General features: G+C 53.5%; 2 long non-coding RNA genes across 2 annotated transcripts; one reads left to right on the forward strand and one right to left on the reverse strand.

Moving 5' to 3' along the window:
• Positions 1–7174: 7174 nt before the first annotated feature.
• LOC119871925 lies at positions 7175–35909 on the forward strand. The gene is made up of 3 exons (XR_005359982.1): positions 7175–7518; positions 32910–33132; positions 35154–35909. It is a non-coding gene; the product is annotated as an uncharacterized LOC119871925 (long non-coding RNA).
• LOC119871924 lies at positions 8429–21457 on the reverse strand. The gene is made up of 3 exons (XR_005359981.1): positions 21296–21457; positions 10969–11173; positions 8429–10246 (listed from the first exon to the last, which is right to left on the reverse strand). It is a non-coding gene; the product is annotated as an uncharacterized LOC119871924 (long non-coding RNA).
• Positions 35910–60349: the final 24440 nt, after the last annotated feature.

Here is a 60349-nt window from a genome sequence, read left to right on the forward strand (position 1 = left end):
AACCAGCTGCTTTGCCAGGGATTTTCACCTGGCAGCTCAGGCAACAGCAATTGGTGGTCAGTGTTCGGGAAAGAAAGTACTTTTGTTAACATGGGAGGCAGGAAACCGGAGTCCTGACGCCACCACCCCTCAGCCCTAAGTGTCGCATCTGCCGCAGTGTGCCCTTCACTCCCTCAAACCCCGGATCCCTGGACCCCTCGGTTGCAGAGCAGGGCTGCCGCACCCTGAAGGCCCGAGGCCCCACCCCGACCCCCCCCCAACCCCACTGCCCGCCTGGGTATCTTACAAGATATCCATTAATGTCTGTAAAACGTTAGGGAACAGAAGGCAATATTGTCACACAGATGTTTGTAGGTCGTTTGGGGATGGTCCTGCTGTGCCTCCATGTGTTTTATGGTGTAGCTTCAGGAATCACACGCTCCCTTGCCAGGAAATGTGACTGGAGGCTTTTGTGCCTAGGTGTGAGGTCCGGAACCATGGCAGCCGTCTTGGGCCCACGAAGGGAGATACCCAAGGAAAACATGCCGAGGATGGCTACGCTGAAAATGGACCAAACCTGAGTCCTTTACAAAGCCACTGACCTCATGAATTAGCGGGGACCTTCCCTACCTCGGAACTTCTAGTGAGGTAAGTTAATAAACCCCCTGGTAGCTTGCTCCAGCTGGGGCTGGGCCTTCTGTTGCTCGCAGCTGAAGCTGTCCTCTCTGGCTTGCTTGTCTTACCATGTTAGGTAGTCATCCACCTGATGGCTAAGACAAATTTCTTTTTCAGGCCAACGGCTGCCATGAGCGTAGCAACAGACTCAGCACTGTGGCTGGTACCAAGCCTTGGAAGACCAGGCGCCACTGTGGAAGTGAGGCTGGAGAGCCAAGGTGTGGGGACGTGGGAAGCTGACGGCAGCCTAGGAGACACAAGGAGGGAGTTGGTGGGGGGGCTCTGAGTCCTCCGGGATCCCAGAGCTCACAGCAGGTCCAAGCAGGGCACAAGGGAGGGTGCCCTGAAGGCGGGTTTCCATGTAGCCACGCAGGGGACCCTTCTGCATTGCATTAGCCTGCTACCACTTTTTCAACAAATCAAAGAAGATTCCTTAAACCTCACAGGCCATCTGTAACGGACACCCTCTCCTTCTGGGAGTTATGCCACCTGTCCCTCCAGCCGTGAAGTCCCCACACAGAGCCAGCAGAGTTCTACACGGATGGCAGCCCGCCGGAGCCCACGGTGGTGGGGAGCCGCGGCCCAGGTACAGAACTCATCACTGCCAGCTCCCCAAAGCTCTTCTGGTTATGTATGTTTTATGCTTTCACTTCTCGTATTTATTTACATAGATGTCATCTTTCAATGGGGATAACTAACACTAAATGCTAAGTTCAGAGGGTTCTCTCCATCCCCGTGAGCCCTCACACAAGCACCTGTCAAATTTGGACCTGTGCATTATGAATCTCCTTTTTAACGAGGAGACCGAGGCTCCCATGGCTCCCTCACCTGAGGACACGCTGTCAGAGCAGCAAGGCACGTGCTGCCTCTCCCCCAAGTTAAGCCGCCCATGGTGACAGTTTCCTCATCAAGTCGACAAGCCTTGTCTTTTAAACCTGTGCTCCTCGGAAGGAAGGCTCAGAACCCTGCATTCGCTGCACTTCCCAGGGAGGAAGTAGAGAGTTAGAATCCAGGGGATCACTCTGCTGGTTTCTGAAGGCAACACCCAGTCATTCCATGGCTCTGGAGCTATTTCTGAAGATGCCAGACCAAGGCTTCCACAGAAGGGCACTTAACTTGTTCCAAAACTATAATCAGATTTCCCCTGAAATAATAGCCTTGTTCTCCCTGAGCAGGATTGAAGGGCAATTATGAATATGGTCAGAGGCCCTGTATTGCTACCTACTGATCCAGTTATAATCAGGGTAAGGGATCAGAACCCAAACGGTTACCTCAATCCACCCTCCAAATATCAGAGCTCCTAAGAACCTGATTACTTCTCCTGCTGCATCAACCCCACCCCACTGAGCCCAGTAAACTCTTTAAGACTGTATGCAGCTGATTTAGAGCAAGAGACGCTGACCAGGGGTCTGTCTATACGGTGGTGGTGGTGGTGGTGGTGGTGATGGTAGTGGTTGTCATGGTGATGATGGTGACAGATTAACAACAAAAGTCATGATCATTGCCCTTACTGGTACTTCTACAGCCCTGAACCATGTGCTACCGCCATCTCATTACTTTTCTTACCCTTCCCAAGGCCTCCATCCCCAGGCTCTTAAGGAGCTTGTATTCCTAATCCATGGTTGCCCCCATGAGCTGATCTCACAGTGTCCCCCACAGAGCTGGGCAATGCAGAAAGCAAATCTTAATCTTGCTGCCTCCTAGGCATATGACTCCAGGAAGTGACGTCTGTTTCCTCATCCGTGAAGTGGGGTTACACGGACCCTGTCTTATGGGGTTAGTGTAACAATTACATGGATGATGGACACAAGTGCTGAGGCAGGTACACCTGACAGGTGCCGGGGAGTTTCTCTTCCCCTGGTCCTGCTGCCCACACAACCATGGGCAGTCATCCTGTTGTCAATGAGATTATAAGAACACCTGCTATAGAAACTTGCAAATCACTCTACAGCCATGCTCTCCAGACTTTGCCAACGTAAGAGTCACTTGTGGAGCTCTAAAAACTCCAAAAACCTGGCCCATGCCCCAGGAAAATTGAAGCAGAACCTCCAGGGATGGGTCAGTGGGTTTATAAACATCCCAGGTGGTTCCAGTGTGCAGACCTGTTCTAGGTCAGCGCCACGCAGTAGACATGTGAGGTCTCTGCGGTCGCAGAGACAGGCGTAAAAAGAGGTGAAACAAATTCATTTTCGTAATGTATTTTATTTTACTCAATGTAGCCAAATGTTATCCTTTTAACGAGTAATCCAATATTGAGAAATTATTAGAATATTTTTACATTAGTTTCTTTTTTTATGAAGTATTTGAAATCAGCTGCATATTTTAGAGCACATCTCACTTCAGTCTCACACATTTCAAGTGACAAGTGGGTAGCGTAATGTGTACACACACCTGGCAAGACGGGCAGTCCCCACTCCACAGTTGAGGGGACTGAGACACAAAGATGTGAAGGGACTAGCCCAGGCCCCACAGAGTCACACCTAGGTGTCCCGGTGCGGCCTGGCGCCCCCCTCCTCCGACAGCCAGCACCGGGTGGTTCCTGGCTCCATGTCCTGTCTGGGGACTGCCCCAAAATGTGGGAGAGCAAGCCCCCTGGTTCCCATGGTCCAGAGACTGAACCAGCCACCAAGTGGGGTCTCCGAGGGCCATGCCCCTCACCGGGATGATTTCTCAATGGCCATAGTCACCCCTCCAGCCACACCTTACTCGGCATGGTGCCCAGGAAACAACAGGGCATGAGTGGGATTGCAGAAGCCAGGGGATGTCTCCAGAAACCTCTAACCACAGCCCATCTGTAGAACTGAAATTTCCAGGGATCCCAGCATCATGGCCACTGGGCAGAGGCCACTCCATTCCCACAACCCATACGTCCCCTCCCAATGACTTTCTTTAACAGAACCCCTTTCAGGTTCTAGGGGACTCTTGGTAGCCTGCCCAGCCACCGCCCTCACTGTGTTAATTCTTCTATGGTTGGGGATAATATGGATTGTGTATACGAGTCTCTCCTCCACCAAAGGGCCCCTCCAGCAGGAGACCTGCCTTCCCACTACATCCTCGCACCCAAGAAGGCCTGGCGCCCAGCTGCTCCACAGACACCCAGCAAACTAATCCACTCCTCAGTTCCCAGCTTCGGGAAACTGGGAAGGTCAGTGTGGCTTCTAAAGACACCTCACTTAGGGCAGGGGATGACTCGGCCACAGGTTTAAGGGAGAGAAAGCCAGTACATCACTTCTGGCATCAGATTTGCGGGCTGGTTTCCATTGCTCGGAGGTGGCAAGATGTGTCACCTCCACAGATTCCATACAGTAATGAGCCATTCAGGAAAAAGGACTTAGCTCCCCACCCGAGGCGGCTCCCAAGTGGAGGGGAAGAGAGATTTCTTCTTTCTGTAGCATCGAGCTCTTGGGCAGGTTCCAGACGTGTCCCCCCTAAATCTCTTGCTCAGCTTGTCCTGCCGGGGGTCTGCCTCCTGGAGGGCCTGACACACACCACGGGACAACCTGGGTGGCTCCCATGGTGGGTGATTTCCTCTTTCCAGCACCTCCACGGCCAATCCCCAAGCCGGCAGGGCCTAGGCCCCCACACTTTCTCAAGGAAGCTCCTGGAAGCCTTGTCATCCTATTTGCAACTTGAGAAGCACGATCAGCGAATACGTGCCCAACGGTGCTGGTGCTGGGAGAGCTCTGGGCTCCCCGGGGGGCCCCAGGACAGGAGGGGAGCCGGCCCAGGTGCTCGGCAGTGACTCACCTCCACGAGCACGCACCCCAAACCAGAAGCACATTCAAACCAACTTCTTATATAACTCAGCACATTCTTCCTCATCCTTGCGGTCACAGTTTTCTAGAATCCACCAGCAACCTTTTGATTCATCTTCTGGTTTTGATGTGCCTTTCTCTGCCTATGAAAGGGGAAATGGTCAGGAGACCTCAGTGTCTGTTTTGTTTTGTTTCGCTTAATCTTTAGTAATAAAACGGAGGCAGGCCCTGTGGCGCCCAACCCGTCTGCTCCACGAAGGGAGCGCGGATGGGGAGGAAAGGCAGGGAGGAGCCAAAACTCGGGGGGGCGCGAACACTGACTCCCCTGGAGTTCAGGGATGCTGGAAGTTTCGCTGCGTTGTTGTGATCGTTTCTGGTGTTAACTCTCTTCTTCTCGGCCCTTAAACCTGAGCCGTGTGCTTCACCCGTGCGGCCATGCTCCGTCCTCACGGACGTGGCAGGATGTGCCCATTTTACAGATGGGCCTACTGACTCTCAGGGAGCTGGCATTGCCCCCAGGAAAAGGGGAAGAGAGGGGGAGGTCAGGATCGCAGCCTGGGGCCCTGAGTGCTGCCCCAGGGGAGCCCCCCAATGCCCACCATGTGCCAGATGCCCAGCTTCAAATATGAGAACACTTAACCTCTGTCCTCAGAGAGTCACTGACCAGTGAGAAGACGGCCCCCAAACCATCGGTTCCCAGGGATCAGTCCAGGCAGGGTCAGACACTGCCATAGCCACAGCATCGGCTCTGACACGAGCCCACTCCGTGGCCTCAGACAGGCAAGGGCTTCCCTGTCTGGGCCTCAGGATCCTCATATGTGCAGTGAGGTTCTAGGGGCTGGTTCAAAGGGTCTCCACAGCCAGACCCCAGGGTTCAAATCTGGGCCCTGCCGCTCCTCACCAACAGACCTTGACCGGGTTACCGAACCCCCCTGTGCCTCAGTTTCTCCATCTGTAGAATCCGCATAATCAGCCCTATCTGCCTCAGCACTTAAGGATCACTGGCTGTGGTTAATTGTATGTTAAATGAAGGGAGGGAGATGGAGGAGCTCCAGAATGCCCCACGGGCATGTGAGGTCGTGACCCTCCAGTGCCAGTTGCACCTGCTGTTGGAGACTCAGAGCCTGGCTTCCTGGAAGACGGCACCAGCACCGCAGTCACCTCTGGCGGGTTGGTGTGCGGCCAGCCTCGGGTCCAGCTCAGGTGGGGCGCCCCATGGCACAACCGTGAACGTGGTGTGCAGGACAGACGCAGGCCCTTTGCAAAGCCCGTCTCCTTGACTGCCATCGAGGGATACAGCATCCTTCCCACCCACTTTCATAAAATGGGGATGAGAATTCCCGCCTCCTATAGCTGCTGGCAGGTGAGAAAATAATGATTATTATCATCCACAAGGGCAGCTTTACTGAGCGCTCACTATGTGCCAACCGTCGTGGGAAGTGTCTTACACACGAGAGCTCATTCCACCCCCATGGCAACTCTGTAAGGTGGGCACAATTCCTTTCCCCATTTTGCAGATGAAGCTGAGGCACGTGGATCACGTATGAAGTAAGCACGAGCCAGAGCGGCAGGAGGTGGGAAGGTTACTGGCCAGCCGAGTCTTTTCTCCACACCAGCTGCGGAGCAAGGGAGCTACAGCCGGGGACAGGAACCTCCCACTGGGGACCACCCCCCCCCCCCCCCCCCCCGGGGACCTGCCAAGCACTCAGTCACATCCGATGGCCAGTGTAAGGCTCTGGGTTATAACTCTGGAGGTCTCAAACTGTGATGGACGTGATGGCCCCCGGCAGAACCAAATGGGGATTCGGTGTCGGTGTTTTGAGACAGTAACAACCGGCTGGCTTGCGGGGAAACTCCCCCCAATCCTCAGAACAAAGCTCAAGCATGTCCTCGAGCAGCCTCGCCTGATGCCTGCAGGGAAACCCGCTGTAAATGCGCTAAGTGCAAAGGCAGGGGTGGGGTGAAACAAGGAGTCAAGGAAACAGGGGCAGCGACGTAGATAGGAGACCGAGGAGATCTTAAGGCGACAGCACCACCAGTGCTGGATGGCCATTTCCTGGTGATAAAGGGGTCAATGCATTCAGAGAGTAGCGCAAGCCTCTGCCAGCACCACTAACAGAGTTTCAAAATACATGAAGAAGCCCGATGGAACCACGGGGGAGGTGAACACCTCCTCTGACGGGGCCAGGGCAGTGCCTCGGAGATCACGGCAGCAGAAGACAGAGCCAGGGAGTGGCAGGGTCCCAACGGGGACTCTGGGCGGGAGACAAAGGGTGGGAAGCAAGAGCTAGCGTGGAGGTGAAAGGCGGGCATTCCTCACCTCCCACCAGTTTGGGGAGGGAGGGAGAGCCAGGGGCTGGCCATGATGTTGCAGCGTGGAGTCTGGGTAACAAAAATGAGCTGGAACCACTAATAAAAAGACCAGAGGAGTCCCGGGGAGGGCATGATGCTGACTGCAGTTGCGGGAGGACGTGCAGTCATGTGGCCGGAAGATCACGCAGGGAGATGTTTCTGGGCAGGCAGTGAGGCAGCGCAAGGAGAGGTGGGGCTGGCAGCAGCCGAAGAGGTTACACCCCGACACCGGTGGTGCTACCGTCCCACAGGCGCCCCCTGAGAAAGGGCACTGGCTTCTGTGTCTGCCCGGCCCCTTGGTGGAAACACATCCCCTCATCCAGATACTTATCCAGCACGTAGTCGGTCCCCTTAGATGTTTGTTGAGTGAATAAACAGACCAGAGGTCCACAGTTCTGCTTAGGGATCTCAGAAGGCATGAAACCCAATTCTGAGAGAGTGTGTGTGTGTGTGTGTGTGTGTGTGTGTGTGTGTCAATAAGCCACAAGTAGAAAAATGTGGGAAACATGAAGTCCCCCAACACACAGTGGAACTGACCCTCCAGGCTTCTCAAACGAATGACCCAGAACAAAACTGGAGCATCAGAGTATCTTCCAGCCAGACTCAATATTTCAGACTGACTCAGCTTGATGAGAGTGGTTGCTACGATTCCAACAAAGACTGGAACATGCTTTCTGCTTCATCTAGAACAACCTTCAGACTCGGTCCAGGAGCGAGAGGCCAGTGGGGAGGGGATCGCTGTGCTCCAGGACCCCAGGTAAGTCCAGCGTCGGCCCCTGGGGAGGATGTGTGAGGCAGAGGCAGGAGAGGCCGGGACCCCTCCTGGCAGCTGGCACACAGCGTGTTTGATTCCATGTGGTCCTGCGGTCCACACGCACAGCTGGCCTTGTCTGTTTGCTCACCTGCGGGGTCAGCAGAGCATGGCAGCGCCCCCCTGGGAAGAATGTCCGTGAACGCTTCGATGACTCGCATGTACCAAGGAGCACAAGAAAGCACCTGCCAGCCTAGACCTTTGATGCCAGAGACGTTCACGGCCTCTGACAGCAACCACCAAGGATGGTGTTTTCACTCCATGACATCAATTCTGAAAGGTTAGGAATGTCCCTGGAACATCCCCGAGAGAGCTCACGATGGGTCGATGATCCATGAACGTGCAGTGCTGAATGTAGACAGACCCGGCCCGAGCCCCGCCCCACCAGCTGTCTTCCAGGTGTTCATGAGCCCGTGATGTGGCCTCTCCACGTCCGGTCCTAGGTCTGGCTCTGCCTCTTCTTGCCCACAGGACCCTGAACAGGTGTATGACCCTAAATTCATCATGTCCACATGCACAGTGCCATACCGAGTGCCGCACCAGGAGCGTGACCTCTGCCGCCAGCAGCCCAGCCACAAAGCCAGGCTCTTCTGCTTGTCCACTGGGTGGGAAGCATGGCGGGCATTCCTCTCAAAGTACATCTTTATTTTCTTCTCTGCAAAACGAGGATCCATCACATAGGATTTGGGGAAATGGAAGGAGATAAGCAGGGAATGTGCCTGGTGCAGGGACCGCCTTCACCACCTTCACCCTCCAGTAGTGTTCGTCCTAGAAGCTGCTCCCCATAGCTGCCCCCCCACACAAGTGTGCTCAAGCCAGAGAGAGTGACCCAGTGCCCTCCGCACACCCACCCAACACTACGTTCACTGTGCATTCCTGACCGGCCCACACTCAGGGAGGCCCGGAAGTCAGCTTCTCGAGAAAGAGCGGCTGAAATGGGTACACCGCCGAAACAATCACCAAAGTCCAGGAGCTGTTCAAGAAAGGGCACATAGCCCAGCCATTAATGAAAGCTACTACAAAACCTTATTTCTGAGCTTTCTGGCACACACAGTGAGAAGGGAAGGTGACACTCTTGCTGGTACAAGAGGCATCGTGACTTAGCAGGGGCCTCACTCCTCCCTTGGACAGGACTCGAGAAGAAATCAGTCAGGCTTTCCTATAAGCGACCTCGGAAAGCCTCAAGGTGATGCCTTAGAGGGTACATCGGCCAGGGAGGACAGAGGGACAGACAGGCTGGTGGGACGGGGTCGGTGGCACCCATTCAGCACAGCTATGGAACGTAGCATAGGACTGGGAAGTTTCTGAGTGTGAAAGAGGCCCTACTTGTAATGATAGCAACACGGGCATAAACCAGGACTGCCCCATGCAGACTAGGGCTGTGGCCACCAGCGGCCGCTTCTTCCATCACCCCATGGTCAGTACGGGGCGGGGGAGTGGGGGGAGCATAGCATTTTAAGGGCTAGGGCTGTAAAGTAATTATGTTCACGTGTGTGACTTTTCAGTGATTTAACCTAATGCCAATACCTAATATTTGTATGACCGATTAACACACCAGGGTTGGCAGGGCTCTTGGGCTGCGGACAATGCCAGGTCGGCCGCCATCCTCATTCCAGAGCATTCCTTCTGGCTCACAATCCCATACCTACTTACAGGGGTGGCCTGTCCACCTTCTCTTCGACAAGAGTTCATCAAGCTCCCTTTTTGCTTTGGCTGCCAGGAAGCTCAGAGCTGAGTTTTGTGCTCAGCATCTACTCTTTTCCTCTCACTGGCCTTCTTCTCATTCTGCTTCCATGACCCACATGTCTCCTCTCGCTCTCCAGAGTCCCCAGCTCAGAGGTCCTCTGACTCCAGACATGCTTTCTTCCTGTTGCGTGGAGGCTCAGAGACTCACCCCTGCCCCTTGGCCTCAGTGGGGCCTTCATTTCTCTCCCTTCCTGCTGTGGCCCCTTTTGCGTCCAGCTGACGCTCCACGAGTTATAACTTGGGCCACAATCCTGACGATGCTCTGGGCCCCCCAGGATTCCAAGGACGCTGGACGTGATTGTCTCTGCGGGGCGCAGCTGAAGTGCTCTTGTGAACCTGAGTATTTTTCCTACTTTAGCTCCTGTCTGGGGCGGTGGGTGGTAAAGCACACAGAGTTCCACCTTCCTCTGGAAAAAAAAAAAAAAAATCAGAAAGAATCTTCTCTTTTAAGGAAAGGTGGGTGGCTTCTGAGTGGGAGCCAGCAAGGCTAAGGGATACAGAGAAGTGTTTCAGAGAAGATTCGCTTTGATTTCCTTTTCACTGTTCCCACGTGCTTGCCGGGAGAAAGAGCCTTCCCTGTGTGACTGGCGACTTAGCCTACAGATGTTTTTAACACCTTTTATGTTTCTCGGTTGTTCTGAGAGCTCTGGAACCATTTTGGGTGATTGTATGTCCCAAATAGTTACAGTGAAATGAATTAGTTTTAGACGGTGGCTTTGATGTAAAGCCTCCCGTTGGCGTGGCGTGTCCTCAATGCCCGGACAGCCTCCACGCGTGCTCACAATGTGACGATGGGCGTCCGGCCGACCCGGGCCACTGCGGGTGTTCTTACGAAGTCATGATGTGCTTTTAAGTTTCGCTCGTTTTAGTTTTCCTGAAAACGCAAACCTGATGTGACTTTTTCCGCTGTTGAGGCAGGATGGGTCCCCTAAAGTGAGAGAGGATGACAAAGGGAAGATGGGGCACAGTCACCGGCATGTGGGGGTCCTCAGGCACCGCTGTGTCCACCCCTCCCTTTGGAAATGGAAGGCCGAGGCCGAGAGATGGAGCCAGAAAGAGAGCCCGCGGTCCTTGGTCCTGGTCTGAACTGATGCTGGGGGCACCCCGAGCATCACCCCCACCTGCTGGCCAGGGCTTCCATCCTGCTCGTATCAGACCCCCGGGAGCATCGTTTCGTTTCTCTCCCCAGTGTCTCAGTTCTGGTGTAAAATTAGCTCAGCCGTGAGTTTCAGGAGTAAGTACCCCGCAGCCCCATCGGCGGCAAGAAAAAGAAACCAGCAGGGACTTTCCTCCTTTCCTGCCAGCCAGGGCTGGGCCCCTGGCCATGCAGGGCTGCAGGGGACAGCGTGGGGAAGGACGGGGGGGACTCAGCTGTCAGCTGGGATGCCCAGGAAGCAGGAGACAAGTCCTGGGCCCTGTCCACCCCATTGCCTCACGCCCGGGGCCACCATTCCAGCACACCCCACATGTATCCTGCACTCTGAAGTGTCCCTGTAAACTCCCCTGATTGCTTTAGGGGCACCCACTCCTGACCTGGCCTCACAGGGCAGCACGGGCACAGATCATGCACACAGGCCTCCATGAATGGCACACACGGTACGTGATCGCCTCCAGAAGCCCCCCTCGTGCCCCCTCCCGGTTACCACTCACCCCTCAGGGGTCATCTTGGCCTTGCGTTCGGTAACATAGATCCATTTTTCTGGTTTGAACTTGTGTAGATGAAGTCACGGCGTGGACTGTCCGTGTCTGGTTTGCTTGTTCATCCGTATTGTTCAGTGTAGCTGTGAGGGGTTCACTGTCTTTGCTCTGCAAATACACCAGAGTGTGCAAGGTCACCCCAGGGATGTTCCCATTCCTATAGGTTAAAAAAACAGTAAAACAATGGTAATTTTGTACGATTCCACCTTGTAGTTACCTATGAGTTTTCTACCTGGTGAACATAGGGGATAGTACTCTCTTCCCAGTTCATTTTTTTAAAACTCAGCATGACGTTTTTAAATTCATCTGTGCCGCTGCCCATAAGTCCAGCCTGGAGGCAGCACAGCCCCGCGCCTCCTGCACACACAACATGGCCCTTACACATCACCATCCCCGTCCCCCAAGGACCCTTGGTAGGAATCTGTTGGGGATGTAAGTCCACGAGTGGAATCTTAGAGTTATTGGCATATTTCTGGGAGGCCACATCTGGGAAGACACCCACCCCATGGATACCCTGTAGCCCGAGAGGCAGCAAATGGACTCAGTGGGGAGCAAACAGGGCATAATTTGAAGGCAGGGAGAATTGGAAGGAGGGGGTGCCATGACCCGCCAGCAGGGGGTGCTACCTCCTTTTGGATCCTGAGGCCCCAAGGGTTGGGGAGCCCCTCTGATGGCAATCCGGGTGCCCCAGCCACCCCTGTGCCTTCTCGGTGACGCCACACATGAGCTGGCCTGACTCCCAGGGGTCGGCCACTGGCAACGGGGCACCAGTGGGCCAGTGGGGGATTGCTGGAGTGTGCCTGCCTGCAGGAAGGGGTCCTGCCCAGATGCCCTCCTCTGCCATCACTTAACCATCGGGAAAGGAAGGCAGAAAGCAAGGAGCCACCCTCGGGGCCCGGCTCAGTGCCTGAGAGGTCAGGGGTCCCCCCCAGGAGCCAGGCTGCCAGCCATCAGCCGCTGGCATCTTGCCGAAGCTTGTTCCCCCCACTGCGGCCCTGCCTGGCCTCTGCGCCTTGTACTGCAAGGATAAGAAGGAAAGTAAAAATGAAAGAAATGGGAGCAGATCCTGAGAGCAGAGTCCGGTGGCAAGGCAATGCACCCACAGGTCAGGGCCGGCCGTGCCCTTACCGTACACCACCTGTGAACCTCAGCACGTCTCTCTGGCCTTGATGACAGCCCTGGGCTCAGGAACTGGAGGACACTCCTGCCTTTGCACCTCCTCCCATGATAACTGGTCCCATCTGTGCCCTGGGGCTCATCTGCCCACCAGCATTCAGTGGGCACCTGCTGCATGCAGGGTACGTGTGCAAGAACCAAGGGGCAGTGGGGCCCCATTCACAAAGGCTTCCAGCAGGACCCACCCAGCCACGGGCGTTCAAGGAAGACACCCACCACAGAGCACCACGCTACTGATTCTGCAACTCGATTTTGGCATCTCTGCATTTTAAAAAGATAAACCAACAGTATCAACCAAACTGAAAGCGGCCCAGCCCCTAACAGTCGGTGGACAGGACGCAGAAACCCCCCCCTCCCCCGGGGAACAGCTGCTCCGTCTCCCTCCAGGGCTCCTTTCCTCCCACACGTGGTCCTAAAGCAACTCTTTCTCAGCCCACGAGTGCTCGGGCCGTGTCTGAAGCCACAGCAGCGACCACCTGAGCCTGGCATCTACCTAGGCACCTCCGTCCGGGGCACCTTCCTAGGCTCCCATCCCACAGGCGAGCAAGCGGAGACTCAATGAGGTCTGCAAACAACTCAAGGTCACCCAGATAACTGGGGCAGAGAATGGGGCGGGGGGGGCAATGCAGGCTGTCTGGGGCTAGAGCACCCCAAAATCCCCATGCTTCACTGCTGGATATGCAGCCTGCTAGCAGACCAGATGGAGCAGCCTCATGGGTCATGAGGCATCTGGGGCCCTGGACAAGGTTCCAGAAATGGAAGATTTTCCTCCAGTGGGTTCCAGTGGCTTTGAGGGGTCACACCCCGCGACTATGGTACTTTAACACTGGGAATGGGCAGCAGTCCCAGGAGAGCTTCACGACAACTCTGTGTCCAGTTAGAGATACTTGTCTGGCTTTCTTTTTCACTTTCCTTCTGTTTTGGGTTTTGGGGGTTTTTTCTTTTTTTTTTTTTTTTTTTTTTTTTTTTAATTCCCCAGCCTGTGTTCTATTTGCATGTTTCTCCTCTTCCTCCCCGGCTTCGTGTTTCCCTGTGCTTTCCAGGCTTTCCGCCCAGACCCAATTACGTGTGAATTAAAGACATGCTGCTTTATGCCCCCCAAGAAACAAGCGTGTGCCACGCCTCCCCACGGGCCGAGGGAGAAAGGAACTACCCGAGTAATTCAAGCCCACGGTCAGTGTGGCTCAAGCCGCATCCTTTTCTAAGCATATCTTCAAAGCAGACATGACCTCAAAGAAAATTCTTTGAAAACATGCCTCCATTTCAGAGTGAAAGCATGAGCAAGTCTGAGTGCCGTGGGTTGGGGCGGCGGTGGGGGGGGGGGGGGGGGGAGCCCCTGCTGGTGGCATTCCAGATGAGGGAGGAAACGGAGACCAGAGTGGTTAGTACTGTTCCCCAGGCCGCACAGCTGTGGCCGGGGCCATGGTGGACCACGCAGCTGCAGGGGGTGATAGTGAGGATGCAACAGCCCCCCTGTCCCCGCAGGAGGGGGGCTCCCTGCCCACCCCCGTCCTCCTTGAGGGCTGTGAACACCACATGCGCCACCCTGTCCCAACTGTGGACCCCAACACAAAGCCCCCGTGGTGTGAAGGAGCAAGGTTTTGTCCCAGCTCCACCAACCACACCGCGGCTAAGCACCAATGGCACTCACAAAGGTCACTTCCTCTCCAGGTCTTTGTCCCCACCTGTAAGACAAGCGGGCCAGTCAAGACCACGAACAGTGACTCAACGTTCATTCAGGACTGGTCGTCTGCCCGATGGAAGCCCTTTCCCTGTGCTCGTTCCTTGAATCCTCCCAGGAGCCCTGGACCGATAAGCACTTGGGGGCAGAGCACGGTCCAGCCATCTGCCAGAGTGACGTGGTGACTGGGAACCTGACGCCAGACCCCGGGGACACACAATCCACCGTCTGCTTCCAGAAGGCTTTAGCAGCCCCCCTGGCTCCACGTCCCACTCCCAGCTTGAACGGGTCCAGCACAAGTTGGAACGTCCATGGCGCGTCACCTCCCCGCCAGGGCCAAACGTCACAGTGTTTGTGCCAAAGGTCTGCATCTGCTGGTCTACAAGCAAGATATTTGGCACAAACTGGCTTCCTTGGCACTCAAGATGGTAGACGAGGAGAGAGAAGGCTCGGAAGATAGGGCTCCACATCGGATGGCTGTCAGCTCCTGGCCAGGGCAGAGCGCAGAAGGCCTCCACCCCTTCTTCGAGAAGCCAACAACCACACCTTCCCGCAGGGAGCCCCCACTCCTGGAACAGCTCAGCATCAGGAAAGCCACACCCGCATTAATCCTCACAGCTCCCTGGTGCCCGGGAGGCTGTAATCGTCCCCATGTCCCTCATGAGGAAACCAAGGCACCCAGAGGATCGGGGGTAGCTCCCATGGCTGGGAAGTCTGGGGCCTGGAAGGTGAGCCCCATGGTGAGGCTCTAGGGCCCAGGTGCGGGACCACCACACCACGGCCAAGCACCCAGTGCCCACCTGGTACGCCAGGAGCTGCGTCCACATGGGCCATTCACCTGTCCTGCGTGCAGCCGCTGCACCGGGACACCCAGGGCCAGAGTCAGGGAGGTGGGCGGCCTCTCTCCCCAGGTCCAGGGGGTGGCAGCCTCAAGGGGTGACAAGACCACCCCACGCAGCCTCGCTCTGTGTGCCGGCTGCAGAAAGTAAACTCTAAGCGGCTGCACCCTGGACACCAGGAAGGAAAACCACTCGCTCCGCCGCCCTTCCATTGGGCCAGGAGGCCCTGACCAGCGAGCAGCAAGCAGTAGGCTGGAGGGACAGGCATCTCCTGCAACCCCTGGGGCGTCCCACTTACAGATTTAAGCCTCTCCCAGAGGTAAAGTCCTCAGGAATGCTCTGGAGTCAGCAGACGGTACAAGACCCCAGACACGGGTGGACAATGTTTCTACCCCACTAGAGACATTTGGGGGGAGGGCCTTGGAGCCTGGCACACATGCGCCCGGTGGTTCGCCATCCCAGAGTGGCTTCAGCACCTGAGCGTGAGTCCCAGAGCCCGAGATACTCTCAGGCCCCAGAAGAGGCCTCACTGCCAAGTCACCGAAGGGTTTGGAAGCTCCAAGGGGGGCCCACTTGCAGGACAAACACGGGAGAGAGGAAGTGGCCACTCTGCTGAGGCCACGCTGGCCTGGGTGCCTCCGGCTGTCACCCTCCCCAGAGGCAGGAGAGTGGAGCATTAGAGCCTCAGCCCTGCATCCAGGCTTGCTAGCTCTGCTCCGTTGCTGAGCAGCTTCAGGAAAATGACTTCACCTCTCTGGACAAAGGGGTTAAGAGCCGCTCTTACCTCTCCTACCTCATAGGCTCGTGGGTTACATGGCCTGCTGCCACAAAGTGCTCAGAACAAGGACTCGGCACATAGTAAGAGCTCAATAAATTAGTTATTCTGTTACTATTGCCTGTCCCTCCCAAACAGTAGCAGCCCAGGATCCACGCTGGGGCCCCACCCAGGGCCTCCCTGGCTGTCCTTGGAGAAGAGGCCACCCAAGAGACAGCATGAGGCACGGAGCCTGGAAGACGATAGGAGCCAGTCACTGGCCTCCACGGGCGCACACGCGCACACACATGCCCACGTGCACACCTGTACACGCATATCCACATGTGCACACCCAGGCACGCTGGCAGCTGCCTCTCCTCTCCTCTGCTCCAGCGTGAGTGGGGCAGGGCAGGGCAGAGCCCTATTGCTCAATGCCAGGACCGCGCTTGGGTCTCAACGGTCAGGGACCCGGCTGTCGGAGCCCGCGGGGCCTTGCAATCAGGCCTTTGTGGGCCACGGGCTTTTAATATTTTTAGAGAAGTTGGGTTTCTGCCAAGTTCCTCTGCTTCAGATTCTTCCTGGGTTGGTGGGCTCCTGCCCACTGAAGCCTGTCGGCTGCTCTGGGGGCTCGGAGGGATCACAGGGGCCCCCACAGCTGCTGAGTCAGCCTCCAGCCCTCACAGGGGGCTGCCTGGCCAGCCGGGGTGACCAGGCCACCCAGCACCCCCCATCCCGCAAACTCAGACCAGGGCTCTGGGAGGCACTGTGTTTTCTCTCCACCCCCTACCCTCAGCTTCTTGTTTTCTGGTTTTGTACCCTCTGCCTTTTTTATGTGAAAGATCTGGCTCCGACCAGCTAGTGAGCCAAGGGGCACATTCATTTCACCCCTCAGTGAGTGAAAGGGTACCTCTTCTTCTGGGTACGAAGAGGCAGCGGTTGGTGGACACCAGCAGAAGCCCACTGGGGCAGTTGTCCTTTGTTTTGTTGTTTGCTCAGAGAGACGTGGGCAAAAGTCATTTTCCAACATCCACTAGCTCATAATCCAAAAATCAGCCCCCAGACTGGCTGAGCACAGGGCCGTCTGCAGCACAACACGTGGCCAGAACACGGGATCTCGTGGCCCAGGATCAGGCCGGCAGTCAAGAGACTCAAAGACGCATGTGCATGTGACCAGGAGCAGCTGAGGGCAGGTGCCACATTTCGAGGGGTCAGCCCCTGGAACGTGGGGACACTGGGTGACAGTGGACTCAGCCTGCTCTGGGAGGGGCACTGGGTTACAAAGCAGAGATTTAGGTTGGAAAAATCATCTTCTTATCCATTCTTCAGGACTATCCTGTTGCTGCAGTAACACCTGAGCACAGATTCAGCAGGTTAAAACAATGCAAATCTATTATGTCACAGTTCTGGGGCCTACAGGTCTGACACAGTCTTGTTGGGCTAACATCAGGGTGTCTGCAGGGCTGTGTTCCTTCTGAAGGCTCCAAGGAAGAATCCGTTCCTGTGGCTTTCCCAGCTTCTGGAACCGCCTGCATTTCTTGTTGCCCTATAGCAGCTTTTCACCTTCAAAGCCAACAGAGTGGCAGCTTCTAGGCTCTCTGCCGCTGCTCTGTCCTCACATCTTTCTGACTCTGACTCTCCGACCTCCCTCTTACAGAGACTCTTATGGTTCCACTGAGCCCACCTGGGTAATCAGAATAACCTCCTCACCTCAAGATCCTTAACATAATCACATCTGCAAAGTCCTTTTGCCATGAAGGTCACACACCCCAGGTTCCTTAGGGTAAGGAGTCATTGCTCTGCCAACCACACTAACTTTGGGCATCTCCTCCCTTATCTGGGAAATGGTGGTGATGATGGTGATAATAATACTGATGATGGCAATGGCAGTGATGGTAATGATGGTGATAATAGTGATGGTGGTGACCATGATGATGACGATGGTGGTGATGGTGATGGTGGTGATGATGGTGGTAATGGTGGTGATGGTGATGGTAACAATGATGGTGGTGATCATGATGTGATGGTAGTGATGGTGATTATGGTGGTAATGATGGTGGTGATCATGATGTGCTGATGGTGATGACAATGATGGCAATGATGGTGGTGGTGATGATGATGATGGTGATGGTACCCACTCTCAAAGGGCTATTGGAGGATTTAACTGGTTCATATTTACAGCTCATACAGTCACACTGAGCACAGAGTAAGCATTCTTTGTGTTTGTCAAATATAAAATAGGGAAGTTTCCACATGTAGCTTTAGCTGTGTCCCTTCTAGGTATCTGACTTGATCTAGAACATGTTGATTCTTCACAAGCCACTTGCCCTTCTATATTCATCTCTTTGGTCACTGGCTTCCATCTCTCTGTCCAGAACATTGGCCATACATGTCTCTTTGTTCACCCAGTACCCAGAACAAAGCCTAGCAGCTAGTAAGCTCTCTTGGGGCTTGGTGGTAAATAGGTATTGAAACCAAGGCTTCCAGCTATCAGTCTTCAACTAGCAAACACTTACTGGGCCCTCCCATGGACCAGGCATCATGCAGAGTGCACACATCAAGGTGAAACAGCACAGAGAGCAATTAGCAGATCTTTAGGACACACTGTGGTGCATGCAAGTGGAGCCATTCTCAGATGCAGTGAGCGCTTGGCAGCTCCAGTGCTGCTGGCCCGGAGTGCAGTCCCCTGCCATCCTATCACAGCCACATGTCAGCCCTGTACATTAGTGGGTGCTAGGATTCCTGTCCCATTTTAAAGACGCAGAAACTAAAGCTCAGAAAGATTGCTCAGACTGCCCAGGTCACACAGCCAGCATGCAGTACAGCTCCCTGGTCTCCAGTCAGCCTCTCGGCTCCTCTCCAATCTTGGGGGTGGGAGTGACACTATCACAATGAGGCAGAGAAAGCATCCCTCCCATTTGGATGCCATATTCAACAGTAGTTAGCATTGTCTCTACAAGGTCAGGGAGGAGTTCATGTTAGGAGCCCTCCCAACAGATCCTGCACGAAGGTACCGAAATGCCCTGCACCCACCACTGACAAACCCTACTGAGATTAGGAGTCCACAGCTCAGTGTCAACCTGTCCAAGCAGGAGAGAAAAGGCAGTGGTGGTGGACTGAATAAATCACAGGAGAGAGCTCCCAGGGAGGCGCTGTGATCACCAGGACAGGCCTTAGACACCCGGGGAGACAAACCTAAATTCAGAGGAACCAGCCTGACCATGGCCCTCATGTCCTTGCTAAGTAACAAATCATGACTCTGTCTATTCCTGCCTCACCTTCATTGTCCTCAGTGGTGAGAAGCTGTGACAATGGAGGAAGTGGTGGGAGGATTGTGTCCCTTCTTAATCAAAATGCAAAAACTCTCCTTTAAATAAATTCCAGCCTTTGCAGGAGTGCACCCCGGGGGTCCAGCATCGGGTGGTGCTGGGAGCTATGTGTTGTGACATCCCCAGGGTGGGTCGGGCTCTTGGGGTTCAGGGGTGGTTTTTCAGATCGCCCTTGAAAACTCTGGCTGAGCCTCCTTCTTTCATAATGTGGCTCAGAACATTCCCACAAACCGTCACAAAGTATTTTAGGCGACACATTTCTATAACTGTAATGCTCTTTAAAACAATTTTTTTTCAGTTTTGCCCTTTTGCAAAATAACTGTTTTTATACCGATTCAGAAGCTCTTTCTGTCAGAACTGTTCTTGGCCAGAATTGCTCTGCAGTATGGCATGAAAGAGAGAGTGAAGACAAGGTCACAGGTCCTCAGTGTCTAACCCAGGCTTCGTGCTGTGGGGACCTGTGCCTCGCAGACTTCATGCTGAGCATCCCCTGCAGGGAAATGCAAGGATGTACAACCCTCACCTTCTCTGCAGCAGGAAAAGGCATCACATTTTGAAAGCAACCAGAAATACAAGGCATCCCTCTGATACCCTACAGCAGACATGGGGCTGGTCCAGAGCAAACCACTTGCAAGTTCACATCAGTGCGAAAAGCATCCACTCAGATGCTAAACATTCCTTCCCGTGCAAAATCCAGACACCACAAGATGCAGGGCAGTACGTGTGGTATAATCGGGGTTTTTTTTAAGATTTTATTTTATTTTTTCATGAGAGACACAGAGAGAGAGAGAGAGAGAGAGGCAGAGACAGGCAGAGGGAGAAGCAGGCTCCATGCACGGAGCCTGACATGGGACTCGATTTTTATAAAAACAAAACACACACTTGCACCTGGGAAGGATGCTCCAGCAACCCACTAGCATCACCTGCCTGTTGGCTGAGAAATTTGAGGAAGGGGGAGGCTTCCATTCTACTTTCCACATTTCTCTATTGTTTCAATTTTTCGACCAAACCCTAATATTTCTTGTGTGTACTTCTGATATTAGTACGTACGTTTTCCTTAAAAAACGATAAAGGGTAATATCATTGTACACCTAGGACATTGAGGCACTTAGATGCTAAATGTCCTACAGAAATGCTAAGCGGCAGAAAAGGTAATTACTGTTTAATTGAGCATTGACTGTGTGCTCAGCAGCATTATAACCACTTCGCATATGTGATCTCATTTGATCCTTAAATAGTTCTTTGAAGTGGGTGCTCTTATTCTGTCTGTGGGTGCTCTTATTATTTTTGGAGGAAGGGATGAGTTCAAATGTTTACCTAGAGACACCCCTCTGCTGCTATACTTTGGAGATGCTCCCTTTTTATGATATACTCTGATTTTTTTTAATCACTGTCACTGTACATCTGTTTACACTTCACCCTGTCAGGGGGGGACCTCAAACAGAGAAGGCCCAGAAAAGTGTTCCTCAAGCCTTTGAAACTCTAGAGACAGCATTCCCAGGACATTCAGTTTCAGGCAGTAGGTGTTTTAGAGTACAGTTTGCATAACATAAAAATCATGGAGTGCAAAGCACAGAAGTAATGTTCTCTGAACCATTCAGAGAAAGTGGATCAGGAGCTTTACTTACAGGAGCAGGTTTTTAGAACTTACAGATCTGGGACGCCAAATGCCATCTGGAAATGTGGTTTGAGAGTATTTGATTCCCCATCATTGGTTTTTGTTTGTGACTTTGTCTTTCTAACTGCTGTTTAGCAATCCAGGTATTTTTGAGAAATGTAACGGCTTGGCTGGCAAGAGATTACACCGCAGACTTTTCAAGGCCAGTGGATCAGGCACTGGAAGCAGGGCTGCCACATACAGTGGTCCAGTTTGTGCACTGCACAAAGCATCTGGCTTTCAAGTGGAGCTAAAAACAAGCTGTATGTGGCCTTCTCTGAAGCAAGGCAGGGGGCTTCTTTTCCTTTACACAAAAGGCACGGCAGTTGGCTTGCCAAACCCTAGGCCCACAGGTCTGTGTTGGAGGAAGGGATGAGTTCCCTTCCACAGGTCTGGTGCCCCAGAGGGGGCACCTTTTTTAACCCATCTTCCCAGCAGGGGTGATTATTTCCAGTTCATGGAGTGCCGTACAGGCTAGCTGGTGCAGGCTAGGACTAGGAGAGCCTGTGGGGTGAGGGAAGGGAGCGGCCAGGCCAGCCCCTCTGTGAAGGTTAAAGGACGAAGCGAGCCCAAGGTGTGGTCTGATAAAGAAATGAGGCTCTCAGGAGCTCCGTTTGCAGTGAGCGTGAGACTTCCCTGAGCCCTCGGCCCTGAGGTCAGCCGGGAACCCTCTGTTACGCGTTGACGGGGGCTGCCAGCAGCTGCGATCTGCTGTTCCCTGCACAGCACACCTGCAGCGTTGCAGTGTGTCTAGGACTGTGGCAGGTTAAGATGGACCCTGCCCCAGCCAGGCTGCTGGCCTCCACCTGGCAAGATTGTAATTCAGTAGCCGTCACACCTGCTTACCTGAAATCCCTTCATCAAGGACCTCAAGGTTGGTCCATCAAGGTTGGTCCTCAGATAAAGGAGAGGCCCCTGTGGTTTTGCTCTCAGGGCGGCGCTGTGCTGATTTAAATCACACGGAGGTGTGAGAGGCTGATACTAGAACTGCTGGGAACCAGGCGTGTCAGGGAGGGGACACACCAAGGCCACATTGAGGACACACACCCGCTGAGGATGGTGGGTGTCGTGGAGGGAGGAGGCGGGGAGAGCAGAGGGGCAGACAGGGCAACACCGTGGGCCGAGCCAGCCTTCTGAGCTCAGCCCTGCTGCCGGTGTTGGCTCACTGAACCAGCACGCACTTGCCCTGGTGTGCCCGTCACCCAGCCCAGGCCGTGAGGATTCGTGTGGAGACACTGGCCCCATCCTCAAGGAGCTTTCATCTCTCAAGTAGAATAAAAATAATGGATATTTATGGGCCGTTCTGTGTCGGGCAGGCCACAGGACATTTGAGCGGCCTGATCTCATGGAACCTCATGTTAATCCCTGGAGGCAGGTGTTGATTTTAGCCCCATTTAATAGAAGAAGAAGCAGAGGCTCAGAGAGGGGAGGCCACTTTGCCAAGCTCACACAGCCAGGACCCTTGGGCTCCTGTGCCTACACTCATTGACTCAGAGACATCCCTTCAAAGTAATATTTTTCCTATAAAATGTTGTCCAAACATTGGATATTAAGAGGAATAAAGAGGTTTCAAAACTTGTACTGCATAAGGAATTCTGTTGGTTTGAGTAACTCCAAACTATCACTGAACAGAAACTCAACAGTGAATTTTTATGACCAAGGAGTTGGCAGAGAAATATGTGAGAGCGAAGGTCAAAGTGAGTCCACAGAGAAGGAGGACGGTACAGTAAGGAAACAGGTGCAGCAAGTCTGAGCTTGTGTGTTGTAAAACCACCCCTCCAACCTGCTGAAATCCCCCCTGCACGATGAGCAATTGGGCATGTCAGGCTGATGCCCCGTGGGCTGTCCCTAAAGGACACCACCCCCGAATCACAGGACAGTGACCAAGACGCTGGTGTTGGAGACTCAGGGTAAGAATGTGCAGGGGATGCCACCTAGAAGGAAGCTGGGTGCGCACTTCGCTCCCCCACATGCCAGTACCAGCAGGAGCACAGCCACAGTGAGGGCTCCCATGGTCACCGTGGTAGTGATTGTCACGGTCATGATCCTGGCAACCAACCACAGAAGGAATCGTTCAACTACCAGCAATAATTGTAGCAGTGACGTACACAGAAGCAGTGGTGGCAGTAAGAGGAGCTGTAATGGCAGCAGTTGTCACAGGAGTAGCAGGAGTAAGAGCAGCGCAGTGTAGTAACAGGAGCAGAAGTAACAGGACGGCAGGGGTGATAGTGGCATTAGCAATGACGACAGCAGACTTCGCAGTGCGTTACTGACAGTCACGGTAGCCACTGTGGAGTGGAGTAATCAAGCAGCAGTACTAGTGGTGGCAGTCGTAGTGGTGATCATGAGCTGAGCTGTAGAAGCAGTGACAGTGGCAGCTGTGGCCATCACAGTGGCCCTCGTAGGTGTCGTCGTGGTAGTGACAGTGACAGCAGTAGTGATGGGAGTAGCAGTCCCTGTAGAAATAGCGATCATAGGGAAGAGGAAAGTGGCACCTGCTGGGGGCTGCGCCAGGTGCATTCATGTATTGAGTCACATCCTCCTCGTGACAGGGTACGGGCTGTGTCCCCATTATACAGATAAGCCAAGGCACCAGCATATTAAGTAACTCACCCAAAGCCACCCCACAAGCATCAAAGGTGGCAAGTGGCCCCAGGAAGTAAGAGGTCTTGACCAGGTGACCACCCCCAGGTTGCAGGACCATGGGACAGTCTAAAGACCTGTGAGCAGTGCTGCTGAAAGCCACACGGGTGACTGGGACCGCCGCCCGCCGTGGAGTCAGTGCCACCGTGGGGCAGCGGGGATGGAATGTCAGATCAAGTCTGTGATAAATCTTGTGTCCCAGGCAGGACCTCTGGGGCCACCTGACTGTCACCCCAACATCTTCTTTCTCCACTGAAGTATTTGCCTTCAATCTTCCGTACATCCTGAGACCATTCAACCTCAGGCACCATCTTTTTTTTTTTTTTTTTTTTTAAAGCTCACTCAAAACTTCCCACAGAATTCCCCATCAAGTGGTATCGAGACCATCTTGCACGTCCCTACTACTCAAAGTGAGGTCCCCCTTGGTGGGGGCAGGTTAGAAATGCCCAGTCTCAAGACCCACCCCTGCAGGTGAGGACTGGCCTCCACCCTGTCCCCTTCTGAGCCCTGCAACTCTCGAAGTGCCTGCCTGTTTCCTGGGGCAGATTAAAAAGTGCAAGGTCCCATGTCTGCTCTCAGGTGCCCCCTGAGAGCAGCAGAGCACCCAACCTGGAAAACACTAACTGACCACCCAGCCAGAGTGAGGAGCACCCTCGCCTCTGGTTTTGGTTGAAGGGAAAACAGACACCCCGTGAGAAGCCACATGGCCTCTTCCAGGAAGCCTTTGTGTGTTCCCCAAGACAGGATCTGGCCTCCTCGCCGGAAGCATTTCCCCTGTAGGCTGGTGGTTTCGGCCTGACTCCACATTGGCATCATCTGAGAGGGTTGTTTCAAATACGGACTCCCAGGCCTCTCCCCTGGTCCGCAGGATGAGGGCTTCAGGGGCCAGGGCCTCAGCCTCTGTGTTCATAGCAGCGTCTGCACACACCCTCCTTGCACCCTCCCCAGTGTGCTCCTGCTCTGTGTCTCCTCCCACCCACACCCACCAGGTCGGCCACCTCTGTTGCTGCCTAGCCACTTAGAATGGTTTTCTATTTTTTTTTTTTTTTGCATGGTTTTCTATTAATCCACCTTTCCCACTGGGCTGCATGTTCCTAGGAGTCACTGGGTCTTAAGTCCCCATCATAAAATGAAGTCTCGTTAAGTATGTCCATAACGGAATTGAACTGCCAACTGGGATCACAAGCATAAACACCACGGGACCTCCCACCCCCCTTAGCAGAGCCACCTAGGCCTCTGGCTCTCACTGCAAGGGCTAGGTGCTCATCAGGGGGACCCTGACCACCAGCTCTGACCTTGGTCATCAGATTGACCATGGGCACCTGGCTTTCCTTCTACCTTGTTCCTGAGTCTTTTCTCCCTGGCTTGTGCTCCAATTAATGATGACCTGAGTTTCTTGCTTGCTCGTTACACCTAATCCCCTTGCCTGGGGCCCTGATTTCCTCTAGCTACTCCCAGGCGCCCCCCCCCCCTCACACGGGAGTGCAGCTTCCTTGATGTTCTAGAACCTTCCCTCCCGCTATCAGAGTTTCCTACACCAACCAGAGCTGCTTGCACAGCTTCCCCTGTTCCCAAATTCCTTTTAGCTTTGCTCTATCAAGACACTCTTGACTTCCTCTTGACAGGCTTGCACTTTGGCCTGGGATGACCTTCTGTGTGTAGACTCCAGCCTCCTGGCCTGGGTTTCCCCCCCATTCCCCGCATTGCAGCTGTGTCTGTGTTCCGCAACCCTGTGCCCCCAAGTATTCCAGGCTGAAATTTACCCTATACTTAAGCTGAACAAATATTTGTTGACAGATGACAAAATATGTGGATAAATGGTGGATGAAGAGCTGGAGAGATGATGATGATAGATGATAGATAGATAGATAGATAGATAGATAGATAGATAGATAGATGTGGATAAGTCAGCTCAACTATCTCAATCCTAAAAACCCACCACACCTGTGGCAGACATTACTGGATCAGCTCCAAGTGACACCCAGACAGCTGACCCATGTGTGTACGACCAAGGTCTACAGAGATGTACACGAGATGGGCCCCATCCTCATGACACTCAAATCGAGAGCTCGTGGGGCCCTGTGGTCCATGGGAGCACAATGCACAGGCCATGGCCAAACTGAACAGACCCCTGCTCATACCCAGTGCTCCCCTCACAGGCCAAGGTCACTGGTGGGTGGATTCCTTACCTGTAAGATGGGAATGGTGTGCATGGTACTACCTGAGTCAGTTTCCTAGGGCTGCGATAACCAATTACCACTAACTGGGTGGCTTACAGCACCAGAAACTTATTCCCTCCCAGTGGGTGAAGCCAGAAGTCTGAAATCTGTTTCGCTGAGTGAAAATTAAGGTTTCAGTGGGCCTGGCTTCCTCTGGTGGCTCCAGGGCAGATTCCACTTCCTCACCTCCTCCACTTTCTGACACCTGCTGCCTTTTCTCGACTCACACCTCGCTGCTCAGTCTCTGCCTCTAGGATCGTGTGGCTTCTAGCCCTTCTCTGTGTGAAATCCCCCTCTCCCTCCCTCTTTGAGAACACCTGTGATAGCATCTAGGGCCCCCTGCCCCTCCAAGATCACCCAACACACTCTCTGCACCTCAAAAATTGTAATTCAGTCACATCCACAAAGTCCCCCTCAGGCCATAAGGCAACTTCGCAGGTTCAAGGATTAGGACATGGCTGTTTATCGAGGGCCTTTATTCCGCCCACCACACTAGCCCACTGGGATCGATGAAGTCACACCTGGTACAGAGCAACTGCCCGATAGACACGAGCACCGTCCTGGTGCTGGTGCAAGTCAGCAAGGAGACACTGTGTGCTCGTGTGCACTTCTGTGAGTCAGAAAATGGAAGCACCAAGCTCTCCCTCGTCTATTTGGAAAACAGACACATCTGTTGTTTTTCTGGCTGGAGCCACAGACCCTAGCACCACTTCCCTGAAAAGGGCTGGTCGACACAACTTACTGAGAAACCTCATTTGGAGGAACTGTTGCCTCAGTGCTGGAACATAGGCAAAGCTGGAAGCTACCAGTCCCTGCAAGCTTATTCAGAGTCAGGAGAATCTGAAGCTGCCAGTGCTATGCGGGGAGAATAGAACCCACTTCCACACAAGCTGGTGGACGCCAGGAATCCACCCTCCGTGTCAAGACCCTGAAGACCTAGGAGCCTTCCCGGGATGAGGCACTCCAGTTGCAGATTAGAATGCCCATCTGGTTTCTGCCCTGTGTATGACCAAAACAAAAACAAAAACAAAAAACCCACACCAAAACTGAGAGATGTCAGTGGATGAGGAAGACTTGCGGGCTGGGAAAATTGTGTGTGTTTTTCAATGTATTTTGGTCATTTTACAACAACCCCATTAACCTCCCAGAGGCTGGAAGAAATCCACTCTCTGTTCAGATTCAAAGGAATCCCAGTGATGGACACACGACCGGGGAATTTCAGTAGGGCCCGGGTATTCACATCTATGTTAAGTTTCTTTCGTGTGATCATTGCATCAGGTTGCTTGCCCTTTTAGGGACAGTTGTTCCCACTGTCTCTAAAAGTCGATCGCGAAGAAGAGAGCTCGCTCTGAGACGACACTGCTAACGTATCTGTGTGTGTTATGTCAACATGCCTGCAGCTTACTTCCAAACAGATCAACAAATACATAAACGCAGATAGGGGAGGCAAATTCGGGAAGTTGGTGACAGCTGCTGAACGAGGAGACTGGGTAAATATTGGTGTCCGTCACTCGGAACTTCTCTGTGTGTTGGAAAAGTTTTCATAATAAAAGGTTGTGCGGGTGGGGAGCAAAGAAACCTGGCCAAGTGAGGCAGGGTTATTCTGATGGTTTTTCCAAGACTCAACCTGATGGGCAGGAGGACCACCTGAGGTTGAAGGCAAAGCTTCAGGGGGCCCAGCGCCCAACACAGAGGAACGGCAGGGCCCCGGGAGGGTGCTTCCGAGTTTCCAGATGCAGCTCAGATGATCAGATGTCAGCCAAGGGATACGTTAAAGGTTGGTCAGTAGAGGGGCAGGAGGTAGGAGCGGGCTTCTGAGACTTGGGAGTCCCAGAGGCAGCTGCTGTGCATCTGCCACATTGGGGGAGTCTCCTCTGACCGCACGCTTTAACACAGAAGAATGAGGAGACCCTGATTTCCAGAGGAAAGAACCCCTCAAGGCTCACAGCACCACAGTCTTTTGGGCTATAATGAACACTGCTCTTGGCCGCCCTTCCACCTGCTATAATTAGTCTAAGCCAATCCGTCCCTCCAGAGGGATTGGCTCAGCACTAGGCACGTGACCCTGAATTGTAAGCCATCAGCCAAGGGGGCTTCCAGGAAGAGGCTCCCCACTTCCAGGAGAGCACCCTGGAAGAGGTGATTTCTTCTTGGTCTGGACTCTGTCACCCGAATGTGATGTCTGGAGCCACTGCCGCTATCTTGTGACCAGCCCAAAGACAGAGAGCCAGCATCCAAGTTGGCAGAACAAGGAGATGGAAAGGACCTGGGCTCTTGAGGACATCTATGAACCATGGGACCAGCCAACCCTGAAGGCTGCCCATAACTTCCAGGTAGGGGAAATACAGATGTCCTTAATTCTGAAGTCTGTTGGATTCCATTTCTCATATTTCCAAAAAAAGAGCAAGAAGCAGTACCCGTGCCAACCTACATGGGACTTTTGCCTGAGTTAGGAAAGGTATCTCTTCCTCCAGAAAGACACCCGGCTTGGGGAGCAGGATGCAGCTGGCTTTCAACACGGAGTTGCCCCTGATTCCAGGAACCCACACCCATGAACAACCCACACAGTGGTCATAGAGGACATCTGGCAAAACCCCCGGTTCCCACCTGCCAGGCCGATACATCTGAAAGCACAAAAAGCTCTCTCCCACTATTTCTGGATGATTCTGGTCTTGGAGAAGTTCAAGGTAGTGCAACAGAGTGGGGGTAGTCCCTACCCTCCAACTCAATCAGCTCTTCATGTCTACTTTGTTGTGAACAATTCTCATTTCCTTGATTCTTACTCAAAGTGCTGTTTTAGCTGCCCCATCACCACTGCTTCCTTTCCCACAGAGTGACCCCTGAGCACCCCCAATGGAAATACTGGAGATGTGGCTGTGGTGTGAGCACCTCTGACCGTGCTCTTCCTTCCGTCTGCCCTCACCCAATGCAGTGGCGCTGGGGGGATGTCAGGGTGGCCGGCTCAGTTTCTAACAGACCCCACCTGCTCTTGGCTCAGCTGAGGACTCAAAGGTGGTTGGATACAAATTTCCTATGAAACGTCCTCAGGAGCCAGATGTTTCCAAAGTGGATCTGAGCCTCTGCCTGCTGGCCTCCCACGAGGCTTGGGCTCATTGACCTGGGAAGTGAAGGGGCGTTGGTGGGGCTGAGGGAATGTGAGGCAGGATGGAGTTCAAGGGCCAGGAGAGTATTTTGGTCTTGACCCCTGGGGCTCCATGCAAGAGGTAGCCAGGCCCTCGGCTTCTGTTTCTCATTCTAAAAGGAGACAGCATCCGCTTCCTCTTGTGACAGGGGCTGAATTCCATTGCTGGAGCACCACACGGATCCTGCTCATGCTTCCACAGACCCGATGTGCACATTGGCTGGCCTTTCCCCAGCTTCCGGAGTCGGGACACCCCAAAGAGGCAGCTCAGGCTGGTGGACAAAGCCTGGAGCTTGGAGTCCGTGGGATCCAAGTTGAAGCACCACCTCTCTGGTCCTACTTGTTGTCTAGGAAAGGGGGCTGTTCCCAGTAGCTCCCTCCGGGACTTTTGGTAGGACTTAATACACGCAGAGCCCTTAACGCCCTCCCTGGCATGGCATAAGCATCAACAAAGGTGTCTAGTTACTGGTAAGAATTTACAGCACTTTACAGTTTGCAAAGCACTTCCGTGGCTGTCATCACCTAAGTCACTGCTGCTCTGGCTTAACATGGGGATTACACGCGACCTGAAGCAGGAACCCTGCTAGGTCGAGGCCGGCTCCTTTGCTGCGCCCCCTCCCCCGCCTCCACCTTCCCGCTGCCCCTGCAATTGTCCACGCCCTGCGCGGCGCCCTGAGAGGCTGCGAGCTGACCGCAGGTTGAACGCCGGTGGGTGTTGCTATTAACCTGCTGATGATTTTGGGTAGGTTGCTTGCCCTTTTGTTCCCACTGTCTCTAAAATTCAGAAGCCCCATCATCTCTAGAGTATCCTTTCCCTCAACTCAACACGCTGAGATTTGCTGCTGGAGTGGAGGCCTGTTGCCTTGATGACGTCTGTAACCCTCCCCACGTGCCCTTTTTGCACTGGACATCGGCTAGACACTTTACATTATTCTAATCCTCACAGCAAACCTTGGCGGAGGTGGGGCAGGTGGTAAGCCACTTTATTCCCATTGTACAGACGATGAAACTGAGGCTCAGGGAAAAGAAGGGGTTCTACTAGGCCACACGGCGAGTGGTAGAGATGGGTTGGAACCCATGTTGGTCAGGCTCCAAACCCAGCCCTTACCAGAAGGTGCCTCCTGTCGATCCCTCCACACTTCTTTGTAAATGACCAGCCTGTCCTCTTGGCCGACAAACTTGTGATCTCACGATGTTGGTGATTTGAGGAAAGACCAGAGCCGAGGGGTGGAAGGAAACCATGGGGAGGACCTCTCTGGGTGCTGCACCCCCTCGTGCCATGCACACCCACTGTTCCCCTGTCCTGCCCAGTCCCATGCTGGGTGTGCAGTGGGAGAGGACACGAGCTCCAAGAAGCTCCCTGCCCGACAAGGAACAGTACAAGTCCTCAGACAAATGCATCACAGCCTGAGAAGAGCCCAAGGAGAGGCATTCATGAAAGTCCAGAACGTTCTATTCCCATCCTGCTTTCCACTTGCAGCTTCCTGGAGCTTTCTCCTCTCGAGGTTGTGAGCACACAGAAGCCCCAATTGGGAGAGTTTTGATTGTTCTTTCTCTCACTTCTGCATCACCTGGGGCCTGAAATATCAGCTGGCATGAATTTAGCACTCAGGGAACATCTTCCTAATGAGCTCACAAATAAATGAGCAGCCGAGCAGGAGAGGGCATTAGCAGGTCCAGCTCTGGAATGCGGACCCTGTTGTGTTCTACATGGTCTGTGTGCTTCTAGAGCCCATGCTGTTACTTTATTGACAACCACACTTATTTACCAAGGACACCTAAGTTTTTCCATCACTGCTCTGAACTGAGCACCCAGTGTGTGGCCAGTGAATTCACTTGCAGGCCACCAGCTGGGTTGTAGCACTGGCTTAGCTACTAGTCCTTGAGACGTTAAATCAATCCCCCGCTCCTGTCTCCAGCCTCACTAGATCCAAGCCTTCCGTATTCCATAGAGAAATCTGAACTCCCTGCCCTCCCAGCCAACGAGGCGCTGGAACGTGCCTCACCCACAGGGGTCAATTATGAGCCTCATTTCCCTGCTGCACGTTCAGCTGACATCACGTTGGTAGCTTCTATCAGCCACTCTGGGAGTAAATTGGTATGTGCTTTTTTTTTTTTCCTAGAAAGCCAGTTGTTAACATTTCTATCAGCATACAACTTCAAAAGATCTGGGGCGCCTGAGTGGCTCAGTGGTTTAGCGCCGCCATCAGCCCAGGGCGTGATCCTGGAGACCCGGAATCGAGTCCCGCATCAGGCTCCCTGCATGGAGCCTGCTTCTCCCTCTGTCTGCGTCTCTCCTGAATAAATAAATAAAATCTTTTTTTAAAAAAAATCCAAATTCGGGACATCTGGGTGACTGCCCAGTGGTTGAGTGTCTGCCTTTGGCTCAGGTCATGATCCTGGGATCCTGGGACCGAGTCCTGCATCAGGCTCTCCACGGGAAACCTGCTTCTCCTTCTGCCTATGTTTCTACGTCTTTTTCTGTGTCTCTCATGAATAAATAAATACCATATTTAAAAAAAAATAAAAGTTCCAAATTCCTTTGAAGTATCTGATGCTATCTTTAAAATCCCTGTGTATTTTGCAATTACTGCAGAAAACATAAGTTTTTATGTTAATAAAACATTTTTAATGACCAGCGATATTACTTTGTCAGATCCTCCCTAATCTTTTATTAAAATGAGTGCTCCAAGAAGGCTTCCACATGTACCACGTACCTGTACCATAATACATCTGCCTGCAACTGGCTTTTCCAGTTTGAAAAACAGAGTATGAGCGGGTGAGGGAGGGAGGGACAGGTGGAGCAGAGGGGAGGCTGAGGGCAGAGAGAATGCCCCATATGGGGCCACAATGGTGGATACATGTCCTCATACATGTGTCCCAACCCATGGAATGTACCACATGAGAGTGGCCCTTCACAGAGACAGGGAATGTGGGTGACCAGGATGTGCCGATGCATCAGTTGTAACAAAGGAACCTCCAGCGGGGGTTGCTGCTAGCTCGGGAGTTGGGGCGGGGGGGCGGCTGGGGCTGTGTGGGAGCTCTTTGCTTTCTACCCAATCTTGTTGGGAACCTAAAATTGCTCTAAAAGTGAATTTTATTACAAATTAAGATTTAAAAAGAAAACAGCACTGCCTGATTTCTGGCTGTCCTTCCAGATCGCGAGTCCATAGGGTTTTGTGTCCTTTCTTTAATTAGCAGCAGTGAAAGCAGGATGTCCTTGGCAGGTGGTAGGGAAGCTGAGGCTCACACAGGTGCAGCCGGCTCGCCGCCATCAGAGGCCCCAGCACGGTCGGGGTCAGGCTCAGGGTCAGAGATGAGCAGCCCAGGGGAGGCCCACATTGATATCACCTGCTGAGTTCATGGCAATGCAGATCTCCAGGCCATCACACCCAGGAATAGCCGCTACGGAGGTCCCAGCCTGCCAGCGACCGAGCCACGGCCCGGCAGTGCAGGCTGAGAGCAGGCCTGCGCCCAGAGCGGCAGGAGTGCAGAGGACTCGGGCCCTGTCCCCTTGATGAGAGACACGGGGGCCAGCCCGTGACTCACACAGTCTGGGGCAAAGCGCGCCCCACCCCCGCCATGCCTTGTGACCATCACCTTCTCTAAGCTGGGGTCTCCTCAGCTGTGGAACGGGGACAGTGTTCATCCCCGGGGTTCTGGGAGAATGAAACCAGATGCCCTGAGACCTTCAGCAGGTGGGACAGCTCCTGGAAGCAGCCTCACCCTTGCTTGTGGGGTGGCTCCTCCTCTGAGTCTCTAGCCAGCCTGAACCATGAGCCAGGGGAGGCGTTTTACCTCTGTGGACAGAGGGGCCCCTGGGGCCTGGACTCTAGAGACAGGTCCAACTGCCAGCAGGGAGAGAGTCCCTTCCCTTTCTGAGTGGCCAGAACGACCAGGTTGCAGGGACTTGGCCCCACACCCAGCCGCTTCCCCGGAAGTGAAAATGCCCTGAGAGGCCCCCTCCCTAATTTCTCTCCAGTGGACCTTCCCATATTCACATCACTGGTCACCACTAGTTGCTTCTACCGAGGGGCTTCCCTACACCAGACCCCAAGTCCAGGCTTGCCCATTCGCCTTTCTCCTTAACCAGAACAGCCCTGGGGACTCTCACCGTGTGCCTCTGGGGGTGAGGACACTTGTCTCAAGGTGTTCAAGCCACAGGCCCGAGGCCAACCAGATTGGAAGCAGTGGAGCCGGGACTGAAAGCCAGGTCAGGCCCCTTAACCACTATCTGGCAGGTGGTTTGCCTCCTAGGTACCAGGAGCTGAGTCCACAGACTTGTTAAAATGAACCTCGAGTCACTGGCTCACACAGGAACTACCAGGGAACTAGTGTCACCAAGACAGAGGGCTGCTGTGTGTGAAGGGTTTTCTGCAGGTTATCAATGGGGTCATCAATCAGGCGGCCCTGCAGTGATGCCCAAGGGTTAAGGCTCCTCTGTGTCTCACTCCAGGGCAAGCTCTGAGCACCACAGCAAGGTCTGAGCAAAGCTGCTGCAGCTTGGAAAGTCGATACAGGAGGCCACAGGACGCAGCAACAGTGAGGGACATGCCCAAGGTCACCTAGCCTGTTGGGGAGAGTCTGCCCTGGAATGCAGGCTTCTGCTTTCCTCTGCTCCTTCCAGCAGGATCCACGTGGCCAGACTCCTGCATCAGGAGCAAAGCCCAACCAGGGAGGTGAGTTCTGCCCCCCAGGAACCATTCTCGGCCAGGCACGAGGAGCTGGCTCATTTCTTTATGTTCTCATCTCCATCAGGTTCAGGATCAAGGGCCCCGAGCTGACCTCAGCCAGGTCAGCATCGCCCAGACCACTCGTGCTCTGGCTTCCAAAGTGGGGCCATCTGCCATGGGAACCAAGCAGACCCTCACACGATTTGCTTTGGCTCCATCCGTAGATGTAGCCCAACATCTCCAGGACTTAGGTGGTCAAACGGTGCCCCAAGACGTCAGTCCTAAGAGCAGAGACCTAGTCTTCTATCTGGGATTGACCCAAACTGTTCAGTGCCTACCAAAGTAGCACCCTGAACATGTTCATTTCCAAGTGCTTGGGAGGCATGACTGAGCCAGAAAAAAGCCCCAAATGGAACTGCCCCTGAATCCCAAGCACCTTCCCAGGAGCCAGCCATTGACAAGCACTGGGACATGGCCACACCTTCTGTGAACAACGTGGACATCCAGGTCAGGACGCCTGGAAATGTCCATCACCTGTCCTGCGTTCGAATGTTCAGTCAGCAATGCTGACCTCCTCCTGTGTGCCAGGCACCTGCGGGAAGCTAGAGACTCAAGGATGCACAAGACACAGTCCCTGCCCTCATGGCGCTGTGGGAAGCCACCAATGGCATCAGTGTCACAGGGCAGCAAATGCCCCCAAGAAAGACAAGCCCAGACAACAGCAGAGAAGGTGAGGACAGCTGAGGGAGTCACATCTGAGCAGACCCAGATGAAGTGAAGGAAAAGCCACATGAACAACTGGGAGGAATATTCCAGGAGGAAGAGCAGCTGTGCAAAGGCCCTAGGGTAGGACAATGCTCAACACATCTGCTGGCAGCAGGGAGCCCCACGAGGCTGCTGTGGAGTAAGGAACAGGAGGGAGAATGAATGGAGAGGTGGCCCTCCAGGAAGGCCACTCCTGGACATTATCCCAAAAGAGCAAATAAAAAGAAGCAAATACGCACACATAGGCATTTGTAGCATTGTCCCCGAGGATCAGAAATTTCCAAACCACCTAAATGGCCAACCACTCAGGGACAGCTGAAGAGAGGATGGCACATCAGCTCCAAAGACAGTTGTGCAGATTTTGTAGCAATGAGGAACACAAGCATGATATAATGTTTTGTTTTGTTTTGTTTTGTTTTTTCTTTAAAAAAAAAAAGTTTTTAATCTCGGCTCAGAATATGGTCTCCAGCCAGAATGAAGACTGAGAGCTGTTGGCGTGGTCTGGCCGGGGGGGTTGGGGGGAGGAAGGTGGCTGTGGGAGGGGGCAGTCCTTTTTTCCTTTTTTCAAATTTTATATAATGCGGTTACTGTATTATTTTTATAATTTAAAAAAAATTAAGGGGAAAAATGTGTTCAAACCAAACCAATGGCAGAGCGAGGGGAGGCAACCAGAAATGTTGGTTTCCCTTCCTCATGATACCAACACCCCCGCCCTCCCCCCCGCCCCCAGCACACACCGACGTTTCGAGTTTTCTCACCACCACCTTCTGGGGCGCAGCCAGCGCCGGGAATGCCACGCTCAGCCCCGAAGGGCCACAGGGATTCCTCGGGATGGGGGAGCCCGGCCCCTGAGCATCACTGGCCTCTAGAGCAGGGTCAAGAGTGGGGAGGGCGCATGACCTTCCAGGGCAGCTGGAGAAACCATGTGCCAAACACCTCCCCAGCTTCTGGCTGGCATCCCACCCTTGAGACTCGTTTGAGCCACCAGGGGTTTCCTCCTGACGCCCATGGCAACAGCCCACCTGTCCCTCACGCCCGTAGTGGGTGGAAGGCCACCCGGGCTCACTGCCTCCGAGCCGGGGGAGTTGAACAGCCCCCCAGCCACTCCGCAGCTATCCCCAGGCCCACAGGCAAATCGGAGGCGCGTGGCACGGGGACCCTCTGCACAGGGCACGGGGTCCTGAGGGGATCCACTAGGGGCCCGGTCTCCAGCTCCCGCTCCCTTCTCTCACCTCCTCTCCTAAACCTCTCTCCTTCCCCAGCTGGCTGCTGTTTCCTCAACGGCGCTGAAGCTCTGTGGACTGAGGGCAGCCTGCCCACCTCGCTCTGTGCCCGGCCGAGCCCCTGACACCCAGCTCAGACGTCTCCTCTTCCGAACGGCCTTCCCCGATCTCACCACATCCCAGGATGGATCAGGAGCCCATCCAGGCTCCTCCTGCCCACCGCAGCACCCATCCTGACCAGCCATGAGGGGAGAGCTGCTCTTCCTGCCCCCTCCCCCCGACACACCCGTGGGGGTGCCAGTCCAGAGGCCATGATGCATACATGAGCCCAGGTTGGACAAGCATTGGAGAAAAGGGAGCACGGACGGTGGGAACGAGAAGGGCTCATGTGAGCCTGGGGACACACCAGGTGCCCAAAACAGGCAGAGGTGCCTGGGCAGGCCCTGCTGAGAAAGCTGTGGTGTCAGCTACCAGGAGTCCCTTTGCCTTCAGTGTCGTGGGATGTGACACTTGCTGGCAGGGAGGGGACCAGGCATTTGCTAAGGAAGCCCCCAGGAGTGGCAATGTCTGAGCCGGCGCTGGTGGCCGGGACCCGGGAGGCCTGAACAGGGCCGTGTCCAGGAGCCGCAAAAGACCGGGATTCCTCTACCAGCCTTCGCATACAGGTTTCCATGTGATGAGGGTCTCGGCTTTTTTTCTTCCAGATGGGAATAGAAAATAAGGGACACCTGCATGGCTCAGTGGTTGAGCATCTGCCTTTGGCTCAGAGCATGATCCCGGAGTCCTAGGATCGAGTCCCACATTGGGCTCCCTGCAGGGAGCCTACTTCTCCCTCTGCCTACGTCTCTGCCTCTCTCTGTGTGTCTCTCATGAATAAATAAAATCTTTTTTTTTAAAAAAAGGAATAGAAAATAAATTGCGTCCTGTTGTCATTTTTGTAAAACTCTCATGACAAAAATAAATTTAGAACATAGAGGGAAAAAATACAAAGACAAAACCCACAACTGGACTCATTTCTACAACCCACCATCAGAAGGGCCTGCAAATTTTAGATAGAACTTTATACGGGGGTTCGTAGCCACGCCACACATGCGGATCCCCAGAGGAGCTCTTTACAGTGAGGGTGTCCAAGTGCTACAAGTCCAGGGGTGAAGCTCGGACGTGAGCCCCCACGGCTGTGACTCTGCAGGTCTGGGTGCAGGTCTGGGCTGGGCTAACAGGCCACCAGGTGCCTGTTCCCAGTGAGACCCCTAGAGGCTCTGGAGAGGATGGGTCAGTGTCCAAGTAACCCAGTGCTTCCACCCTCATATGTTTGCTTTCAGAACCCTGCTGGAACCTTCAGACGGAAGCCTGGCCTCAGGAGAGGAGGCCATGAGAGACGGGAAAGGGAGACGGGAGGAGAGTCTCCCAGGGCGCATCCACGTGCATCCAGGGCCCTGAGCAGTGCACGGCCGTTGGGCTCAGGGCTTGATGAACCACCCTCAGCGTGTGGTGCCGGCTGGCCAGGGGCCCCTTGGGGCTCCGAGTCCTCCCCTACACACAGACGGCGTAGAGTTCCAGGGCCTGTGTCCAAAGGCCCTTCCAGCCCTGAGATTCTGGTCCCTTTGAGGTCGGGGTGGCACAAATGTGCATCATCTCTAGTGGAAGCACCATCTCACCGAGGCATGTGTTCTATCATTTCAGTTTGCTCCATCCAGATCTTACATCCCACCCAAAATGCTGAGTGCATCTTTCACTCCCAAACCCACGCCCGGGGGGCCCACGGGCAGAACAGCAGTCATCAAAGAGGCGGGGGCTTCTAGCTGGTGAGCCTCCAGAATGGAAAATAAAAGCCTGTAAGAACCATTTGTTTGGGTCCAGGAGTCTCACTGGTTTCTTATTTTTACCTCCCGCTATGTTTCCAGCTGGTCTCCACTCAACATGCAAGGCGTCTGATTAAATGAACAGAAACTGGCTTGCAAAGGGAGTGGCGGGTGTCTGGTGGGAGCCCATCTGTGAAGCGGGGTCTGGGAATGCGGTGGGGGTCGTGTGGTTTCCGCACCTGCTCAGGCCGCCGGAATGGGATGAGCCCTGGGGTCATGGGGAGTGAAAATGTGGAAGTGCGCAGCCCTGCTCAGGCCTGCGGGGCCTGCAGGTGTCGGGGGACCCCTGTCCCTCAGCCTCCACATGGAGGGTCCAGGGATCTCGCCAGAGCCCTATCCTGCTGTGTGGTTCTAGGCAAGCCGCTTCATCAGGAAGAGCCTCAGTTTCTCCATCTGCATAACAAGAACAATAAGTAGACCGTGGAGGGGTTGGTAGTGCCCCCCGCCCCGAGACACCCACGCCCTAGTCCCCTGTGCCTGTGGATACGGTGGGTCACATGGCAAAAGAGAATTGCTGCTGAAGATGATTAGTTGCTTGCTAATCAGCTGACCCCAAGATGGAGAGAGTAGTGTGGGTCCACCAGGTGGGTCCGCCACCATCACTAGGATCCCAAAAGCAGAAGCGGGAGTCAGAGTGGTGCAGGTCGGAGGGGAGGGGGGAGCTCCACCTGCCACGCAGGTTGTGAGGGCAAGGAGGGAGCCACAGTCAGGCAATGCGGTGTCTCCAGGAGCTGGAAACGCAAGGAAGGGGATTCTCGCTCAGAGCCTCCCTAATGCCTTCATCCCCAGGGGGCCCAGGCCAGACTTCTGACCCTCAGAACTGCGAGAGAGCACATCTGAGCGTCTCTAAGCCTCTAGGCTCGGGCTTGTGTGACAGCAGCCCCTGCAAGCTATTCGCGGGCTCTGCAGGGTTGTGGGTGTCGAGGCAACAGGTGCATGTGCAGCACGCAGCACGAGAGGGCAAGAACAGAGAAACTCGGCTGAGGTCACTGCGTTAGTGAGGGAGGCTGCGTCGACATCCGTAACATCCCCACCCATGTCCTTCCCCTTTAACGTACATGGAAGTCCCCACCCCGCTCCATGCAGAGCTGTGGGGTGAGCCCACCCAGCCGGGCTCCTGTGGTACCCCAGCTGCAGGCGTGGGGCTGGGACAGAAGAGGCTCTGCTCTGGTTTGGGGAGACTGGGCATGAGTTCGGACCCAGGAGAGGGGAACAACACCCATCTTTGCATCACTCCTTACGTGGGACTTCTCGGCTCTGCCACTCGCTTTGAAAACACGGGGCCCCCGAGTCAAGCCTTATACAGAGAGTATTTTGGCAAAATACACACCACTGCTTCCAGAAAGATGCTTTATTCATAAAGCAATGGAGATATGTTTGGTTCGGAGAACTGTAGGTTTCTGAGCATGTGGACACCCTCCAGCCAAGACTCCCAGGAGCCCCCCTACCCCACGGTGGAACAATCCAATTGATACCTCACAAGAGGGTGGACCCTCCCATGGGACCCGCGGAGGGAGACCGTGTCAGAGCCCACTGTGGGAAGTGGTTTGGGGGCCACAGAGCGGGGTTCCCTGTCCAATGGGTGCTCAGAAAGGAGGACCAGCCTCCAAATGGAGATCTCCCCCTCTCCTCCCACCTGCAGGGCTGCACCAGCATGAAGCTCTGGGGTAAAGAGGCATCGATCCCCCATTTGAGTTGAGAGGGAGCAATGTTTGCTGGCTCCTGGTGGCACGTGACCTGTTTCTTCTCACTACAATGTGGTCTGGGGTGACCTTGTCTGAGACTAGTGTCCTTTGAGGTGGCTTGTGTCCAGCAGGAGGACAGCATGGCCCAGCCGGAACCGGGACTGTGTCCCGGTGTCAGGACCCCTCTGCTTCCTCCAGAGTAATCAAGTGAATGCTTCTAAAAACATCCTGCAACCCCTGTTTTTCATGCTGGCCTTCCCCTCCGTGTGATATATCTAGACATTCCCAGGTCCCACACCTCAGCTGGTTTGTTGCAGACATAAGCCACGTTTTCTAAAGGATTTTTTAATGTAACGTTAGTTTCATGAGTTTCCTGGGAGTCGTGGAAGATAAGGGTTCCCTGCACTGTTGAGTTTGGGAAGCAGTAGGCTTTTTGCTGCAGGACTTCTCAGAGCCTTTAATATGTTCTAGGGCATCTGATATGTATGGAAAGAACTGGGGTACTTTCAAACTTTGACTACAAACCAGGGGCCTGGGTTTGTTTGCTTGAGGAGGTGGTCAGTGTCTTGGAGGAGAGAGTTTATAAACTGCAGGAATAAGGGGAAGCTAACACAATGGCATCTAACTGGTGGGACACAGACTCCGTGGGAGCCGGGGAGCCCTCCCGGGATTTCCACTGCAGATACTATGGCTCAGGTGTGTGCAACTACTGATCAGAGGCCAGGAAGCTGCCAGGACTAATTGAGACAACCTGCTAGCTATGGCAGGTCAGAGAGTTCAGCATAGCACCTGAGAATCAGGGAGGCTTGCAGGGTGTGGCCCCCCAAGAGCCCTGCATGGTCTGATCTCAGCCCACCCGCCCCGGAGGCCTCGATTCGTTTGTTGCACCGGCTCCTCTGTCTGCGAACATAGTGCAGCCTTCCTCTGCTCCACCCGCAGACGCCCCCTCCACCGGGAGAGGTAAGGTCCCCGTGGCATCTCTCGTGGCTCTTCCCCAGTTTTCCAGCACCTTCCACACTGATGCAGGAGCAAGTGAGAGGCAGACCGGGCTAGGCAAGGAAAGATAAGGGAAAGGCCCAGAGTCAGGCTCCCAGGAATCTGAGCTCCCATAAATCCCAAGGACACCGAAAGGCCCCAGAGTCGGGCTCCTACACATCCCAAGAAAACAGAGATAAGACTGTGAAAACAAACAAACAAAGAAAATAAGCCTGGCTCCCTAGGTCCACAGTGTTAGGGAGTATCCCCCTTTAATGGACACTAATCCCAGATGTGGAGAAATATTATGGAGGAGATAGTAACCAGAGAGAAGGGAACACCCTGTTTGGGCTCATGTATTTACCAAAAAAAAAAAAAAATTGCTTGTTATTATGATAGTTACAAGTCCACCATGTTTGTTCTAAATACTCACCCAGATATTGATAAGAAATGGACCGAGTTCCTGGTCAGTTTCCTATAAAAGACCACAAAGGCCTCTGTGGCCGCCCTGTGGGGAGCCCGCTCCCTTCTGAGAGCTTTCTCTGCCCCTGCACTTAATAAGCTTTGATCGCTTTGCTCGCTCTGTTGTTTGTGAGACTCATTTTTTGACTCCATGAGAGAACCAAGCTCTCCCCTATCATTTTGGTGCTGGAAACCCAGACTACTCCCACGGAGGGGTGAGTAAAAGTGGACTCTATCCTTTTTTTCCTGGGAGACCTCTCTCCCTTGGATAACCTCTTGTAACAAACACCAAAACCGGGCACCTGTCAGTTAAAGGTGAATACTGGTCTTAAAGATTCAGGTGATAGGCTTCTGGAGAAAGGTTTGGTCAATCCCCCTTCCCCAAAGGAAGGGAATGTTGGCCTAACCCTAACCAGTTCCACTAGAGTCTTTCTGGCTTTCTGAATTGGCTTCCCCGCACCCCCCCACCTCGGGGGGCTTTGCTTACTGAGGGGCGTGCTTGCAAATGGGACCTCAGGTATTGGAACCGAAAGGCAGCAAGGGTGAGGCAGAAAACTTGACCAAAATTGGCTAATGAGTGGCCTGACTGATAGGCACCGTGGGGCTAGGCATGCAAGCGAATTTACATGACCAAACGATGAGGGCTTATGCAAGAGCAGTCTAAAGAATAAGGCATTTATAGGATTTCCTGCTAGCCTAAGGTTCATCCGGAGGGCGCACATAAGGAAGGACTGGCAATCCAGTGCTCTGAACCTGCCCTTCGGTTACTGCTGGTGGCCTTGGGGTCTCAAGACACGTAAAAGGATGGAGATCAGCCCTGGGGGGTCACGCCCCGGGGAAGCCTCATCCACAAGCAGCACATGCCTCCCACTGAGAGACCTTAGGTGTTTCACTTGCTTCCTTAGCCTTCTAAAAAGAATATCATAATTGAAATTTAATCTTGCTAAACTCTATGATTGATTAGGCCAGATTTTTTCAGGAAAATCCAGAGGAGGCAGGAGGATTAAGTGGCAGATGGGTAAGAGTGGTTACTCCCACTGACCTGATCCCTCCTCATCCCAAGACGTTAGGCCACTCTTCACTTGGGAGGGCAAACCAAGGGACACCTTGGTTTAGGCGAGAGCTGACTTGTAGGGACACCTGCAGTGGTCACCTCTCTCTAACGGGTACTGGGTCAGAGACTCCTACCTGGTTTTCGAGATGGGAAACAACCCATCGGCAGAGACGCCGATGAGAAACTAGGAAAAATTTGACCCACTGACGCTTAAAACAACAGGTATGGGTAAGAGATTCCTACCAAGATCACGAGATGGGAAACAAACCATCCTCTGCAGGAACTTCTCTAGATTGGGTACTGCAAAATTTGGTGTTTTCCCCTTGTAAAACTTTTCTAGTGTTTTCCATGGGTTAAAAACAGTGGGTTTTTCAAGGCAAGGTGGAATAAGACCTTCATGGCAAGGCATGGTCTCTTCTGCTCTCTAGGACTCCCCCTTGGGTTGCCTTTTAACCCAATGGAAACAATTTGGATTGCAAAATTTAAGGACTGATCTCCGGTAGCACTTGCATGGCCTTATTGGGATCTATCAGTTAGATTTTCTGTGGAGAATAGGGCTGTAACATCAGGACCCCCACCTAAGGGCCTCTAGCAGAATGTGTTTGCCTGAGCACTTTGGCTCATAAACTCCTCCTGACATACTACACTCCATTTGCTGGAGGAAACACAGGTCTTCCCAAGCAAAGAGGAGGCTGACCCTCACTGTTCCCTATAGATACAGGCTACTCCAGCTGTACATGGGAGCTTCTCCCTCACTCATTTCCCAGCTTAATGGTTATAATTAGAGCCAACTATAGCTAGTCTACCTCAGAACGGGAACTTTAAGGAATATTCCCAAAGAGCTGCCAAAACTCTTTGTTTCAGGGAAGTTTCCCTGTCTTCTCCTGCCTGATATGGGCTGCCTCATTCCACTTGGTGGAAAAACATGGCATTTGCTCATCAATCCAGGTGAATGAGCTTTAGAACTGGAAATCCTTTTCCTCAGCCTTCTGGCTGGCTGCACTTTGCCTCTTCTGTCTCCTCTCCCTCTGCTCCTGTTTCTGTACCACCTTGGGCGTGGGCTGCAGACACCGTCACTTCAGATTTCCCCACCAGGGTCACAGGTAAAAATTGGCAATGGGGCATAAAGTGACTTTTAAAAGTGGACCCAGGTGAAACATACTCAGTATTTAAACTAATTTAAGTTTGTTGGTTTAAGATAGACATGTAACTTTTATTCTGTTAAGGTTTGCTAAAGGTTAAATAAGCTCGGGTTATCTCTATTACAATTTGTTAGCAAAAGATAACTTAAAATGATGGCTTATCTTGTCTGTCAAAGTTTTCATAGGTAACTGTAAAGATCCCTTTCAAAGTTTTTGGTAACCTAAAACTTCAAAGTTTTGCTGGGATAGTAACTGAGATTCAATTCAGGTCTTTTCTAAATAGGATAAAGTGCTAAAGCATTGATTCCTGGACATAGGTTTGTGCTTTTGACATCTTGCAGAGAAATTAAGGTTATTTGAATCTATTGGTAAATGTGCTTTGCGCTTAATCCATAAATTTTCAATCTAAAGAGTTTTGGTATAACAGTTTACAATTAGTTACTACTTAGTTTTCACTGGAGACCAAGGTTTCTGCTAAATGTAATTAAGACTGATGGAGAATAAGGGAAACAACTCTGTATATAGAAATGTTAGAAATTTGTAAAAAAAAAAAAAAAAAGATATAAGAATGGCAATACGTTTTTGTTAAAGGTAAAAGAAGTTAATTTTGTCCTAAATTTTAAGACCGGTTGAAAAGAAATGGCTTGAGACAAAATCTGCATGCAAAGGAAAGTTGTTAGAAGGTTTGTGAAGGGACATCTTTGGAAAAGAATTTTATGTGGTCAGGATAGACTAAAATTGAAATGAATAGATTTTAAAAGTGCACAGGTATAAGATTAAAAGTCTGCTTTCTCTGTTCAAAAAGACAAATTTTCCTGCATTGTTGGTCTGCTCTTGATAAGACAAGGTAAACCGTTCTTTTCTCTTTACCAGCCTAAAAAAACCAGTTTCTAGGTTTTGCCTTTAACAGGTCTTTAACATCCCTAATCCTATTTAGGCACGTGCTTTAAAAGTTTCTAAGGTTTTAACAAATTTTCCAAGATTTAAATTGGAAATGGGAGTCTTTGACTCATTAGGCCTTTTATTTGGTATGTTAACTTACTCTGAAAGTACTGTTAAGCAAATGATAAGCCTTAGGTTACATTTGAGTAAATGGTAGAACTATTCTAGAGATGATAACCAATTCCTGAAGTTTTAATATGTTTTAATATAAAACATCACTTGATATTTATGAAGTGTTATGTGTCACAAATAACTTGTTTCCTTGTCAATTTGCATCATGATTAACTGTCCATTTCTAAGTTTTTATCATTTATAATTGTTCTCTTTTGTAAAATGAATTTCATCTTCAAGGAGGTTCATATAAAGGATCTTTAGGACAAATATAGTTTTAATATCTTTAAGATCAAAGCTGAAATGGGTAAGAGTTTCCAGAACTAAAGTTGCATTCAATTTAAACAAGAATAGTAACATGGGACTAAAGAGGATTATACCTTTGAAACACTCCTGGAAAATGCAGTGAAAACAATGCAGGAAAATTTGTCTTTTTGAACAGAGAGAAAGCAGACTTTTAATCTTATACCTGTGTACTTTTAAAATCCATTCATTTCAATTTTAATCTATCCTGACCACATCTAAAATCCAAAAGGATTATAGTTTTGAAACACTGCTGGTTCTGTTTGCTCTTCCAGGTTAGGAAAACTTAAGACATCTATGACCTACAGAAATGTAAATGTATTCATTTGTAAACAAATTAAAGCGTTAACTTTTCTCTCTACTTGAACCCTCTTTGAGAAGGTCTCTCAGTAAGCTTTCTTCCCTGGCACTCATGGTCATTTGCATAAATTCAATAAGAATCAGTTCTTGTAACAGGACACCATTGGAAATATTGGTTATTTTACAAGGCTTTGATTGGAATGTTATATTTGAGAGAGATGCATAGATCAGATATGACCAAAGAGCTCTAAGGAACTAAGGTTGACTTTATGAAACCTGGAGCCATAAAGCCACTTGGAAATGTTGGCCTGATACCTTGCTTGCTTGCTTGCTTGCTTGCTTGCTTGCTTGCTTACAGAGTTCCCAGCAGCCTCACCAAGTAAGTAAAGAAATGTCACTTCCTGGCAGGTGCAGGAACCTCAGGATACTTTGGGGACCTCATAAAGAGGAATCTGCCCAAATCTACAGGTATTGCAGGCATGTCTGATGGCAAGTGCTTGGCTTGGCTTGGCTTGGCTTCTGGCCTGGAGAGGCTACTAAAAGTTCAACCTAGACTCTAATTTTTTTTTAATTTTTATTTATTTATGATAGTCACAGAGAGAGAGAGAGGCAGAGACATAGGCAGAGGGAGAAGCAGGGATTCGATCCCGGGTCTCCAGAATCGCGCCCTGTGCCAAAGGCAGGCGCCAAACCGCTGCGCCACCCAGGGATCCCCTCAACCTAGATTCTAAAAGATCTATATGATCAACCATTATTCTTGCTGAGCTTATGTAAATAAGTAGGCCAAGTTTGTTAAAACTGGACTTTGCAGACAGGTCAGTTCTGATGTGGCTGATTAAGAAATGAGGGTTGTTATAGAGAGAAACTATGTTTCAGTAACATATCTCTGCAGATGTTAAATTATAGCTCCAATTGTCTTTAAATAAATGTTGTTTGCCGAAGCTAGGCTGCTTGAGGTAAACTTCAGAAATAGCTTTTCTATTTCTACACAATAGCTCATGTATAGATAATCCTTATGTTTTTTTATTCTATGGGAATAACAGGATCCCATGAGTATATGATTAAACAACAAAAAAAATGGAATTCCCCAGCAACTGTATACACAACTAGCACTTTCACCAACTCTGTATGGCTGGGATCACGAAATTGCTCCTTTAAAGCCAGAGTGTACCTCACTGCATGGGGTTAACTATAGACTTGTGAAGATAATGCATGACCCCACTTTATGATTGGATTGGGTGATGTACTTGGGGATGCCCTTATTTCTTGACAAGTTTTCTCCTACTTGCAAGTGATTCCTTGTAACTATAATACTGTTCGGGCTAGACCTCAAACCAATCAGGCTGTTTGATGGCTTTATCCCTTAGTCATATTTATCTTAGAAGCCGCCTCTACTAAGGTAACGATTGCAAACAAAGGCTATTGCCAAGCATACAATAGCTCTTCTGGTAAAAAGAGCCTCAAAGCTCACTGTGAGACTTGCAGGACTTTAGATAGGACTGCAATATAAAATAAGCAAATTGTTTGCTCAGCAGAACCTTAAACGACCCATCCCAAAGCGCTGGATGCTCTAATTCAAGAAGTTGAAGTTAGGGCAGGATTTCTAGAGAATCGGACACTATTGCTTCAACATCACTTAGGTTGTAAAGAGTTTCTACATATGTGCTGTTTTACTATAACTAACAATTCTCATAAGGTCTCACAATTAATAAATGACATTGAAGCTCAGCTGGACAAAATCAGTCTCTACAGAATTATTTGATTGGTTTGGAAATTGGAGTCAGTATATGAGATGTTTTACTAATAGAAATAATTGCTGGATTTTGTCTTTTTCTCTGTGTTTGCTGGTGCCTGTGTCGCTTCATGCCTTCCAACATCTCTCAGGAGCTGATCTCTTGACTGACCCCTGAGAATACTCTGACTGCTGTCCCCCCTCCACCACCCCTTTTCAGTCTAAAGCAGCGAAGAGTGGTCATCGTTCCATTCCCTAAGTTAAGGTTACTATTCCAGAGGGAGGAATGATGTAGGAATGAGTTAGGGGAAGATGGGGCTAGACAGGGAAAGATAAGGGAAAGGCCCAGAGTCAGGCTCCCAGGAATCTGGGCTCCCATAAACCCCAAGCACACCGAAAGGCCCCAGTGTCAGGCTCCTGCCCATCCCAAGAAAACAAAGACAGTAAAAACAAAAAAATAAACTTGGTTCCCTAGCTCCACAATGTTAGAGAGTAGCCCCTTTTAGTGGCTACTGAGTGGGACACCTTGATGGCTCAGCAGTTGAGTCTGCCTTTGACTCCAGGCCTGATCCTGGAGGTCCAGGATCGAGTCCCACATTGGGCTCCCTGCGAGGAGCCTGCTTCTCCCTCTGTGTCTCATGAATGAACGAATGAATGAATACATACATACATACATACCTACATAAAGGCTACTAAGCAATCACAGAAATCCCAAATGTAGAGAAATATTATGGAGGAGATATTAACCAGAGAAAAGGGAACACCTTGTTTGGCTCATGTTATGATAGTTATAAGTCCACCCTGTTTGTTCTAAATATCCACCCTGATACTGATAAGTTTACCAAGTTCCTGGTCAGTTTCCTATAAAAGACCATAAAAGCCCTCTGTGGCAACCCTGTTGGGACCCCTCTCACTTCTGAGAGCTTTCGCTGCATCTGTGCTCAATAAACTTACCGCTTTGCTCGCTGTTGCCTGCAAGATTCATTCTTTGACAAGAACCAAGCTTTCCCGTATCAAGACTTCGAGGCACACAGACTCCTCAGGGCCCGATTTGCTCTGTCTGCAGCCCTGGAAACAGGCTGTGTCTGCTGGTGTCGGGCTCCGCTCACGGTGGGCGCTCAGTACACACAGGTGGATGGAGTACATGATGCCGAGGCCCCTGCAGAGTATTGAATACTTAAGAGGGACCCAAAACCCCTGAAAACCACAGGCCCAAAGGGTGCATGGAAGTATTAACAGTAACGAAGCATTAATTAATGACAGGTGGGGGGGGCGACTGCCAAGGGGCGTGGGAGGGAGTCATGAACACGTGCTAAAACTGGAGGCAACTGTGTGACTGTGACACTAACGGCCACCAAGTTGTGTCCTGCAGCTGGGTGCCCCGTGTGCTGTGAGGTGCTCCCCGATAAAGCCGTCACCAAGCACACGTGAGTCCCAGGAGAGCGCTCTTGGCACTGTTCTGCACGTTTTCTCTGCGTTTAAAATGACTTCCCGGTACATTTTTGTAAGTGGCCGATCCCGTCTCAGGTGAGCAGGACTCTGACTCCGCGCTGGGAACGTTAGCCTTGCCCGGGTCGGTGCGGTGCCCTCCAGCGAGGGACGCGCTGCACGTGCGCCTGGGCGCTGGGGCCGGCAGCCTGGCCGGGAGTCGGGGCCGTCCCACGGGTGGGGAGCGGGCCCACTGAGGGCAGGCGGCCTGGAGATGGGCAGGGAGGCCGCCTGCCCGGGAGCGGGGTGGCGGGCCCCGCAGCGAGGCAGGCAGAGCGGCGTTTCTTCCAGGGACCCTCATGCGGTCCCCCCACGCGGTGCCCGCAGCACCTGGGCTGCCTTCCGACGGGAGGCCCACAGAAACCTCAGGGGGCCGTGTCGCAACAGCGCCCCCCCCAAACCCCCCCCCCCCCCCGCCGCCCGGCTGGAGACGGCCCACGAGGCCGGGCCTCCCCGGTTCAGGTACCGACAGGGACAGCCTGGACGCCGGGGCCTCCCACGGGCCAGGGGGCGAGGTGAGGCCCTGAAACCAGAGCCCCCGGGCCAGTTCCCCTTCCACCGCCTGCGAAACATGGGACTTCCACTAACGATTCCTCTTTGGGCGTCACTTGTTCCTTAGGGCAGGACGTGTGGAGCCGGGTGCCTTCCGTCCTCAACTTCACCTTTTCACTTTTCTTATCAGAAAGGTGCATGACTAATCTCGGGAGCCGGGCGCCTCATCCGCATGGAACCACCCTGATGCTCAGGGTCCCCGAAACTTCGCTCCTCTCCCGCATGTGGGTCAAGGTGGGAGCCTGAGGCGAAACGAAATTCAGAATGAGAAGAGCCGAAATAGAAAGGAGAAGAGTCGGGCTGGGAGCCAGTCACACGGCACCTGGAGCAGCTGCTGTCCCTCCTGGCCCAGCTCTCGAAGCAGAGCCCGCTTGTCCACTTGTCCCATGTGGCTACTTAAATTCAAAGTGTTTAAGTCGTGACAGCCTCCAGGCTGGTGTCCCGGGTGCCTACTCTTCCCTATCATCCACATAAGAGCTGGAGAGAATGTTCTAGAACCTGGCTTTTATGGGGCCCACACCCATCTCCCGTGGCCAGACTCAGGGGTGGACGACATCCTCCAGAAATGGACACCACTGCCCAGCCACCCGGACCCAGCCCCACATGCAGGCCCCTGCCTGACTCAGAATCACTCGGCCTCCCCAAGCCTTGGTTTTCCTGTCTATAAAATGGGGCAACAGTAAGGCCCACCCCACCGGGTTAGAACTAAGTCCACACCCATAAATTGGGGCTATTCGTTCGAACGTTAACTAAGACTTCCTGAGTACCTATTCATCGACCAAACAATATTACCCAATATTGAGGTATTCTCCTTTTACGATTTTATTTATTCATTCATTAGAGACACAGACAGAGGGAGAAGCAGGCTCCATGTAGGGAGCCTGATCCTGGACTCGATCCCAGGACCCCGGGATCACGCCCAGAGCCGAAGGCAGATGCTCAACCTCTGAGCCACCCAGGTGCTCTGAGGTATTCCGCTCCTGCCGTGCCCTGGGCACTACACCCCATGTCCTTATGTGGTCAGTGCAGTGATCCAGTGGGGTAGTTTTTGTTACTCCTATTTTAAAGATGGGGAACGTGAGGTCATCCTGGCAATGAGACCCAGGCTTGAGGCTGCGGCTGCTGCTGACCTAGGGTCACTCTTCAAGATAAAGAGTACAGAGCAGACACCCAGCAAGTAAAGGACCCACAAGAAAGGCACATGGAGCTGAAGCTTTCATTAGCCCCGTGGTCCACGTGTAGCTAAACTGGGCCTCCTGTGCTGGGTAGGCCAGCTCCTGGGCCTCGACCTCTGCCACATGCACACACTCAGGGACAAAGCGCTTGGTCACCCTGGAGCCTCACAGGAGGAGTAAGGGAGGGGGGAGAGCATGAGGCCCTTGGAGGGAGGCAGGAGAAGGAGGCCGGACAGGCACATGAGTAGCAGAGGTTGGGAGATGGGTATGGGCCCCATAAAAGCCAGGTTCTAGAAGATTCTAGCTCTTACGTGGATGATAGGGAAGAGTAGGCACCTGGGACACCAGCCTGGAGGCTGTCACAACTTAAACACTTTGAATTTAAGTAGCCACATGGGACAAGTAGCCATCAGGTCAGACAGCACAGCTGAGTCCCTTCAGGGCTCTGGGCATGGAGTCTTGATGTCCAATCTGTGTGGCTACGTGATGGCTCCATTGCTGTGAAGACAGCAGATCAGAAGGGTGGCCGATGTTTGCAGCGAGAAGCTACCCACCACGGGGTGGTCAAAGCAAGAGGTGTTGCTGTCCAGTGGGGAGCCAAGCAGTCAGGGTGACTCGGTTGTGTGGTGTCTACTGTCCCTGGGACACAGAAGCAGGGATGGAGGGGCGGCCTCGGGGCGGGGTGGGGGGCGGGTTAGGTCCAGCCTCAGGGTTCAGGGGGGCGAGGGCCGGGCTCAGGTGCGAGGGCAGCCTGGGGGGGAGGTGAGGGCCAGCCTCGTGGGGTGGAGGGCCGCCTGGAGGGGGCAGCAGTTGAGATCAGGAGTCTGGACTTTGAGGAGCCAGTGGTCCATCTTCGCAGAGAAGTCAAATGCTGTTCCTGAGACAGTTCCAGAATCTGTCAAACCTCCGTGAAGACGTGGGTTAGACATCACCAGCCTGTGGTGGCCACTTTCTCATGGCAGCAGACGTGGCAGACGTGGCCCTGGCAAAGCACAGCCTTAACAGGTGGCAGATGAGGTTCCCACGGACGACACAGCAGCACAACTCACAAGGTTTGAGCGCCAACCAGGGTGTTTCTCTTAAGCTGATGCACTGTCTCCAAGCCCCACAGGGCAGTCACCGTGGCCCCGGTCCCCTTACCCTCGGGTGCCCTGCGTCTCTCCAGCTGGCAACTTTCTCCAGCTGCCTCTATCTGCTCTGCTGCCGGGGCCAGAGCCGCCAGGGAACTCCCGCCCTTGGGAGCAGCCTGTGTGTGTGTTCACTCCTGTCACCCTCACAATAACCCGGAGAAAGAGGTGCCAGCTGTATCACCTCCAGTTTAGAGGCAAGCAAGGTCCAGTACAAACAGAGCCCCTTGCTCAAAGCCACACAGCTGGTAAGGGCAGAGCCAGGCTTCCAGCCTCTTCTAGCGCATTCCAGCACATGCGTGGCCCACAACCACACCCTGATGGTGACCCCAGCATCGGGGCAGCACCAGGACAGTAACGACCACATGTGTGGAGCTAGGTGGCTGCTGGGCCCTGCCCCAAGTCTCCCTGTGTGCCTTTCCTCCTGAGGGGGTCTCTGGTCCCCACCACCCACTGCAACCAACTGTAGGTTGCTGCTGCGCTGGAGGAAGCTTCTCTCTTCACACTCTAGACTCAGTTTAAAAATAAAGAAAAATAAAACCGGTTCAAAATTAGCACAAGACTCGCTACAAAGAACACAAGACACAGTTTCCTGTGTGTGTGTTTTTTTTCGTCAGTTTTTTTTAAGACTTCCAGAAAAGTTTCCTCTGCAAAACTGAGACCAAAAGGGTAAAAAACATGCAAATATGCTGGTCCAGCCTTGAACCATCCTCTGTACCCAGTCCAGGGTTGCCATAGAGACTCAGGAGAGAGAGAGCCAAGTCCCCCAAAGTTTCAAAAGCTCTGAAAGGGAGCTCCCTAGAACTGTGTGTGGTCACTGTCACTCTGGGCTCCCATCGACCAGGGGCACCTCCTTTGACCCTGTGTCCTGAGCCTGACACCATGCTTGGCTTGATGGATGGGCAGGTGGAGGGGTGATGGAGGATGGATGGAGGATGGGTAGGTGGATGGGTGATGGGCGGATGGATGAATGGAGGGGGTGGTGGATGGAGAGTGGGTAGATGGTTGAGTGGCTAGAAGATGGGTGGATGAAGGAGTGGTGGATGCATGGACAGATGGATAAATGGATGGCAGATGGGTGGATGGATGGATGAGTGGATGGAGGGAGGGGTGGTAGATGGAGGATGGGTGCATGATGGGTGGTGGGGAGGTGAGGGCAGGTGGACGGGTAGCTAGGTGGGCCGGTGAAGGAGTGAGTGAATGAATAATGGTTATAAAAACTCCATCACTTGACAGTCTACAGAACCAGCCTGAGAGGAAATGTAGCCAGACGCTTGTCCCTTCAGATCTGGACTCACACGGATGCACACCTAGTGGTGAACCCCCGTTCCCGTACTGTCACCGAGGGACAGAACTGCTAATCCAAGCAGCACCCCTACCCCCAGCCCCACCAGGCTAAGAGAGTGCAAGCCGTCTGAGCATGCAGGGCCCTGTGTGAGACTGGAGGCAGGAGAGCGTGGTGAACTGAACCAAAGCGAGTTCTCAGGTGAGGCAGGACTCTGAAACCTGGCCTGGGGAAGGGGCAGCAGCGTCTGTGGGGTTCAAGAAGACAGGCCCAGACAAGCATGTAGAACAGCAGGGGAGGTGGGAGTCCTCTCAACAGAAAAGGAAGACTTCACGCCAGACCCCCCTGCAACAGAACAGACAGCTCGGTATGAAGGAGTGAGCTCCTCATGGCTTCAAGTATCCAAGCCAGGAATGGTGAACGGGGGTGGATTAAAGTGACCTTCCTCCCACAGGGTGAGGGCCTATGTCCTTTCCTTCAAGCCGGTGGGCACTGTGCCTGCTTCAGGTGGTAGAGAAGGCAGAGATGACACTATGGCCACATTCAGGCCTGAGCTGGGGGGGGGGGGGGGAGGTCTGACAGCTCCGTCTTCCTGTCCCCCAGGACACTCTCCCTAATGTTCCTGGGCCGCCAGGCAGGAAGTCCACCTGCCCTTCCAGAGAGGCCACATGGGCAGCCCTGGGGTCGCACTAGAACAGAGGCCCCAGAAGACCCAGCCCTCCCGCATCCCATCCATGAAGCTGCCTTGGGGCTCTGGAGTGGCTCGTGGGCCAGCTGGGCAACCTGGGGGACCCGGTTGTTACCACATGGAGTGGAAGAACCAGCCAGCTGAGCCCTGCCTGAGGTCCTGACCCACAAAGTCATAGGTAAAATAAAGCAGTGGGTGTTCACACCACTGTGCCTGGGTCAGTTTGTTTGGCAGCGTTGGAGGACGGCCTGCCAGCTGTGGGACAGGCCACAGGGGGGAGGGGCATGAGAGCTCCACGTGGTCCCCGAGACACTGGGATGCTGCATGGTGCAGCTACAACAGGGCCAGGCCCTTTGAAGGTCACTCTCTGTGGTTCAATAAAACCCAGACCAGTAAGTCTGGGACAGATGTGAGATTGGAAATCCCAAATTTGTTGACTCCAATATTTCATCTCACCCCATCTGAAATGCACTCTTGCCTACCCTCCAAGGGAAGGACAGCGTGCACTCTGCTGGTGAAACCGGTCCTTTGTGCTGTCCAGACAGCAAATGCCAAGCCTGCACCGCTCACCCCTTTACTCCAGCAGGTGTTCATGGAGCTGAGAGCCTGCTGCATGCCCTGCACGTCTTGATACAGGCTCTGGGGATGCAGCAGGGAACACAGACGGACCTAGTCCCAATCTCCTTGAACCTAGTGTGTGGCAGGCGAGACGTGCTGATCAAAAAGAGAAACTCAACACATATGCATATGTAAGTGCTAGCTGAGGTGGTAGACTCAGCAAGTGTGTGCTGTGGCAAGAGTCTTAATCTGGAGGCAGGTTAGGAAAGGTTTTCCCAAAGAAGCAGTACCTAAGCTGGAACCTGAAGGAAGCAGGAGTTAACCAGCCCAGGAAGCAAGGGGGCAGATTTCAGGAAGAGAAAATGGTGTGTGCAAAGGTCCTGGGGTAGACAGGAGGGCGATGGGGAGTGCTGGAGAAGCTCCAGTGTCCCTGGAGCTTGGTCGGCAAGAGGAGCATAGAGACAGCCAGTACCCAAGGGGTTGCTGGACCAGCACACCCAGAGTCCTACAGGTCACACAGAGGGTGTTGGTCGTTATCCTGAGAGTGATCGGAAGCCATGGGACGGATTTAAAGGATAGTGCACCATGCTCCTTGGCTTTTAAGAAGCTCACTCAGATCAACTTTCCAGTGAAAACCTTGAGTAACTGCTAAATGAAGGATATTTTGTGTCAAACCCCTGGAAGGACCAGAGAGCCTTCCCTGGTCACTGGTCTCCTGTGCAGACCAGGCGACAGGTGCCCAAGGCAGAGAGGACAGAGTCCGGGCCACCCCACCAGCTCCTCTCAGTTACCTTGAGAAAGCTCCCTAGTGTGTTGGGGCCTGTTTTCTTCCAGAACATAGAAAGGGGTTCAGGAAACTACCCAGCGAGGAAGCCAGGCAACCAAGGGCAACATCCACGGTGAGCTGTCACGTGATGGGACGTGTCGAGAATGGTCCCTCACCTCGGGGGTCTTCCCGCCACGACCAGGAACTCCGATCTAACCGTGACAAAAACACCAACAAACCCAGACTGTAGGACAGTTGACAAAGCACCTGACTGGTGCTCCCCAATGCCGTCGAGGGAAGTCTGAGAAACCGTCACCACCCAGAGGAGCGTAAGGAGACAGGACAGCGGAGCCCAGCGTGGGATCCAGAGCAGAGAACAGGCAGTTAAGGAAACGTGAATAAGGTACAGGCTTAGCTCATAGTAAGGCACCCAGCCCAGCCCATTCATTGTGCCAGAGCCACCCTACCGAGGGCAGGCACTCCTGATGGGGATCGGGGTGTGGGGTGGATGGAAACCTCCAGCACTACCTTTGTGATTTTTCTGTAATTCTAAGATGGCTCTTAAACATAAAGTTTTGGTTGTTTTTGTTTTTGTTTTTGTTTTTTTAATTGTGATCCCCGGACCCCATCTCCAGAGCAGGTTCTGGCCTGGACGGGGTATGGGACTGATCTTTGCTGAGGCTCCTGCTCGTGTGATGGCCATCAGGGGGCCAGTTTAGGGGCCGGTGCAGCTGCTCCCGCTGGGTCCCTCCCAATGGATGATGGAGCCACAGAGAGAGTGATCTGCAGTCAGGGTGCCACGGTCAGGATACCTGCCCTGGGGACGGAGATGGGGCTAGACGCTCTGGGGTCACTGTCAACCTCAAGATGCCAAGGCCCAGAAGGGAAAGGCCACCAGGTTCGGGAGACCTGGACTCAAGCACAAGAATTACATCCTTGGAAAAAAAAAAAAAAAAAGAATTACATCCTTGGCTTCGTGGCATGGGAGCACTAGTCTGCAGGGCTGCAGAGAGAGGGGGGCCGGGCCGGGCTGCTGAGCCACATACCCCTCACCTGCGGCACTCCTCATGGGGGCTGCCACATTTGATCTCCTGTAGTGGGCACCAACGGAGAACAAGGGTGGGGGGCGGCACCCCTGAGTTCTGACAGCTGTGCCATTGATGAGCAAGCCATGTGACCTCGAGCCAGCCATGCCTCAGGTTTCCCCATCAGTAAAAGAGGAATGACCTTGATAATGGTGCAGCCAGGAGAGGGGACATGGGAAATGCTCCCGAGAGGCGAACTGTCGTGCACGGGACAGGAGCCTGATGGACTCACAGGTGTAGACCCAGGCATGGTGCATGGGTGGTGGCACGCATCTGTGGGATTGCTAAATAATGAACCAAATATCTGCAAGAGAAAACACTGAGTGTTGCACAGCGGAACGCAGCGGAATCAGCCACAGGACAGGTGAGGGAATGAAAGAGGGCACGTTCCTTGGAACTTGGTGGACTTTGGCCTTGTCTGGTGTGGTAGGCCTCTGGCCCCCTTCGTCCATCCACCTGGCGTCTGGTCAACAAGCTCCTTTCTGGCTTAACTGGAGCGCAGAGGTGCCTGCTGTTCACAGTTCACACTTGGGCCTGATGCCCGTGAGCAAGGGCTGCACCGTGCCTCCCACGAAGACACAGCACGGGGTCCTGGCCTCCACAAGCTCGGGGCCATGTCTGTCGGGCCCACCGGCTGGGCCACCCTCTCTTGGAAAGGCGTGGCATCATGACTAATTCATTCGTGTGCGAAGACCTGTCAAGGAAGAATGAGAGAAGCTAGGGAAGGGGTGCCCGTGCCTCAGGAGCGGCAGAGGTGGCATCACAGGAAGGCGGAGTGAGGCTCCCTATGGTGACAGACCGTCGGCGCCCGCCTTTGCACATGGCACTCCACTCATCCCCGGCCACACTGGGAGCAGGGCGACTCTGTAAGTGGGAGGGCTGGGCCGGGGACACGAAGGTTGCAGAGTCTGGGTGCTTCTCTAGCTGATGTGGGGAGGAGAGCGCAAAGGGGACCAGGTATGTGCCTCGGGGTACTTGAGGCAGCAAGAAGCAAACTGTGGAGTCAAGAGGGTGTCTTCCCTAGAAAAGAGGAATCCCGGAGCTGACAGCCCAGGCTGGCACTCCCCTGCACAGGCTGGCGGCAAGTGGGCATCACCTCCCTGGCCCCAGCCTCAAGCCGAGGAAGGAGTGGGGAGGCTTTCCCAGAAGCCCCCAGCACATCTTGTCTTCCCAGTGTGGGTGTCATCACGTGCCCCTTCCTGAGCCTGTTACTGTCGGGGGCAGGGGGTGACCGTCACTGTCATAGGAGGGGTCGGGAATTACGGCCGGGTAGGGAAGGGGGATCCTCGCCCTGAATCATGCTGGGGAGGAGTAGATGCCTGAACAGAATCAGGGCTCTGTGAGCAAGGCAGAGATGGTGAGACATGTCCACTGCCAAACAGCTCTGTCCCTGTCACTGGCCAACTTCCAGGCAAGGTCTGCTCCGTCCCCGAGACTTGGGCGATGTGCTTACATCACTGAGTCTTGGTTTTTTCCATCTCAGCAATGGAAATAATATTGGCTACGATGCTTGGGAGGCGCGGAGGGGAAGACTGGTCTTCGGCAAATGTGAGTCCCCTTCCTCTCGCCCACAGGACACGCAGTCACTGCCCTAATGTACCACATCGGCCATGGAGACTTCGCCGTCATCAGCACGGTCCGTGAGCCGAGATCTAGATGTTTCCTCCAGACTCTCAGAAGCTCTCTTGGGTCTGGCCCTCGGGCCCAGGGACACGCATCTCAGTCCTCATTCTGCAGATGTTCCAGCCATGAGAAGACCCTCATCTGATGAACGGTTCAGAGAGAACACAGGGTCCACGTCAGAGGCCAGCGTGAGGGTAAGTTCCAGAATATTCTGGTTGCTTCTGAATTTGCAGATCCACTCATTCCTGTGGTGGTTCCTGCATCTGATGGCCCTGGAGTGCCTATGAAGTGCTGGGGAGGAAGCCGAGCACCCGGCTGGCAGAGGTCAGGTCGTGTCTCCACACCAAACACGTGGGGTTTTTCAAACCTCGGTGGCATGTTTGAAACATTCCCGACTGAGATGAAACAAGTTGTAAGCCTCATTTACAAAGTCATCCCTTCCCTCCCACACAAGCCACACGATGTGCCTGCTAGGTTGTTCAGACTTTCCAACTACAGATTTCCTTTCGGTCAAGCCTGAAAACCCAGAGGAAGCTCAGGAAGGCATCTTGAGAACGGCCTGCGCGCCCCATGGTTTCGGGTGGAAATATGGTCTCTGCTGTGACTACATCGTGGTTGAATTTCACACCAGAGAAAGGAAGGACCGACTTCAGCCTCAGAACGAGGAAGGCCGTAACAGTCACACACAACAGAAGCAGCAGTGGCAGCCGGTGGGGAGCGTGTGGAGGCTGTGTACCCCCACCCTCGACCCCGCACCCCCGGGCCAGCCGAGCGCTGGCCCCACAGGACTTGATGCAGAGGGCATGGCAGAGAGGGAATGCCCGTGAGGATGGGCTGGCAGCAACAAGTCAGGAGGAAGTGGCTTTGTGAGCTGTCGCCCTCACAGCAGCCCGAGAAGCAGAAATTTAACCACACAGGGGGGTATGGAGCTATTTTCAACCTTGGGGTTTTCACCCCGAGTTCCCGAAGCGCTCGGGCACCCGGCTCCTGTGTGACACCATCAGGGCCCTGGGCTCACAGGAAAGGACAGAAGAGAAGACAGAGGGCACCGGGAGCAGCACGGCCCTGCTCTGGACCCTGGGTCATGAGGCCACGCTGGGCCTGGATCTCCTGTCTGCTCCTGCAGGAGTGCATCCCCTCCAGCTGCTATAACAGACCCCACATCCCTTCTCTTAGAGTCTCTGACCACAAATGTAGATTCCGGGGGTCAGAAGTCCAACATGGGTCTCTCGGGGGCTCAAGTCACGGTGTCAGCAGGACTGATGCTGACAGGGACAATGTCAATTGTCATTGACAATGTCAATGTCTGATGCTCCAGGGACAATGTTTCCTCCCCTCATCCAGCTTCCAGAGTCCACCGTCCTCCTCGGCCCACGGCCCCTCTGCATCTCTGAAGCCAGCAGAGCGACACTGTCCAGTCTCTCCCCACCCAACAGGAGAACCCCACAGGGATGCCGGCCCCCACCCAGACCATCCAAGGCCACCTCCCCATCTGTAGAGTGCTTTCCACCGTGAAGGGAGCTCCCGCCCAAGTTTGTCCTGAGAACTACTCTCTGGACATCGTGGGGGTATCACCCTGTACACCTCAAGGTCCTCCCCTCTGGAAGTTTCTTAAGATTCTGGGCAAGGGCATGAGGCCTCTCCCAAGCTCCCTATCTGCCGCGGTGCTGGCTGATGTTCAGGGCGGCCCGTCTTCCCCACAACCATGCTGTCCTGTGCGGCCTGCCCGCTCCCACACATGTGAGGCCCGTCCCCGTCCTGTCCACGGAGGGCTAAGTGGGGCTTGGGAGTGCTGACTGGCCTGTCCACGGTCATACAGGAGGGAATGGCAGAGCTGGGTCCCTGACCCGCGTCCTGCCCGAGCCCAAGGCCGTGGCCGCCTGGATGGAATGCCGCCCTGGTGTCTGAGGTGGCACTAAACCACACTCAGCTCCGTGAGTCAGGATGAACCCAAGACTAGGAGCCTATCGAGCTCCTCAGCCCACGACTCTCACTCGTTGCTGGTGGGGATACAGAATGGCTCGGCCACTTTGGAAGACAGTTGGGCCTTTTTGTCACAAAGCTACACGTCGGCTTAACCTGCGATCTATAGTGGCGCTTCCAGGGATCCATCCTTAGGACCTGACAACCAACGTCCACACAAACGCCTGCAGACCCACCGGGGCAGCCGCGTTCATGACTGCCGGGCAGGACGAGGACCAGAGCAGCCCAGGTGGCAACGGAGCTCCTGGAGCTGCTGTTGGAGCCTTTGAATGAGGACAGGGTCCAGGCAGGAAAGGTCACACCCGCCGCCATGGGGTCCTACTGCCTCCCGCCCCCCTCCCACGCGGCGCCCTTGCTGTCCTGACCCTCTATGTTCAGCTGCTCCCAGGGCAAAGCCCTCCTGCCCTTGGCCAGGGTCCCATGTGGTCCTGAGCATTGATACAGAGCCCACCCGGTGATGCTGGCAAGCACAGGAGCACACGCTCCAGCAGGAATGTGGGAGACTGTGTGATAGCGTGGCCAAGTCGAACACGTGCACACAGGTGACTAAGAAATCTAAATTCTGACGTGTGTGTGCACATGTACCAGCACATGTACGCGGTGCCATCGGTGACAGCCAAACCTGGAACCAGACCGAGTGCCCAGCTGTGGAAGGAGGTAGCAGTCATGATGGGGTCACTGCACGGGAGGCACCCCGGCCATGGAAGTGAATGAGTGACCGAGGATAGCACGTCAGCGGGGCCGGCTCTCCAGTAATGGTGAGTGACTGAAGTTGGACACAGAGGGAGACTTAGCGTGTAACTCTAGTGTGTGACACCCCTTGCCAGGCATGTGTTCAGGGGCTGAGTGCTGGTAAACGTACAGATGAAAACAGGGGAGTGGTTACCCGAGGGGTGCAGGTAGTGCTGGGCCTCCAGCTGACATCATCCCCCTCGGTGTCCGTGGGGTGCAGGCAGGGTCAGGAGCCAGGAGGCTCCCCACCCTAAGCATCCTCTCTGTGGCTTCCCACCCACCTGCCAAGGGAGGAAACTGAGTCACACTGCTGCGAGCCTGGTGGAAGGGGCAGGGACCAACCTTTGGTGCCGACAGGTCGGCAGGCCTGAGACGAGGGAAGTGATCCCAGCCAGCATTCTTCACTCTCAGGAAACGAAAGGCACACTTTAGGGAATTACCTTGAGTTTCAGAACGACCTGTGTCCTGCACCTTCCCCCAAAACTTCCGAAAAACAGGCTCTTCTTGAGTAAACTGTGTCTTGGCTGGAAGTCCTGCAGCTTTCGCTGGGCCAGATAGTTGTTGCAATCGTTTTCCTTATGCACATGGGCCCTGCTTTGCTTCCCCAGACTTCTGGAGGGGCCCCTGCCCGCCACCTATGGCAAGCCCGGGCCCAGCCTGAGCTGCCTCCCCACCAGCCCCCCAGTCCTCCCTGTCCATCAAGGCTCTGCCCCTGCCCCGCCACTGCATGCCCCTTCGCAGTCCTGGGAGCCCCCCTGGCCTGTGTCCCCTGCTGGCACATGGGTCACACACTGCCTGAGCCCAGGGCCTGCCCAGAAGCAAGCACACACTCATGCATCAGGAGCTGTTCTTTAAGCTGGTGCCATGTGTGAGGGATTCAGTGCAGAGCAAAGCAGACCCTGTCCCTCCCTGGTGAAGATGAGCATCTCCCATGGGGCTTCACCCTGGCCCCGTTGATATCTGGGAATGGATAACTCTAGTTGGGTCAGTGGGGAGGCTGTCCTATCCACTGGAGGGTGTGAGTGGCATCTACCCATCAGATGCCAGCAGCTCCCACCTCTCTAGTCGTGACAACCAAAAATATCTGCGTGTCCCCAGGGGTGAGCCCCTGACAAGTGATGAGAATAAGGCCACTAATGCAAAGAAATATGGATGCTTCTCAAACCCCAACTCCTACAGCCCTGGGAGGAAGAAGTGGCCCCGAGGTGTGCCAGGAACTGTCTTGGCTCACACTTAGAGGGGTAGTATCAGGGGCCTGGCTGCGTCCCCTGTCCTGCTCCCTGCTACCAGTGCGTGGATGGGTTTGGAGAAGAGACGAGTGTCATCGACACATGGAAACTCAGGAAAGAGGACTCCTGCGTGAAGAAGATGCCAGTGATCAACCCACACCAGCAAGGGCCCCGGGGGAGATTTGCAGCAGCTCAGTATCTCCAGTGCGGGCGGGTCTGAGGCAGAGCATGGCACACGGCTCCAAAAAGCTGAGATCAAGGACCAGGCGGGAAGCATATTCAGCTCTGGGGGCCGAAGCAGTCTCCGTCATTAGCACCACAGCAGGCATGGGAACATGCAAACAAGTGAGCGTAGCCAGGTTTCAGTTAAGCTCGA

Source organism: Canis lupus, chromosome 5, assembly GCF_011100685.1.
Source record: "Canis lupus familiaris isolate Mischka breed German Shepherd chromosome 5, alternate assembly UU_Cfam_GSD_1.0, whole genome shotgun sequence".
Lineage (NCBI taxonomy): Eukaryota > Metazoa > Chordata > Mammalia > Carnivora > Canidae > Canis > Canis lupus.